The 68428-nt window shown below is 34.4% G+C and overlaps 8 protein-coding genes across 14 annotated transcripts in view; 6 read left to right on the forward strand and 2 right to left on the reverse strand.

The window, feature by feature from the left end:
- The first annotated feature begins 4660 nt into the window (after positions 1-4660).
- LOC7486342 (ras-related protein Rab7) lies at positions 4661-7345 on the forward strand. Of its 2 annotated transcripts, none has more exons than XM_052452827.1 (7): positions 4661-4874; positions 5018-5044; positions 5299-5398; positions 5489-5635; positions 6196-6282; positions 6378-6547; positions 7012-7345. In XM_052452827.1, exons 1-7 carry the CDS (start codon positions 4822-4824, stop codon positions 7073-7075), a joined length of 648 nt encoding a protein of 215 aa, XP_052308787.1. In that variant the 5' UTR covers positions 4661-4821; the 3' UTR covers positions 7076-7345. The 2 variants fall into 2 exon arrangements, with proteins under 2 accessions (XP_052308787.1, XP_024457126.1); XM_024601358.2 differs by having other exon boundaries at positions 4663-4874; positions 6199-6282.
- Positions 7346-11334: 3989 nt separating this feature from the next.
- LOC7477133 (iron-sulfur assembly protein IscA, chloroplastic) lies at positions 11335-13926 on the forward strand. The gene is made up of 3 exons (XM_002306320.4): positions 11335-11616; positions 11703-11921; positions 13665-13926. Exons 1-3 carry the CDS (start codon positions 11436-11438, stop codon positions 13799-13801), a joined length of 537 nt encoding a protein of 178 aa, XP_002306356.2. The 5' UTR covers positions 11335-11435; the 3' UTR covers positions 13802-13926.
- A 2547-nt stretch (positions 13927-16473) lies between these two features.
- LOC7477134 (probable ATP synthase 24 kDa subunit, mitochondrial) lies at positions 16474-20901 on the forward strand. The gene is made up of 7 exons (XM_002306321.4): positions 16474-16681; positions 17121-17214; positions 18019-18163; positions 18382-18492; positions 18811-18957; positions 19573-19695; positions 20607-20901. Exons 1-7 carry the CDS (start codon positions 16643-16645, stop codon positions 20668-20670), a joined length of 723 nt encoding a protein of 240 aa, XP_002306357.1. The 5' UTR covers positions 16474-16642; the 3' UTR covers positions 20671-20901.
- Positions 20902-22185: 1284 nt separating this feature from the next.
- LOC7477135 (RNA cytidine acetyltransferase 2) lies at positions 22186-32333 on the reverse strand. Of its 4 annotated transcripts, none has more exons than XM_052453049.1 (26): positions 32052-32333; positions 31879-31970; positions 31620-31791; positions 31411-31533; positions 30963-31136; positions 30638-30748; positions 30421-30554; positions 30219-30312; positions 29573-29671; positions 29302-29438; positions 28999-29096; positions 28381-28504; positions 28168-28255; positions 27986-28085; positions 27856-27908; positions 27068-27244; positions 26939-26976; positions 25645-25738; positions 25106-25285; positions 24901-25009; positions 24740-24812; positions 24517-24670; positions 23508-23636; positions 23117-23242; positions 22679-22744; positions 22186-22555 (listed from the first exon to the last, which is right to left on the reverse strand). In XM_052453049.1, exons 1-26 carry the CDS (start codon positions 32154-32156, stop codon positions 22355-22357), a joined length of 3051 nt encoding a protein of 1016 aa, XP_052309009.1. In that variant the 5' UTR covers positions 32157-32333; the 3' UTR covers positions 22186-22354. The 4 variants fall into 4 exon arrangements, with proteins under 4 accessions (XP_052309009.1, XP_052309008.1, XP_052309010.1 ...); XM_052453048.1 differs by having other exon boundaries at positions 22186-22591; XM_052453050.1 differs by lacking the exons at positions 31879-31970; positions 32052-32333 and having other exon boundaries at positions 22186-22591; positions 31411-31498; positions 31620-31766.
- Positions 32334-33675: 1342 nt separating this feature from the next.
- On the forward strand, positions 33676-37534 carry LOC7486343 (protein SLOW GREEN 1, chloroplastic). Its single transcript, XM_002306322.4, has 4 exons — positions 33676-34455; positions 35967-36113; positions 36347-36427; positions 36992-37534. The coding sequence occupies exons 1-4, from the start codon at positions 33799-33801 to the stop codon at positions 37175-37177; spliced, it is 1071 nt and encodes a 356-aa protein (XP_002306358.2). The 5' UTR covers positions 33676-33798; the 3' UTR covers positions 37178-37534.
- Positions 37535-41177: 3643 nt separating this feature from the next.
- Positions 41178-43776, forward strand: LOC7477136 (violaxanthin de-epoxidase, chloroplastic). Its single transcript, XM_002306323.4, has 2 exons — positions 41178-41545; positions 42227-43776. Exons 1-2 carry the CDS (start codon positions 41234-41236, stop codon positions 43532-43534), a joined length of 1620 nt encoding a protein of 539 aa, XP_002306359.3. The 5' UTR covers positions 41178-41233; the 3' UTR covers positions 43535-43776.
- Positions 43777-45063: 1287 nt separating this feature from the next.
- LOC7477137 (S-adenosylmethionine carrier 1, chloroplastic/mitochondrial) lies at positions 45064-50271 on the forward strand. Its single transcript, XM_024602157.2, has 12 exons — positions 45064-45324; positions 45444-45536; positions 45632-45714; positions 45932-46008; positions 46879-46969; positions 47443-47496; positions 47589-47684; positions 47916-48005; positions 48736-48787; positions 49261-49322; positions 49406-49486; positions 49697-50271. The coding sequence occupies exons 1-12, from the start codon at positions 45270-45272 to the stop codon at positions 49826-49828; spliced, it is 966 nt and encodes a 321-aa protein (XP_024457925.1). The 5' UTR covers positions 45064-45269; the 3' UTR covers positions 49829-50271.
- Positions 50272-50558: 287 nt separating this feature from the next.
- LOC7477138 (uncharacterized) overlaps positions 50559-68428 on the reverse strand; it is a 24665-nt gene continuing 6795 nt past the window's right edge. For 2 of the 3 annotated variants that reach the window (XM_024602156.2, XM_024602154.2), the window contains exons 7-26: positions 67976-68428; positions 67713-67898; positions 67318-67614; positions 65794-66441; positions 62745-63147; positions 62492-62619; positions 62092-62262; positions 61033-61233; positions 58997-59557; positions 58766-58825; positions 58335-58663; positions 57724-58150; positions 56423-56890; positions 55133-55249; positions 54919-55040; positions 54103-54835; positions 53629-53883; positions 53139-53321; positions 52567-52908; positions 50559-51731 (exon numbers count right to left, since the gene is read on the reverse strand). The exon at positions 67976-68428 is cut by the window's right edge and continues 39 nt beyond it. In XM_024602156.2, the coding sequence (XP_024457924.2) occupies positions 50982-51731; positions 52567-52908; positions 53139-53321; positions 53629-53883; positions 54103-54835; positions 54919-55040; positions 55133-55249; positions 56423-56890; positions 57724-58150; positions 58335-58663; positions 58766-58825; positions 58997-59557; positions 61033-61233; positions 62092-62262; positions 62492-62619; positions 62745-63147; positions 65794-66441; positions 67318-67614; positions 67713-67898; positions 67976-68428 (6834 nt within the window). In that variant the 3' untranslated portion in view covers positions 50559-50981. The remainder of the gene's footprint in view (positions 51732-52566; positions 52909-53138; positions 53322-53628; positions 53884-54102; positions 54836-54918; positions 55041-55132; positions 55250-56422; positions 56891-57723; positions 58151-58334; positions 58664-58765; positions 58826-58996; positions 59558-61032; positions 61234-62091; positions 62263-62491; positions 62620-62744; positions 63148-65793; positions 66442-67317; positions 67615-67712; positions 67899-67975) is intronic. The other variant, XM_024602155.2, reaches the window with a different exon arrangement.

The following is a 68428-nucleotide window of genomic DNA, read 5'->3' on the forward strand; positions in this document are numbered from 1 at the left end:
GTAAACATAAGGGATGAAATTGAAAAATAAAATAAATAAAAAATAACAATCAAACGAATGGGGACCAAATATGATAGATGAAAAAAATTGAAGGAGAATGAAATTAAAATTTTTTTTAATTTTATAAATTATTTCAAATAAAAAAAAGGGACCAAATCTGAAGGAAAAACAAATCAAAGGGTTGCTTTGAAACATTAAAGGGTTTGGCGTGGAAATCAAGAAGGAGATAGAAAAGAAGGAAGAAGAAAAAGGTTGTTAAAGCCAAACCGAAGATCCATTGACCACATGTGTCGTCTAGGCATAAAGGGGTCGCTAAGTATATTCCAACACAACCCATGAAGTTGATGTTTGGCCACCTTGTGATTCTGCACTTGCCGCCCAAAATGTGTGGACACAACCCACATGTTGACGTGTGAATTGCACATATCAACTATTTTTTTTAATAATTTTTATTTTCATTAAATTACCAAATAACCCCTCAATCTTTCTAATTATAACAAAACGACCATAATGAAAATACAAAAGAAAATCCTGAAAGTAAGTTAAGTAGATTTTTATTTTAAAGGTAATGTAGTTATTTTACTATTATGAAAAGGTTAAAAAGACTAAAAAGTCTCTAGATGCAAGGTTAGTTTTGTTTTTAGATTTTAAAGGTAATTAAATTATTTTACTATGTTAAAAAATTAAAAAGATCAATTTAACTCCAATGAATTCTATAATGAATATTAAACCTCACAAAAAGACCATTTTGGCTCCCAATTCTTCTTTTATTGGCTTTTATTGCAGATGACAAAAACATCATTACACTATAACATTACACATTACAATGATGTTTTAGAAGGTGTTTGTTTACGCGGTAGCTTTAGCTTTTAAAGCCAACCGCGTAAACATCATGTTTGGTAACGAAGAAAAGCACTTGACTGTGTTGTGTGGGACCCATGTATTTTGGGTTGAAACCACCAATTTCGCACAGCAGCTAAGAGCTGTTTTTCTCGCGACTGCCAGGTGAATAATTCACCAGGGCACTGTTCACTTTAAGAAGTGAACAGTACTCAAGTGAATTAATTCATATGGGCACTGTTCAAGAAGTGAACAGTGCCTAGGTGAATTAAATTCATATGGCCACTGTTAATATGAATAGTGCCATGATTCTAACCACATGACACTATTCACCTGAACAATGTCTCCACTATTTATTGGACCGCGTCTGACCTGGTAAAAAAAAATTTATTTTTTTAAAATTGTATTTTACTTGAAAAATTAGTGTTTAATATTATTTAATAACACTACATAAATTAGAAGAACATCGCATGATGACATAACATTTGTGGAATTTGATCGCAATTTCAATTTTGTTTCTAATGATATTTTACCTGATTTTATTGCATGCTCAAAAAACCATGGAAACTATAGTCCTTATCAGATGAATTTCATACATGATGAAATTGTAGATAAGTTAATGGAATAATAAAAAAATATTTGATATAAAATATTATTCATTTAATGATTTAATAATGGTAGTTAAATCTACAATATTTAAATTAAAAACCATCAATATTAATATATATCTTTTTAAATTATTTTATAACCTCAATTTGAAAAGTATATTTAACCAAATACATCAAACTACTTTTTATTCAATCTCAATTTGAACCATAATTTTAACCAAACATATATAAATACCAAACCAACCTCAACTAAAAGTATTTTTTATAAAACAACTTTTTTCAAACCACAATCACAAAAACTATCACAGTACAAAACACACTAATAGTGCCCATGATTAAACTAGAAAACAAATTAGAGTGGGAAAGCGGAGAATTAAGTGCTCCTAGTTTATTAACTAATATACTAAACCGTGTGGGGGATTTATTGTTCCCCCCCACACAAAACACTGTGGATTACAACAGTAATCCACAGTGATTCTTCTCCCTTTTTTTTTTAAAGCTTTTCCCTTTTTTTTCGTTTTTTTTTTCAAATTTTTTTTTCCAACTTTCTTATTTTTTCTTTTTTTTTTCCAAATTTATTTTTGTTGATTTTACCTTTTAAATATTAACCTGGTTAAAATTTTTGCTTTATAATTTTTTTCCCGTGTGGGGGATTTACTGTTCCCCCACACACAAAACACTGTGGATTACAACAGTAATCTACAGTGATTCTTCTCCCTGTTGTGTTTTTTTTTTTTTATAGCTTTTCCCTTTTTTTTTCATTTTTTTTTCAAATTTGTTTTTCCAACTTTCTTATTTTTTCTTATTTTTTTCAAAAATTTTTTTGTTGATTTTACCTTTTAAATATTAACCTGGTTAAAAGTTTTGCTTTATAATTTTTTTCTTTAAAATACTGTGGATTGTTGTGATGTTTTTCTACTTAGTTTTTCTATTTTATTTTTTTATTTTTCAAAATTATATTTGTCGATTTTTTTATAATATTGAGCTGATTGAGAATTTGGTTTTGTAATTTTTTTCTTTAAAACATTGTTGATTGCTACAGTGTTTCTCCGCATGGTTTTTTTCTCTCCAAAATTATCTTTTTTTTTTATTTTATTTTTTAATATTGAGCTGGTTAAAAATTACAGTTACAATATGTAAGGAAAGCACTATAACTTTTTTTGAAAATTATTGTTCATTGCTATAGTTTTTTTTCACACATGGTTTTTTGTATAATTTTTTTCAAATTATCCTTTTCAATTTTATTTTTTTAATATTAAGTTGTTTGTGAATTACAATTACAAGTCATTACAAATAAGGCTAAATCATGTGGGGAAGCACTGTAACTTTCATCACAAAACACTGTGAATTGCTACAGTGTTTCCAACATGATTTTTTTTTCCTTTTTTTGGTGTTTGTTTTGTTATTTTTTTTTCTAAAATTGTCTCTGTCGATTTTTTTTTAATATTGAGCTGATTAAGAATTTAGCTTTATAATTTTTTTCTTTAAAACACTGTGAATTGTTGCAGTGTTTTTCCATGTGATTTTTTTATGATTTTTTTCAAAATTATCTTTGTCGATTTTTTTTTAAATATTGAGTTGGTTAAAAATTATAATTACAATAAAACTAAATCATATGAGGAAAACGTTGTATTTTTTCTCACAAAATACTGTGGATTGCTACAATATTTCTCTAAATGGTTTTTTATTTTATTTTATCGGGAAAAGCGTTATAGTTTTCCTCACAAAACATTGTCAATTGCTACAACGTTTTTTGTCATGGGTTTTTTTTATTCCAAAATTATCTTTGTTGGTTTTTTTTTTAATATTAAGCTGGTTGAGAATTTAGCTTTGTAATTTTTTTTTCTTTTTATTAACTGGAAAGCTAAATCATGTGGCGAAAGCACTGTATCTTTCCTCACAAAACACTGTAAATTACTACAAATCATTTTGTTCAGTTTCTAAGTTTTGGATCACCAACACAACTTTTTTTTTCGTCATGAAATATTTGCTCCATCATACCTTTAATTTCTATTACTGATCTAGCGCTGGTTCACAATTATAACACTATCAAATGTATTTGTTTTATAAACTCCCAGCAGCACGCGAGCATATCATCTTATCCTTGTGATGCCGTGCGAGCCAAGGCTCAAGCTGAAGGGAGATATCATAATTGCCTAGCATGGAGGCAAGTATTCAGACCACGAAGAAGAAGAGAGCAGAATATTGAGGCCTATGTACTATGCTGTATTGTCAATGACAACTAAATAGAACATGGATCGGTCAGAGATGCACCAAATCCAGCCCAGAGCCAAGCAAGCAGTGCTGGAAATACCCATTCTGGCTCTATATTCCAGAGACAAGACGCCTTCCAATTTTGCATTTAAAATTACAGCAATAGACTGGTGAAGTTCCCACGAGAAAAGCTAAGTTGATGATCAAAGATGATAATAATAATCTAACGATGCTGTAATGTATGGCCAGCAATCATCTCATCTGTAACAAAAAGGGGTGTCAATCGGTTATGTAGGCGAATCATATCAATAATAAAAGAATTCATCTCCAATCATTAAGAATTTGCTTTGCTAGCTATTAGTAATTATCTATTCAATTTTTTAATCTTTTCTTTTTTTGTCTGTAATTGAATCCAAGATCTTAGTATCAAGGTCATAGTAACAGCATGCCAGCTGAGATTATAGGCATGAAATGGAATCGCAACAATTAAGGGTACATTTGGCCCATCTCTTTCAATTTCAATCATTGATGGAAGGGTCAGATCATTACACAATAGAGAGTTCGAGGATTAGATTAGATAAAATTGAAAATTGAGGGACCAAATGCACCATTGAACCAACCGCAATAACTATAACTACTGATATCCTCAAGATCCAACCCGTGAAAACTAAAAAGAAGAGGCAAGCACGATCGCACAGTTGCATGATAAATGGTCAACGAGAATAATGAGTATAATTCAATTAAGAATAAATTAGTAAATTCTAAAATAATCTTATTTATCATAACCTGACATGGCCTCTAAGTCTAGTCTTTTAAGAAACCCTTTAATATTATTGTTATTATTTATTAGTAGTATTTGAAAAATCAGCATCGCTGGCGCCTAACCTTTTATGCTTTCACGTTGGCAAGGGCTCACATGGCTCTCACTTGTATCATTCAAAACACAGGAAAAAAAAAAATTAAAATAAAATAAAGGCCAAGGTAGATACCCATTAAAAGGAAGAAGAATCAAGAACCACCTTAAAGATGTCTTTTCCCTTTCACTATTGTTAGTGTTTGTGGTGTCTTTCTTTTCCATACTTTCCTGAACTAACTTTCTCTCGTTGAGAAAGGCATTACATAGCTGCTGACATTTTTATAAGAATTCTTGATCGTGACGATGGACATGTCTCGAAGAGCATTACTGAAGGTTATCGTTCTGGGCGATATCGGGTATGCATCTTCTTCTTCTTTTTTCCTTGCTGAAGTTAGCTAATGTTCATGTTGATTTGTTATTTAACATTGAATGGATTTTCTATTCAATATATTCTCATGAAATTCGTTTTCTTTCCTTTTACTTTCTTGTGATTTTGCAGGGTGGGAAAGACTTCTTTGATGAATCAGTATCCGTTACATGATGATAATTATAATTTTCTTCTCTCTTTTTCAATGATTAATTATGAGAACTTTCTATTTAAGCGTCCCTTTTTCATTCTTGTCACCTTTACTTTGGTATGCAATGCCATGTTTTGTCAACTGCCAAGGACAACAGTACTAAAAAATTAAATGTTTCTTCAGTGCAAATATCTGTGGTGCATTGCATTTATGTTTTTGCTGCCTTCAGACACCATTTGTTGGGCTGTTAACAGCTTTTCAGATATGTATATAAGAAGTTTAGCCAGCAGTATAAATCTACAATTGGTGCTGATTTTGTCACCAAGGAACTACAGATTGATGACAAACTGGTGACTTTGCAAGTGAGTAAAGAATTATCATTCAATTCTATTTGAAATAGAAAGGAAAATCTTTTGCAAGATACAATTGCTGATATTATGTGTTAATGCCAGATATGGGACACGGCGGGGCAGGAGAGGTTTCAGAGTTTAGGATCAGCGTTTTACAGAGGGGCAGATTGCTGTGTTCTTGTATATGATGTAAATATACAGAAATCATTTGAAACACTTAATAATTGGCATGAAGAATTTGTCAAACAGGTATCGAAAACTGCATTACCTTTCTGTGCTCCGTTTTTCTTTCACTGTATTGGGCATTCCCGAACAGTTCATTAGTATAGAATTACAGGTTTGCGTCCTTAGCGCGGTACCAGATAATTAAGCAACTGATTTATTATTATGACCATGGCACACTAATTTTAATGTTTTTCCTTACACTTTTTTTTATGTTGTGGCTACGTGTTTAACGGCATTTACAGCTTATAATTTTGATCATGGATATGAAGGTTTACAAATCATCTTCAGTTTAAGGTGTTTAAAGATACAATGTTGGAAATTGCAGTGTCCACAGGGATGGCAATGGGAATGTGATTACTGTATTAAAACAACATATATAATAATCCTCAAGTTCAACAATTAGATTTATAGAGCCTAAACCCGATGAGAATTGCTGGGAAACCTCTTGAATTGTGTGAAAATCTGCGGTTTTGTATTTACATCAGTAAAAAAAATGCTTACATGCTGTAACACAATCCTTTTTTTTTTCCTATTCATGCACTGGTGACATTTTCAATCCTTCTACCTATTTTGTATTTCAATAGCAGGCGGCGGATCCAGCCGATCCTGGTGCATTCCCTTTTATATTATTTGGGAACAAAATCGACGTAGATGGTGGAAGCAGCCGAGTGGTATAGATGCATGCTAACTGCTAAATGCTGAAGTGCAATATCAGTGTCATCAGTTGAGTTTTTCTTTTCCCCTTAAAAAATACATTAACGTGCAGGTTTCGGAGAAAAAGGCCAGAGAATGGTGTGCTTCCAGGGGAGATATACCATACTTTGAGACCTCAGCAAAAGAAGGTTACAATGTTCATGAAGCATTTCTTTGTGTTGCAAAAATGGCACTAGAAGGTGAACATGAACATGAACAGGAACATGAACAGGAACATGACATGTAAGTATACCAGTAGACTTGTTGATTATCAACATCAATTCTTGCTACCCTTTCTTTTAAATATTAACATCAACTTCATGTCCCGATCAATGCAATAAGCTGGCTATATTTTCAGAGAAGCTTTTGTGCAGACCTTTTTTCCAAGACATGTGAATGGTCATAGAATCCCTTAACATTACCTCACCTGTAAACAGACTTCCATAAATTTGAGAAATCATCAGCAATTTGCCTTCCAAAACATTCAATCAACTCACGTTTTGTGAGTCCCTGTCACATCTAAAACTCACGTTCTTGATCCTTTTTTTAAAAAAATACATTTGATTGATTGGGCCTAAAAAAATACATTTGATTGATTGGGCCACACCGAGCCAGATAGATTTTCACCTTACATTGCTTAATTTCCCTGATTGCTAAATTTCTGCAAACGATGAAGATTTGCCTCATACCCAAGGCACTTTTTGCAGTTACTTTCAGGGTATATCAGAAACTGTTTCAGAAGTCGAGCAAAGGGGAGGCTGTGCGTGTTGAAGTTGGCTGCCAAAGGATTGGATGTCGGAAAATTCAACCTTCTCATATGTTTCGTTCTTTATTATATATGTATTATGATGCTGTTCATTTGGGATTCAGAGGTGTTCTTATTGTTTGTATTTTATGTGTATCTACAGCTAATTAAGTAGCACACTCACCATTAGACTGATAGATTGTTTATTTTGTAACTCTATTTTACAAAAAGAGACGCTAAACCATTACCAAAACTCTATTTACTGAATTAATATACCTGCTAATTTATGGATGTCTTAGCTTTGGAAAGAATTGATAGATTTGTGACGGTGTGGATACACGTGATAGCTCATTTTCATTATTTGTTAAAATATTTATTTTGATGACATGTTTATGATAAAAATTAAAAATATGAATTATTTGGAATGTGTCTTGCCTATCCATATGCTCATGTCATGCTAATCTATCCTTAGTGTGCTAGGCATCAAGGCTAGGCCTGTGGGATGAGACCTTGTTTTTTTTTTTTTTTTTTTTTCATACAATGATTTTTTATAAATTTAAATTTTAAATTTTTTAAATGTTTTTCAAGTTTCTTATTTTTTTATTTTATGCTTTACTTTTTATTTTTTCTTAATTTAATTAATTTCTATTGACTAATTAAATAGTTTTAAGGAATAACAAGAATTAAATTATAAATAACTCTTAAATCCACATTAATTTAAAAAATGAAACTTTGCCCAATTAATATTTGTCTAATATAGTTTGATATTTAATAAATAAATAATTTCATTTTGTTTCCACGAGCACGCTTGACTTGGTTTTTTTCTTTAATTTCAGCTTTTAATATTGAGTTTTTATTAAATTGTTTTTTCATGTTAATCCTTCAAATTTTTTTATTTTAAATTAATTTTTTATTTTTTATAATATAACAAAATTAAAAATATATATTATTAAACCCATTGAGATCGATTTATGATTTGGATCACATGTTTGGCAAATTAATTCAAATTGACCATAATCAATCTAATATATATGGCATCATCTTAATGTTTTCTTTTTAAAAAAAAATTATTTAAAATTTTTTTTTTAAAAAAAATTAGATTTAAATATTTTTTGTTCAGCTCGTAATATAGAGCATGGGAAGTAACCTAGTTTTGCACTAAATATAACTCACGAGCTTCTTATGAAAATAATTAATTTTTTTTCTTATAAAATAGAATAATGTCTGTCAATCTTTTGTATCCTTGCAACCATGTCCATTCTAAATTGGTTAAAGAAAAAAAAAAATCTAAAGTCATTAAGTTAATTTGATATTACAATTTTCTAAAACATATACTAAAATAGCTATGCATTCTATAGTAGCAATACATAACAATTATAAGTTTTTTTTTTCTAATTTTATTCTCAGACGTTTTTTTTTTTTAATTATACCCTTTCATAACCAACTTATTAAAATTTATTCAAGAAAGACAAGATTCAACAAAAGATGACCAAAAGTGTAAAACAAAGAAGAAATTCTATAACCAGTCTTAAATTCATGCAAGATAATACCTTTCAGCAGACCAACTTTACCTTTTTCTATTTTTATAGTCCTTATAGTTTTTGAAAAAAAAATTCTATTTGAATAGTTTTTTTTTATTATTATTTTTTAGACTTTAGGTTTGAGAAATGAACGAAAACTTGTTGGAAAACGATAAAGAAGATAGAAAATTATTAGTTAATAATATTCCAACAACAACATAAAAAACTATTTTTGATGTTAACGAGTTTCATTTAACAAAATAAGTTCCATGAAGACCTTTTTAAACCTTTAATTTACTTGAAAAAGTAGATTGCAATCAAGGGAAAAAAGATTTATTTCATTTTATTTTTTGAACCAATTTAGAGATGTTTTAAGTTGAGAAATTGATTTATTGAGGTGTCAATTATGTTTTATTATGTGTTTTTTGGATCAAAATAGATTTAAAAAATGAACTTTTGAGACCTAAAACCCCTAACTTTGAATTTGCAGCCACCTCTATGGTGGCTAGAATCTAGACAAGTAGATGACATGTTGTTTACTTTAAAAAAAAAAGATAAGAAGGGCAAACATGTGGACCTCGTCTTGTAAGCCCACGTGCACTCGCCCCTATATTTGTTAGGCCAAGTGCTAGGGCTTGGCCTCTTTGTATTTTTTTTTAATTTTTAATTTTTAATTTTTTTTTGGATTTAGAGTTGAATGCAATATACAAAAAAAAAAAACTAGCAATCTATTTAATTATTGTTCAATTTTATCATATTTCTCAAATAATATTATAGTTTTTTATAATAATGTTAATTTTCTTTGTCTAATATGAAAAAAAAAATCATGAATATTAAATTAACAAAAACAATTATGTCTTTTTTTTAAGATTTTTAATAAATTTTGATATAAGTTTATCACATTGATCTTTTTTACTTCAATCATATTCAAAATACTCATACTTTGTTTTAATGGTTTTTTTTAATATAGTTTTGTTTAAAAAGTAATGCTAGCAACTTACAAAATATCTCAACATTGAGTTAGTTGTCGATTTTGTGAGTATCTATTAAACCAAATTGAGTCCATGATCCAATTTGTGGGCTTGATGAGGTAACCAAAGTTATTAAAATCGATGGGGTCTATGACCTTGGTCATGAGTTTGACGGGTTAACTCGAGTTATTTTTAAATTTATTTTTTTTTAATTTTATCAACCAACATTGGGTTGATTGAGAATTGAATTTTATAATTTGTTTCAATTTGCTTCCAATAAAGTTACCACCATCTCAAAACAAAAATCATGATATTAGGTTAATGCTTAATTTTATAAGCGTATATTTTTTTGCTATTTTTATCATATAATTAAAATAAAAAATATTTTTAGAAAAAAATTATTAAATTTAGTGGAGTCCATGATCTGGATGCAAGTTTGGAGGATTAAGTCAGGTTAACCCGAGTCCGTCCAATATGTCGTCAAAAAAATATGTCATCTTTAATTTTGTTTTAAAGTCAAAACACATTTTTACCGGTCGTCTATATTACTTTTAGACTTATCAAATTAACTAAGTTACATAGGAATAACTTTTACACGATTTAATTTGAAGCATGAGTCAAATAAAGAATCAATCCAGTAGATTTTAAGATCGATATACCTAGCAAAGTTTAATGATACTATCAAAAAATATTTTCAAGACATGAATGTTTTTTTTTTTTAAGTATCTCGCAGTATATGGTTGTCCGATGACATAATTTTTTTTTTTAGATTAATGTGGGTGTTCGGATTAGCTTGCGTGTATCTCGACTAATCCAACAGGCTCTAAAGTTAACGATCATATAAGTTTCCAATGGTCGAGCTATACTAAATTTGAAATTCGATGGCATAATTAATCTCGAACTAGGTGATAAATGATATACTTTTCCCTTATCATTCACTTTTCAAATTAAAAGAAAAGTCGTGAAAAATACCTCCTCGATGCACCAGCATGAAAATAGATGGTCTACTTTCCATCGAGTAGAAAAGGAATCTAATTCTCCGCACATATTTGTTTTTTATATAATTTTTGTGATTGTAATTTTATAAAAATAAATTTAATAAAATATGGTTAGTTGGATTTAGATATGTGTTTGGTAAAAATTATAGTTGAGGTTTACGTCCAGTAAAAAATATATATAAAATGTTTAGTTATAGTTACTTTTCAAAAGTGCTTTTTACTTGGAAATACATTAAAATATTTTATTTATTTTTTAAAAATTATTTTTGATATCAGCCCATCAAAATGATATGAAAATATAAAAAAATTAATTTGAAGTAAAGAAAAAAATAAAAAAATTTCAAATTTAAAAAAAAATGCTTTTGAAATGCAAAGACAAACAGAGTTTTACGAAACTTAGTTAAAAAACATGTAAAAACTATATTTCAAACTCAATTTTTTTTTAAATCCCACAATATAAAACGTAATTTGATATAGTAGGGAACACCTAACTGCATTTTTACCGTAAAAACTAAAGCTAAACAAACGGACAATCTAAGAATAATATCATCACATAAAAGACGAAAAACATCCTATTATTGTACACTCACGTATACGACAGAAGAAGTTTTTTTCAATGGCAAACAGCCAAACACACCAAAGAAAGAAAATCTTCTTCCATTCGCATAACAGCCTTAAAATTTCCGTCCAAATAAAAATAAAAAGAAAAACCTCAAAAAATTACAACACCATGTATTTATTATAAAAATATAAAAAAAAATGAAGAAAACGTGAAGTAATATTTGACCACCTAGCCGTTCAACTTACAAGGACTAGTAATCAAATCTTGAACGGCCACGATCTTCTAATCAAACCTTAATCAATCCATCCCCGTAGGAGGCAAGGAGAAGTCCACAAATGGCGTTTTTCTCTTCGACAGCAGCACCACCGCACTCTCCTCTTCTTCCATCGCCAAATTACACTAGTACAAAAACTCTCTCTTTCTCTTCACCTCCAAATTCCCTCTCTTTCCGATTCTCGAAATCAAATTTCAGCCGTCGAAACCATCCTCTCTCCCTTCGATCAACTTCATCTCCAGGTAATTCGTTTTGATTCAATGCAGCTCTCTTGTGAATTATTATAACAGCATGTGACTGTAATTGTTATTATGGTCGATGATTACAGCTGCGCCGCCGTCGGAGGGGGTGGCGCCGGCGATATCCGTGACGGAGAATGCGTTGAAGCATTTGAATAGGATTAAAAATGATAGAGATGAAGATCTGTGCTTAAGAATTGGGGTCAAACAAGGTGGATGCTCTGGCATGTCTTACACCATGGATTTTGAAAATCGAGCCAATGCTAGACCTGATGATTCCATCATTGAATACAACGGATTTGCAATTGGTATGCGTTTCTGTTAGCAGCCTCTTTTTTTTTTTTTTCCCTGTTCTTGTAAATGTTGGCGCGTATAGACTGGACTAGACTAGAGGGATCGTGGGACAAGTGTTTGTTCATTTCTAGCTGGGCACCAAATTCTAGTCAAAATTAGGTTGTTCCGCGCAGTCCCATTTAGCCAACCACACTCTCGGTATGTTGCTCCTTCACTTGCATAAAAGCGGGAGTCAGCATGATTGTCAGTGAATCATTTTTACGTGAGTGGGGTTGGGAGTACCCAATAGTCTCTCTCTCTCTCTCTTTCTCTTGTTGTAGTATTTTGCGAATAGGGTTTGTCGAAAGATGAGAAATTGTGCTTAGGGAGTATTTGAGACACATGATTGGATAAAAATGGGTTTTGTAAGCTAGATGGTACTGAAGATCATGGGTTTTGTAAGTCAGATGGTACTGAAGATCATGCGTTTAACGTAGTGGTTGATTTAGGAGGATTTTGATACAAGGCCGTTAAGTTGATGTGGTGAGTGATTATTGTTCAAGTCAGAAATGCATTAATTATAGGGTAATGAAAATATGAATGAGTGTCATGGATATAGATTTATTGGGTGAGTTGGGTTGAAGAGGAAAACGTTCATGTAGGATGTAATGGGATTTTCTCTTCCATGAATGATATGTGTAAGTTGATTCATCTATTCTCTTTGGTGAAACATGATGTCTTTGATCCTATAATAGTAATAAAAAAAATGTTGGCTGGCTGTCCTCTACGGTAAACAAACTATCTCTTTCATTAGTTGTAATAACCTTAACCCTTAATAAAAGGCATCATACATGGAATAAAGGCAAGTTCAGTTTCTATCAAAATAACCAGTGTTTCTAGGAGGTTTATCTGCTGGTTCCCTTCCAAGTAAACCCTAATTTGGTTCTGATTGCTTTCTCAAGAAGGCCTCTCTCACGTCCTCGTTCTAGATAGGGAAGGACAACATATGCAGAGCCAAACCTGATCTGACTTCCATCAACAGACTAACTAGGTCCCAATCTGTAGTCAAACCATATCAGGCTGCCTAGCCTTCCAACGTAGTGATGTTTTTATTGAAAATCTCAGCTTGAACTGTATCATCATTCAAATGAACATCTCTGTAGTAATTATCGAGTATTTAAAAGTTGAAACCCCAATTGCAGCATAATTCTTTTTGTTGGTTATTCGAAAATGCAATATTAGACCCTGAACATGTTCATTTCTTCGACTCTTGATAGTACACTTTATTCTGTGCTGATTGTATCTTCTTGCAAATCATCAAACTATGTTGTTATGTAGAAGCTTTTGACAAGTCCTAATAAATCCTGGTTGCAACTTTTTGGTGTTTTAAAATTTAGATCTTAATTTTTGATATGCTTCTCTTGTATATCATCGTCTTTTTATTTTGTGGTTTAAAATTGACTTGTTAAAGGCACCTGGTTTGAGCCCTTATTTATCCCTTCTTTGATTTCATTAATTCTAGTAGTCGTGGCAACACTATTTGTTTTAGCATGGATACTGGATCTTGGAGTTGGAATTTTCCCTTTGTTCTGATTTCTGGGAGCCAACATGTATGTCTTTCATAAAAAATGGTTACCATTTGCTTGTCTTGCTTAAACAATGTAAGAAGCTTGCAGATTTGACACCACCCTCCTCTGCATAAGGGAAACAGGATTGTGCCTGTAGAAATTATAGGTTATTTTTTATAATAAATTTACATTTTTCTGTTTGTTTTGCAGTTTGTGATCCAAAGAGCCTCCTCTTCCTATTTGGGATGCAATTGGATTATAGCGATGCTCTTATTGGTGGAGGTTTCTCTTTCAAGAACCCAAATGCAACAAAGACATGTGGTTGTGGTAAATCCTTTGCAGCATAGATTTGAAGTGATGTGTACAAAAAATATTTAACAGAGAACATGCACAACTCTGAAATTGTTACCGACTTTATGTTGAAGATGTGTACATGAGAAAATAATTTATAGTTTATGTAGTCTTTTGGCAATTATGGAGTGTGGAAGATGGTAAATCATAGAGGTTTGGATGAGCTCTTCAGCTGCAAAAATACCCACCAACTATTAACTTGTTCGTGATGGTTGGTTACCCTATAACAATTTGGACAATCAATTTTGCCGTTCATTGATTCAACATTTTCAATGTGTATTGGTTTTAAACCATGCCACCTTCAGCGAAACTTATTTTAGAAATAGATCCCATGTTGTTCTAGCTATAATACAAGCAATGCTCAACTCTATTGTATTTCTCAGCTCCAACCCCAGAGGGACTTCCCCCAGGCTTTTTTAGCGTTATAAGCATCATTGTCTTTCACTTTCCTATTTATTCCTCCCCCCACCCCCCCCCCCACCCCCCCCCCAAAAAAAAAAAAATCCCTTTCCACGAGGAGAGGTTGCGCTTCTGCTCAACATGATTTTAATTACTTTGCCAAGGAGAAACAAGTAGCCTCAGTAGTTTTTTTATAATACCTTTGATTGATTAATGAAGTATGCTTTAATTATTATTTTTTTCTTGAATTTCTCAGGTTACATCAAGTTAATACGAAGGCGGGTCCTTGAAATCGTTTAGAATGAAAAATTAATTATATTTGGTGCACGAATTAATCAACCAGGAGTACCTCGCTCAACAGAACAAAAATAGAATTTTTATATACCGAGAAGAGAATGAATGATGAAATTAGGCGGAGTTTGCCTGCACATTTTGAAGCCCAGCTTTGCATTCTTCAAGAGAAACATACAAGTCAATTAGCTAGAGAAAACTTTCCATGCTTCCAGTAATTAGCGGTTACACCAAGATATTTCAAAGGAAGGTTGGCTCTTTTGAAAATGCCCTTCAACTATACTTTTTTTTTGTTGGATAAAGTTAAGATGTATATTAAAGGGGAAAAAAGAAAATTCTGTACAAATATTACAGCAATTTTGTGCAATTTTTATATTATATATTTATATAATTTAAGAGCAATTTTAACATGAAAAAAATATCATTATTCGATTAAAAAAGACCTTGACACAGTATACCGTATTAAAGAATTAGATAAGAATTAAAAATGTAAAGATACCAATTATGTAGATACATATCTTGTCATTTGCCCATGTCTTATAACATATTAAAAGCGTGTTTGGCAGTGGGGTTGCGGATGCTTTTTAAATAATTTTTCATGCCAAAATACATGCCAATGATTTTTTTTATTTTTTTAAAAATCATTTTTGACATCAGCACATCAAAACGATCCAAAACGTACAAACCATATTAAATTTTAACAAAAAAAAATCCAAAATTTTTGGGAACGCGGTTCAACACTTCTTAAGTGCAATGGATAATTATAAGAATTTCTAAAGGTGAAATACTGTGCAAAATAACTTTGTTCATGCCCTCATATTTTATTATGAATTTTTTGTTATATTTTTTTTTATTTTGATCCCCAAATTTTTTTTTATCGGTTGCATTCTTTTAAGGACAAATTAAAGTCTAATTGCTTCAAAATTGTTGACCAAGAACAAGATTGAAAAAAAAAAACATTGTGAAAAAGATGGAGAAAACATGTGACAATTTCAAAATTATGCCAAAACATTTATTTTTGTCCTTTTACATGTCACATTATAAATTATTAGATCCCTTGATTTTTTTAAAATTCAATTTTAATCTAAATTTTATTTTTATTTTTATTCCGTGATTTAAGAGAAAAAAGATAAAATGGTTAGATTCCGGTCATGAAAAAATCAATTTTGATGGCAATAGATTTCATTTGATGAAGGGACTTTATCCTGGGTGTTCTTTGCCCTTTTTATTAAAATATCATATCTAAGCTTGGAAAGGTTCTTGGTTTTAGGTTGATTTTGAATTTTTTAGATGATTTGTTTTATGTTTTTTGAGATTATATTTGAGTTTATCAAGATATTTAGGTGTTTTATAAGTGTTTTGAGTTAAAAACAAGTTAAAAATGAGTCTTTAAACTAAAATAATTATCAATTTTTATTTCTTAACTATCATTGTAGCGGGGAAAGCTCACAATACATTGTTTACTTTTATTTTTTTAAAATCCCAAATGAGCTAGGCACATGGACTTTGCTTGGTAGGCCCAACGTCGCTTGATTTTTTTTTTAAAATTTTGCTTTTTTATACATGAATTTTTTTACATGTATTTTTTAAATAATTTTTATTTATATTTAAATTAATATCTCTTTCTCTCTTATGTTTTAGATTGTTTTTTTTTAAATAATTATTATTATTTAATTATTTTGTATGTATTTAATATTTCAAAGAAATTATTTTAATTCATCCATTTTTTTAATGTTTCATGTAAATAAAATTTATTTTTTAAAAAATAAATATTATTTTTTAGATAATATTTTTAATATGTGTAACCTTGTATAATATTTTTTTATAAATTTTATATATTATATTTATTTTTATTATCATTTAATGAAATAAAATAAATAATTTTAACAGACAAATTCTTGGTTAAATGGCTAGTATTATATATATATATATATATATATATATAAAATTGATTTTTTCAAATATAACCCTCTCAAACTAGATCCAACGGTGCGAAAACAAGGGCTGGCCTACTCCTCAAAAACACACTCTCTTCCTCCGTGTCTCCCTTCCGCACAGGTCGGATTTCAGCGGTCATAAAAAACGAAGAGAAAAACAACCCTACTCTTTCGATTTGAAAAATAAAGGAAGAAGAAGAAGAAGAAATCATGGCTTTCAGTTATCGCCTCTTATCCAGATCCAAACAGGTTTTGCTTTTCTTCTCTCTATTTCAGATCATTTACCTCCTTTCCAATCATCCATTCTTTTCTTGACGTCCTCTTTGATGCCCGACATGTTATCGAACAAAGTTAATCAAATTCTGAATCCATCTACTCTGATTTTTTTTTCATTATTTTTTGCTTTAGTGGACAGGAAGAAATATTAGGGATTTCTTTGGGTCAATGTGATGCCTTTTCTTTTCCTATAATTATTTTTCTGATGAAAATGGAATTATATGTTGGCTGGGGTTATTTTTATGGGAAATTCCAAATATCGTGTGGGTTTCTTTAGGGATATAATTTTGGAATTATTATCAATTTTTATAAAGAGAGGTGCGGGGGTTTTTCGTTCGATTTTTGGGATTTTGTATTCATTAATAATGATTTTGTGGTTTATAATTTTTTTGTGAATTTCGGGTTTATGCAGTTGTATGGAAGTCAAGCCATTTTGAATCAGCAACTTGCTTTTCCAGTTCGTTATTATGCAAAAGAGGCGGCTCCCGATGGGTTCAAGGGAGATGGTCAGTAACCCTGTATACTTCTCTTATTAAATGGGTTTTTGTCACACTTGTGTTCTTTGATGATATTGTGCAAAATGTAGCCTTGTCACTTGCAAGGCACGATGCTTTGGGGAGATAAGTGCTGGACCTAAAAGTTGAATGTTATTGGCTATTATAACTCTACACATTGTGCTATGAGCTTGAAAAAATATTTTACGAAGCTCAGGAAATATTATACAATGTCACTGGCCTACTCACTAGCAGTGGCTTCTGTTTGTTTATATTTGTATTTTGTAAATTTTAACAGCACAATAAAGCATTAACAACCTTACTACTTTTCAACTCTAATCTTTTGGGCTAACAGCCAACCCCAACTAGTTTTGGATTGAGGCTTTGTTGTTGATGTTTTTGTTAGGTTTTTCTTTTCCTATAGCATGTTTTGAGCATTGCTCTTGGGGAAAAAAAGAATCCTTTGTGTTGTACAATTGATTTTACTTCACTTTGGTTGGTGCTTGCTCACTTTACTTTTGATACCTTGGATCTAATAGATTCAATTGCAATATTATGCCTTGCAACAACACTGCTATCACATACATGCTTGTGCATCTGTTTTGTTCACAATGATTTATGTTGTTGCCCTATATTCTTATTAGGATACTTTTACAGTTCAGTTAAAAGTAAAATATGAGATAATCATCATTGTTTGTTCCCGAATTGATGATTTATAATAACATTTTTCACTCTAGGTAGAAGCAGTTTTATTTGCAATGAACACCTTGATGATTTGGTAACTTGATGCAAATTATGTTGCTTTGAACTAAACAGAGATGTTGAAGGACATCTTTCGTGACCTCAAGAAGAAATTTGATACAGCCATTGGGGTTTTTCGGAAAGAAAAGATCATCATTGATCCCGAGGATCCAGCTGCTGTGTCTCATTATGCAAAGGTCATGAAGACAGCTAGAGAGAAGTAAGCCATTTCTGTTCTTCTATATTCTGATAGTTTCTCAACTTTCTCCAGAGGTGTTTCAGTATTTAGTGTTGTTCTTTGTTTTTGGTGAGCATTTGGTTTGATGCTGATGAATCTTTCATCGAGTGGAGCTATATGCATTGTTTGTGCTGAATTTGGTTCACTTGCATTTTAATGATCTATGATGTATTTACTGGTCATATGTTATGTCTTTGCAGGGCTGGCTTGTTATCGGAATCTCAAAGGATCCAGTATACTATCGAAGAAGAAACAAAAGATATTCCAGATGCTCGAACATATTTTTTGCAATTGCAGGAAATAAGAATCAAGTATTTGTTTTTTCTTTTCTTTTCCAAGGTCTTGTCTAAACTGGATATTATTGCTGCAGCAATTGAAGCTTCATGTCATATATGTCTATGTATTTATTATGAATTATCATTTTACTAGGATGCAGAAGAAACTGCTATTTTTTCCTCCTCCCCATTGTGCCAAACACTTGTCCCTGTGGATCTGAAATTAAACCTCACATCTGTAGTAACTGATGTGCAATTCATTTTGTTATAATTCCTCAAAATTATATTTCTCAACATCTCTTTGTCGCATTTCTTGTTTGTAATGTAATGATGGATTTTGGTTTTCCCCTGTAGAAGAGATCTCCCTGATGAGCTTGGTGTAGAGGCTATGATGATGGATGCATTGGAAAAAGTTGAAAAGGAAATTAAGAAACCTCTGATGAGGAATGATAAGAAAGGAATGGCTCTTCTTATGGCTGAATTTGATAAGATTAATACAAAGTAAGTTTTGTTCTATCAACTGAATCCTTATTCTTTTTTGTTTTTCTTTGTTGAATGATGATGTGCTTTATCTTACCTACTAGAGTGTTGCACTTAATGATGCTCAAGTAGACATGAAATGTTCTTGATGAAGTTCATTCTAGTTGCATGATCATTCCATGTCTTTTGAAACCTGAAGAATATGCAGACCTTGGCTGTCTGATGACTTATGGATGTTTTCTCTTATTCGACGGATGAAACATCTAATGCATTGGTTTACAAAAGAATGTGTCTATATATTGTCTAGAGGACTTACTTTAAAAAGTATGTCTGTACAGGATTGGAATTGTCAATGTAACTATGTTGATCTACTATTACCAGCAAATAATTTGTGTTTGTTAAATTCCCACTGTCGCAGTTGGTAGCTCTAGTGCTAGTGCTGATGCGGTGAGTTTGATATGGAGATAGTATCCAAGTGTTTCTTTTCTTTTCCTGGTTTCTTTACGGTGGCTGATGTCTGATAATTTTGCTCTTTAGTTGGAATTTGTAATATCACCCGGCATTTAGTTTGCCTTTTAGGATATATTTCAAAAGGGAATTTCAGACCCTTTTTTTTATATATACATATATCTCCAGGTTTGGAGTTCGGAGGGAAGATCTGCCAAAATATGAAGAGGAGTTGGAACTTAAAATCGCCAAAGCACAATTGGAGGAGCTGAAGAAGGATGCTGTTGAGGCTATGGAAACACAAAGGAAGAGGTATTTTGTTGTTTTTATGCTGTCTTTTGATTATGAACCTCGTGGTTCTAGATATGCAGGCTTCCTACTCTTGTCTTCAGTCGGGCAGTGAAGGGATAAGAGGGATGTTGGTTTAGGTCCCATTTTTGTATTTTTCCTGGGAAAGTGCTTTTTTCCAGATCTTTGTATCCCTGATGAATGAGCACTGAATAGGGGTGTAGGTCAACCCAAAAGCTTGGATTTGACCTGGACTTGGCTCAATTTTAAGCTTGATCAAACTTGTTCAGAGCATAGTCCAAACCGAGCTTGAACAAAATTTTAAGCTTGTTTTAAAGTTGAGCCAAGCATGACCACTAGGTTGCTCAACCCGGTTTGTTATCGATCATGGGGGCATTCTAGGTGTTCCTGTTAGAGTTTCAACGTGACTTGTTTTAGAGCAATAAAATCTGTGTTCTATATCTTTAGGAGTTAACAAGAATGAAAATAGGGATTAGATTGAGGACATTCTCAAATTTCATTATTTATTATATTTTCTTCTCTAATTTTGTCTTGGATTGAGGACGATTCCCAAAAAGGCTGCTCCTCCTGTACTAATTGTTTGGCAAAGAAATTCAAAACGGTATCATATCAGTAGTATTTTATATTCTGAAACCTTGAAGGACAATCTGGCTGGATGAATTTTGACTGTGACTTAAGTTTACCCTTAGGTTCATTTCAAGCCACCAGGCCAAATGAACCAAGCTAAAAAAAAATCTATACCTTGAGCTGAGCTTGAGCAGAATACCTTTGAAATGGCTCGACTTCGACATGAGCTTGATTGGCAATTCAATCTACCCAAGCTGAGTTTGATTAATCTTATATTCAGTTATGTTTTCACCCCTATAATTGAATTTCGGTGTTGATATTTTATTGATACTTGTTGTTTTTTTCAGGGAGGAATTTAAGAATGAGAAAGCGGTTGATGTGAGGTCTTTGGACATCCGGAACTTTCTCTGAATCTTGCATGGCTTATTAATTGTTTGACTTGAATTTGAACTTTGTTGAGGCGCAAGACCTGGAATGCGGGAAATAACCATCTGTTTTGCTTTGATAAATAAAAAGGTTTTGAATCACAGCTATGGCAACTGAGTAGATATTATGCCATCTTTTGTTAATTCAACTCAATAGCGAGAAGGGAACTGGTGTTATGTTGTCACATGTCTTGGAATGAATTTGTCTTAGAAACTTGCTTCTCTTTGCCGACTAATTTTCTTCCGCTTCCCACTGTATCGAAACCTCTACACAAGTACCGTACTACGGTATGTAGTCTGCGACTCTGTTGAGTTAAATGGCTGTTTAAACGTCAACTTGCATTGCAAAAGGTTAAGCATGATGAATTGGGTGATGAATTTGCTTCTTGTTACACCATTTGAAGATCCAACATTCGATGGCTCATGTGTTTTCTTTCAAAATGTGAATAGGCTACCGTAGTGGGAGCAGTAAGGGTGTGATTGAGAGTGGTAGTGATTTTTAAAAAATGTATTAAAATAATATTTTTTTATTTTTGATATTAGCATGGTTAAAAAATATATAAAAAAATATTTTCACTGCCAATAAAAGAGGGTTTTATCACTTATTCTTTAGATACAATGCTTTATGTATTGGGTAGGAGTGGTAAATATGGTTAATTTGGGATGTTTCGATTGATTGATATCAAAAGGAAAGACCGGAACTTGATAACCCCGAGGACTTTACAAGTTGGTTTGTTCTGTTAGAATGACTCTGGAGTCTTTTCGGAAGTTTAAGAGATCGGTCCCGGTGTTTGATACTTATTTTAATGCTTTGTTGAGGAGTGTGTGTCAAGAGAAGAGTATGAGCGATGCGAGGAATACTTATCATCTGTTGAAGAAGGGTTTTAGGCCCAATTTGCAAACTTCTAACGTACTTTTGTCGGGGGGGTGCGACTTGCTCTGCTGACAAAGCTGCTGCATGTAGAAGTCGGAAGATGACTTATTTGGCAGAGCCCTGAGTCAGAAGGTTCTATCTTGTCAATTCTTATTAGCTTCTCAGTCCCAGAAACAATCTTGCTCTTCAAATCTATCTTCAAGACTGGATGGATTCAGATTCAGGACTGAACTTCAATTGAAGTAAGGCATGAGCAGAAAAACCCAAGCGGATCCTGAGTGGATGAGAGAGGAATTAGAAACTACAATACTTTGATAGCGTGAAGCTCTATCCATTTGGACCACAGCTCTATCAACTGACTGGATATAGCAAGTTCGGGTGCCAATGCAATTTGATTGCCAGGAGATAACTTGGTACTCTGGCAGCTTCCTGCTATGAAATGATGGTATTCAGAGTTCATTGCTCTCACAAGCTCTCACCCCAATGGAAGGTCGTACGCTTACATTTATGTTGTGCGCGTGGACCATTAGTACCATTGTTTAAAGAGCAGGTTAGACTTGATCAACTGGCAGTGTCAATTGCCTGTCAATCGGTATTTTATGGACGTTTACTTCAAAAACTCGTGCATGCGCCAACCAAACTGGCTTTTTTCTATAAAAATGACACTAAAAATCATGGGCTAATGGCTTTCTCAATCAAAATTGCGTCTCTATATTTTTTTTCCTGGTCTAATTAACAGTCGCAGAATTAATCAATCATGACATTCATAACTATCAAATAAAAAGGGCTCTGACAATTAAAATTTACCCTTTTTATTTGATTTAGAGCCAACATCCTCTTTGCTTCGCTTTCCCCCACTCCTACCACTCTCTTGCTTTCCATGTTTATCCGGTTTAACTCCTTTGGGTTTTGCACTAACAACACCACCTGGCTTTATCTTTCCACCATGTTCTTGCAAAGCATTCTCCAAGTCTTCTTCCCTGCCCACAATTGCATGCTGTTGAAGGAATTCAGGATTCAGTAAGCCCTCCATCTTGGATTTCATCCCATCCGACAGTCAGTTTAGCACTTGGAGATAAAAGAACAGATACAGAGATTAAAGAGAGGAAGAGAAACACACCTCAACTTGTTTTGCTGCTTCCTTTAGATCATCATTCACTGATATGCTGTGAGGTCTCAACTCTCTCTGAAAAATTTGTTCACATCAGGAATTAGATTGTTTTGAATGAAAATGTTCATACACTAGCAACAATAGAAGAATCGCACATAAGCAAAAAGGTGGAACACAGCTGTGTAAAAATATATTCGGCCTCTTGTGATGACAACTGAATGGAGAAAAAAGGATTCATGTGGCCAAGCATAGCTAGCCTCAAAACAAAGCCTGGTTGAGTATATAATGGAGAAAAGGGATAATTTTTCTAGGCGTTGGGATTACAAAATATTTATTGGATTCATATACTCACAATACAACTATGTATTAAACATATCCATGTGCGGCAATGTTTTTCATTGTGTTGTGTATTATTATGTATGAAGTACAGGTTTTCTATCAACTTACCTCTTTTATCCGGGGTAGGGTTGATTCTATCTCTTTAGATGCAATACCACGAAGATATTTGTAGATCTTCTTCATAGCCTTCATAAAAAGTGACAAAATTTGTGTTCTTTCCACCTTCATTTGTTCCTGTAATAACAATTCAGCAGTACACTCAGTAGTCATTCCTGATATGCTAGGTAAGCATAAAAAGGAAATAAGAACATCAATAAAACAGATTAGCATGCACTAGAAGTTGTGAGGATCTAACTTTTATACCAAAAGCGACACACATTTTTCTACCCTTTTCCAGATAATTCTCTGTTCACTTTCTTGCACACAGATATATGCACGTGCATGCATAAGTGCACATGCGTGAAATGAAATAATCTAACTGACAAGTTGAGAATCAAACCTCAATAAAGGTAATATTTCGTTGCTGCAAACCAACACAGAGTAAAATAGAAGCCGAAACATATGACAATGTGACAGGAAGCTTTCCTCGAAAATATAGACGAGCCAGGATGGGAACAATGTCTAAAATCTGGAGGAAACAAAAACACAAAATTATTAGAATCACACAGAATGAAGTACCTGACAAACCTTTGCATATTTTCAAATTACTAATGTTACTACTTTAGTTATTTCCACAAGACACAAGTGATGAAATGGTCTATGGCAATCCTGCTGTCTAGAAGTCAAATAAATCTCACCCCATCCCAGGCTTCAGAAGTTCAGCATAAATGGTAAACAAATTGGTTGCGATTGGAGTAGGTCTAATATTCCATGGTGTGAAGAATTAGATTTAATAGACATTTTTCTTCTTTTATTTACAGAAAGAAATTTACAGCTATCTTGCATCTCAAATACATGTCTATCCACAGAACCTCTTACATTCCATACTAGTTCCCAATATCCATTGACATGTGCAAATCTTTGAGCATGCAATGGAAACATAAAAAAGCCAAAGTCCTCTGCTAAAAAAAACCACCCCTCAGATATCAAAAGACCCCTTCCCACACTCCAGTTCTCATTGAATTTAAAAGCAGTTCTGTTATTGGTGTACTGATAAATGGGAAGGGGGTTACTTATCGATCCATCAAATACACAAACTATACACTTTTGCATTAGCTTCAACTGGCAGATTTTCTTTTCTTGGCCAGAAAAGAACTGAAACAATGCCATGTTGAGGGAGATATAAATCATTTACACAAAATAACCCTTTTGCCTTAGTATAATGATGCCAGGTGTACAACTTCTAAAAGTCATTCAGCAGACTGAAACGGGTTCGTTTCCTCATTGTTTCCAAGCAGAGATGGACCTCATATTTATATCCATGTGCCATGTATCAGATTATTTGCCATGATATAAATTTTATCCAATAACTTGCAGAGCAAACATGACAGTTTCCAATTGGACCTTACCAGATGAAAATCAGCAAGGTTTCCAGTATAAACTTTCAACCGCTCCAAATCATATGGTGATAGATCATCAGTAGGTGACCTCCAAAATCCATCAGGAGCAGATGATGTGGGTTCTTGCTCCATGTCAGTGCAGTTAATTTTAGGATCCAAGACACTGAAATATCAAGAGTTGCATGAGCATATTAAACAGAAACTCACTTGAAGGTAAAGTTTCAAATCTGACCTCATAGCAAGCTTATATTCCATTGAACGGAAACTATCACCTTCCAGTAGTCGAGCAAACCTTCGCTTGAAATCTGAAGACAGATAAGAAATAAGCTTTGAATATTCAGAATTAAAAAAGAAATCTGAAAAGGTAGGTGTTGATCTGAAAATAGGACTAACCTTGGTAAAATGGACCAAAAAAGCCCCATTCATCTGACCCACTAGCTTCACTATCATCATTGTTTAATGGTTTGAGTACCATACATGAATACTCACCAGTTACCGTATTCTAATTCAAAAGAAAACAATAAACAAATAAAGTTCACAACAAATTATCATTATATAACACGGTGTCCGTATAATAAAACTGAAAAGGCATCTTAACTGGAATTTGGCCAATGTAGAAGGGAGCAAATTTACGTCTCTTCCAAAAGCGAAAAAGGTCCAAAGTTAGCCCAAAGGAAACACCAAGGTAATGGAGCTTTTCCGGTCGCCGTTCATGAAGATTTACTAGCAAAGGTGGAAGGTCCGTCCTAGGTTTTATATTTTCTTCTAGCAAAGAAACCTACAGGCACAATATGTTACACAAGCATATGACTCCGTCCATAGTACTGGCCTTTGGCAAAATAAATTTTCCATGTGAAAAGTAATGTAACAAGATACTGTTCATATTAATGGATTCACAGTTATCATTCTAATTTGAATTTTCAGGGAGAAGAGAAGAAATTATTGGGCAAGTGAGACTGCAATAATTCTTGATTGAAATTAAAAGATTTCATCGCATTGCTTGGATTTAGAATCTATAATATAACAAGATAGTAAAAAAAACCCATATACTACAACATGAACCAAACATGAAAATCATTAAAGGAAATATAACTATGAAAACTTAATATAGAAACAAGAGTTGTTCAGTGAATGGACCTTCTCTGCAGCTTCTGTAACTCTAAGTTGAGGAATTTCCACATCATTTCCATCATCTACTACCGAAATGGGAGTTAATTGTCCTCCGTAGTACCTATAGAGACTAGGATTGTAAATGCCTCCGCTTTCAAAGAAATTTTAACTTGTAAATGCATCATGACATGATTAAGCATGGAGTATACTCGTCAAGTCACTTTCTCTTATACATTAGAGTGCTTGTTATATTATACTGTTGCATATGCAGCACAGACTTAGGATATCCCATCACAAAACATATCAAAGTAGATGTTCTCATATTGGCAAAATCTCTTACTCTTGATATTAAGGCCACAGTGATGATTATGTATCCATATTTCTAGGTTTCACTATGAAGCAAAGTAAGCAAAACTACAAGACTCTTTATGTTTTTGACAGTTGTTTTCCAGAGTCTTTAAGTTCAATTAAAGGAAGATTTTCTTTATACCACTTTTCAATAAAATTTGCCACTTCTTTTGCATTACCTTGTATTGTCATTATTCAACTCCAAAATTATGTACTAACAATTTCATGCGGGAGAGTGCAGCACAGCTCTAATTCTACCACTTGAACCAACAGTCATTCAACACATGGTTCAATAAACTTACACACTATTTACAAAGCGCCATCGAAATCTTGATGCAATGTCACCAACAAAACATATGGTAGCTCACATGTATGAATATTTGTCATAAAACTAAATTTTCCTTATCTAGAAAACAAAAGGTACAGTAGTCAAGGTACCAAAAGAGAAGACCTCCAAACTCTCCCTGTAAAATGTGTGTACTACAAAGCTAAAACTACCAAGTCAGCTCATATGGTAGCTCATAAACCATAAAACTATATCATTGGTCTTATCAAGTCTGGACTCTTCTTCAAGTGAAAAATTTGTTCAATCATTCCAGGTACCACACTACTGTGTAGGGACAACTGCTTGGGAGTATGACAATTCATGTATAAGAACATGATGTTTGATAGAAAATACATCAGCAAGAAAGCTAATTCTGTACCAATTCAACTAATCCTTGCTGAAATAGGAGCAGTCCTTGGTCTAAGATCATGACTTGAATCATAATCTGTAGGTCAAGTTTCTTCTTTTTTAACCAAAAATTGTACAGCAAACATCTAAAAATAACCTAAATACAACAAAGAGAAGAAATAAGAAAGGCTGCTGCCATTCTAATTGCAATTACTTTTATTTTTGATAATCTTACCAACTGTAAGCAAGATAAGTGCAATATCTACTTGAATGATAATGTCAAAATAGGGAGAGACCAACCTGGTTAAGAGTTCCACTGCAGCAGAACCGTATCCAAGCTGTGTTGAAACCACATAAAGAAAAGGTATATTACAGTTCATTACATGAATCCGAGGCACTCAATTTGGCATGATTGAGATAGAGGCTTACCCTCATTGCACTTGGATGGGTGGCAATGCGAACGATACGAGCACCTGAAAAGCTAGGGAAAACTGTATCACGAAACTGCTCACAGAATTTCCATGGTATTTGGTCCCCAAAGGGTTGATGGCCTTCACTTAAGCTTTGGATTGCAGATTTACGAGAAATCTGTCCTTCAAGACAAACCTGTAAATAAAGATGGACCATAACAATGAGAATCATAATAAAATGTTTCGGCAAATTTGCAATGACTACAAAAATTAGGAAGATCCTTCACATATAATCAAACAATGATATCAAGCACAATACTTATCACAGAACAAAAGTCCCTGTTGAGTTAAGAGAAATGAGATAGAGCCTGTCATTTACATCTAGAATACCTGGATAAAAGCTTATTACAGATAACTGCTAAAAGTTTAAAAACTTTTGGCCTATCCAAAGCTAAATTTTGCTCTGCCCTCCACTCAGATGGCTAGTGTAGGCAATTAAAATTGGATGCCCAGAGAGCATTCTCAATCCTCACAGATTCAAAAGGTAGAATACTTGTGAACAGTGTTTATTGCCTCAATATAGAACAGCAGACACCAAAACAGATAAAGAAGCGATCAATCACATTAATAAAAGAAAATAAGCATTTAGTGTGCAGAAACCTTATGTGAAAAGCATAATTTAAACATAAATAATCTACAAGGGGACCAGTGATGAATTTGGAGACACATTGATAATTTGATTCACCATAGAATTTAATGCTACAGCAGAATAAATAGAAGTGCTTGTGTCTCTCTTAGGTTATTTACCTGAATGACGCATAAGATATCAGGAAGTTGATTTTTTGACTCATCAACAGGGCCTGTGCATACAATATTAGTACAAACCTAATCTCTTGCTGAAAATATAAAATAAATCAGTTCAAGGAAAAAGTTCTACCGAGAAACACAAACAAATGGTGTGCGGGAGCATCAGCCATTAGTTGTAAGTCATTAGGAGAATTTTTGTAGTGAGATGCAACATATAATGCCATCATTCGCTGCACAAATTAAGATACATAAGCATCGTATCTTGAATACCATTAACTAAATACAAAAATATCAGATCACAATGCATTTTACCTGCAGAAATAACTCACTGTCTTTGTGATAGGAAAAGAGAGTATCCCGATTGATGTAATAGAGATTACATTCACTGCATGGGGGTAATCTAGTTGGGCAAACAAACAAAAGAGTAAATCAATAAAGTTAATTGATATGGTTTCATAACAGAGATCTCAATGAAGATGATGGAGGAATCTTCAGATCCCATGTTCTCAGCAACTTAATTCTGACCTTCTGATACTAGGTATTGAATTTGTAACATCCAGACAGAGTAAGGCATTGAGCCAGGATTCTATTGGATCACGAGAAGCATATCTGATAGACTCACTTAGTTCTATCTTTCTGAAAAGACGACCTGAATAAAAACAAATAATGAAAACAGCAAATCTTTCAAATAAATGACCTAAATTCAAAAAAACTAGAAGTTTCAAAAACTGCAAACCAAGACAACAAGATTGTACTGTCCTTGAAACCATACAAGTAGAATCAGAGACTGTTCAAGATATTGTGCCCCAAGACATTTAGTTGCCCAATAGAAAACAATGGTCACTGTATTCATTCTGGTATATTGTACTTCTTTCATCAAGTTCAGTTAACATATAGTGAGTAAGCAACTGACATGTTGTACTTCTTTCGTCAATTTCAGTTAACATATAGTGAGCATGCAACAAGATTATGCCGAGTTTAAGCATTTTAAATGGATATTGCCCACACCAACACGGATATGCCATGAGAATAATTAAGACTGGTCCTATAATAAGCAATACAAACATTCCTAGCAGCAAAAGATACATTCATAGAAGACGCATTCATTAGAAAACTATCAGGGCCATGTGCACAGATATATACCAGAAAGAGAGCCCTCCACATTCTTAGAAGATATCTGGCTTTGTTCTTCCAATTGCTGCAGAAGTTTTAGTGACAAGGATCGGCCAGTACCTTCATAGCTTTATGCAGGAAGACAAGTGTAAATCTATATAAGAATGCCTTCATAGCTTTATCAGAGGAGTGCATTTGGCTTGGTTAAAAGGTGCAAAATATAAAAAGTCACTATTGTTGGAGAAGAAATGGAAGCTTCCTTTGGAAATCAATGATCTCTTGAGGAAAAGTAATAGCTTTCAATTGAAATTAAAATAAAAGTATCATTCATACCCATTCACAGTTGATGAAAGGAAAACCAGATATGGACCTAGCAGGGACCTCACAACAGGCAATGGAATTGCAGCAGCTTCATCAATAACAAGTAGTTCAACTTGGGAGAGCTTTTCATGTTCATGTGGCTGTATATACTGAAAGGAAATGCAAGAAACCACATACATTAGGTATTTAATTACATGATGTAGCAGATCCTTACAAACCAACAAGAGAGATGGATCAGTTAACTAAGAACATCATTTTACATGGAAGGTCCTTATCTTCTAACCTGAATTGTTTGTCTGTGCTGCTTGAAGATATTAATGCGCACAGTAGCTTTCTTGAACTCAGGATTTGCACTTTTCACCACATCATAATCAATATGTTCCTGGAAATAGAAGGCCAGGTCACAAGCTTAAGAAAAAAAGGTGAATGGACAATACTTGCACAGAAACCAGACCGACCATAGAGAGCAAACAGGAGAAACTGTCTTAAGAGAGGTGTGCATGATTACATAGAAGGAAATATACAATCCAAAAAATGGGCTTAAGACAACACACAATTCCTTCAGATCTGAACAATGTCCAGATACTCAAGGCATGAGAGAAAAGCAGAAAACAAAATGCACAAGAAAATCATTCATGCAACAATAGATGTTGCCGGGAAACAGAACAATGGATACATGGCTAGTTGAACTGCTCTATCAATATGTTATGAATATAAAAGGAGCTGACTGCCAATTTTATTTAACAGTCCATCTTACTTTATTGACCTTGGTACATCAACTAGAAAATGTTGGTTTGCTCTAACTCACATGCTAATAGAAAAGTGCAACCATAAAAACAAATAAAGCACCTTCAGTGTGTATCAATGGCTTATACTGATATGATCATGAAGCATATCATTCCAAGCAAAGGGCAAAGGGACAACTGTACCGTGTATTCAATTGCATCAAATCCCTTGCATATGAATTCAAACAAAGTTTTTACGTTTTCAGGGCTGGGTGCAGTAATAAATATATTTGAATACCTGTAAATAGCATTGTTTTTTTGTTATTATTATTTGTATGATAAAGATCATTTAGGGCAAACAAGCACAAGCATCAAAGAAACATGCAGCATTTGATATCCACGTTACCCAGCTGCAATAGCTCCAGCAACAGCTAAACCAAGCGCAGCAGATTTCCCACGACCTCGAGCAGCAAGCAAAGCAACTGTGCTGCGCAGCGTCTTATCCAAAACTGAATCAAGGAATGTGATCACAGCTTTTCCCTATTTGAAATAAAAATTTAAATGTGAAACAATAAAGACAATACGAAGTATCAACCACATTAGTTATCCACTGTGTTCTCTACCTGATCCAGTGTACAACACTTTTTGATCAAAGGACCAACAGGAAAATCCTGATGTAGTTGCTCTTTCAAATTCTTTAGGCCTCGTTCTGCTTCTGAAAGCCCTTCAGAGTCCTTTAATCACCGAACACAAGACAAAAGATAACTTGAGCATTTAGATAAAACTGGAATACTCGATGCAATAGATATGCTGTAATGAAAGAATCACTTGCTAGAAAGGATACATTGAGCCAAATCTTCATTTATTATTTTTGTTAAAGAAAAAATAATAATTGCACAGCAAGAAACAATACATAAAATTTTTTTGTAGTCAGTAAAGAAGCCACACCTCTTTAACAGGAACTGGGGTGATTGACCTTATATGAGAAGAAATAGGTAAAATGTTGAGCTCGTCATCCATAACCACACATGCTTTGCATGAAGCAAGTGATAGTAAGAAACGTTCATTAAAGCGGCCAGTTGCCCGGAAATGGGACTCAGTACGAAACCTCTCATGAACATCCTGAAATCAGTAAAATCTTCTATAATAAACCTTTGCTTTTAAGCACAAGGAGAAGCTCAAAGAATAGACTGTTGTTGCCTCGTAAATTTGTAAAGAAACAAGAAAGAGTATAATTGCATTTTTTTTTAACTCAAGTTTAGGGTTCACGTCAAAGTATAAGAGAGTCAAAGCAAAAAAAGCATAAACCATCTTCATGCGTCCTTTGTCTTTGTGGTCTTTTGAACAAATCTAGAAACCAAAAAGGCTTAAATACAAAAGGAGATATAAATCATACCATAACCATCGTGTACAAACTGGTCAACGAAGATAAAGAGCGTAGCAGCAACACAATCAACCCACCACCTTCAACTGTTTCTATAGTTCTAGCCAACAAATTCGGAATCAATGCCTCAAAATCCTAAAAATAAATAAAACAGAACAATATTCCTTCATAATAACTAATATAGAGACAAATCATTAATTGATTAATTGAAGTTTACTTACCTGTAATATGCACATTCCGAAAGTATTACCGAGAATTCTCTCGGAATCCTTGTACAAACAGTAGGTTAAACCTCCAGTTTCAAGAAAGAGTGAAAAAGGATCAACCTTCTCAGGATCCAACAGTCCCCTCTGCATCAACTTTTTCACCTGCTTCGCTCGTTTTTTCTTGTGACTGCATCATACATAAATTCACATAAAACAATTAAATCCAATATCCAGCTCAAAAAAATAATAAAATAAAATAAAAAGTAAAATAAACCTGCTAAGTTCAAGTTTATCCTTGTAGCACCACAAAACGGTTGGTCTAGATTTCACCACTGCCTTGCTTAGCATATAATGAAGATTCACAATCTGTATCCAATGCAGTGCAAAATTATTACTATTACAAGAATAGAAAGAAAACAGAGAATTAAGAGGAGCGTCCAAGCGTGCCTGTTCACGTGACTTGTCGCCGATGATAAGGAAGAGTGACCGGTGGCGTAGTTTGACGCCATTTTCGATGAGTGTTCTGATTCTCTCGTCCACCTTCTTCCTCATTATTACAAGCTTTTGCCTGCTTATTGAGTGTGTTTAGCTTGCTCCTTTTCCTTTTAGCCTTCGAAGGATTGATGCCGCCGGCGGTTCCGGTGCTTTGCTGTGAGTGTCTCTGTGTCTCACTCTGTTTTGTTTTTGAAAATTGAGGGTTTAAGTCGGGTTTTTGCTAAGAGAGATGAGGCTGTGGTGAGTCGGTGACTGTTAAAAACTTGGGTGGAATTGAACCGGGTTCAACACTATTAGGAAAACTTCGTATTTGGTACTCAACTTTTTATTATTCTTCTATTTGAATGCTTCATTTTTAATTTTATATATTTGAGTTAGTGACTTTTTTTTCTCCATTTGAATGAATGTTTTTAATTCAGTTATCTAGCAAAACGTGAGCCCTGATAAAAAAAAATTGAAAATTATATTTAAAATTGAAAAATAAGGGGAAAAAGCAAAAATGAAAACCTGTATTTAAAATTTTCAACAAAAAAATAAAACCTAAATTAATATATTAAATCTACTTAGCAATATAAAGTATTATAATTTCACATTCATGAAACTAAAAAAAAACTATTATCATCAAAAACTAAAACAGAAATAATAATTTTATTTATTTAATTTAAACTCAATGCAGAACATAATTTTATAAAATCTTAAATTTTCATTTTAATTAATTTTTTTATATATACATAATATATTTTAGATCAGCTTACACATATCAGATTAAGTTTCTACAACTTGAGCAAGCCTTTCAAAACAGAGCTTATACCTTGTTATCTAGCAAAAAGTGAGTCCTGATAAAAAAAATATAAAAATTATAACTAAAATTGAAAAATAAGGGGAAAAAAGCAAAAATAAAAACATGTATTTAAAATTTTCAACACAAAAATAAAACCTAAATTAATATACTAAATCTACTTAACAATATAAACTATTATAATTTCACATTCATGAAACTAAAAAAAACTATTATCATCAAAAACAAAAACAAAACAATAATTTTATTTATCCAATTTAAACTCAATACAGCACATAATTTTATAAAATCTTAAATTTTCATTCTAATTAAAATTTTTTTATATACATTAGATATTTTAGATCAGCTTACACATATCAGACTAAGTTTCTACAACTTGAACAAGCATTCCAAAACAGAACTTATACTTTGTTATCCATGATCCCAGGAGTATTTGTTAGTAAAAAGATTTAAACTTGAGATCTAGAATAGAGCAAACCCTAATATCTTAATCGATCTTCATTGTATAAAATTCATTTTTCTAATCACAAGCATCATCAATCAAATTAACATTAACATTGTTTTTAAAATTATATTTTGAAAAATGGATAAGTCACATAAAAATAACATTAATACTTAAAATAGAAAAATTAATAAAAGATTAGTAATTAAAATAGTTAAAATTAAATAAGAGATAATTGTTTAAAGGAAAGTAATTCAGGGGCTGTAGACTACTAAGATGTACAGTAAAAGGACTGGTTTGTAGTTACTCTTATAGACACCGATTTTAATCCTTCAGGCATCATCATTTGTCTGTGCAATGAAGTTGAAACACCAGTTGGTTTTAAACAGTAAAACTCTAGCCAGTGCCTGGGTTTTGGTTTGAATGGGCAAATCTTCTTGATTGATTCATCCTAAAAAATGGGTTCAATTAAAACATTCTCTGCTTACCCTCCATCATCACAATTTCAGAATTTGAAATTGTCAAAAGATTGCTTCTTCTTCAATCCACTAAAACCCCCACTATGTTCCTTCAATCCACTCAACATCCACAACAGGCACAGACTACGCATATCCTCAAAACACTCTTGTATGTCACCCTTTCCTCAAATACTCACTTCTAGTCTCTCCAAGACAAACTACAAATTCACCAATTTTTTGTCCGAGAAGGTTTTGGTTTCCCTTGTTGGGGCATTCATTTTTATTGGTTCTTTTGGTTTAAATACTAGGCAAAGTTTGGCGCTTCCTGCTCAAACAACTGGTCCTAGTGTGAATTTAGAGGAAAAGAGAGATGCCCATATGGAGAAAAGTGAGGATGAGGAGATGTTTGAGAAGGTTTTGGAGATGGAGCCAAGGAATGTGGAGGCATTGAAGGTCGTTGTGCATGGGAAAATGAGGAGAGGACAGACTAAAGAGGCTGTGAAGTATGTCGAGAGGTTGATTGATATTGAGCCTGAGCAAGTTGAATGGAGGCTTTTGGAGGCACTTTGTTATGAGATGATGGGTCAGTTGAGTAAGGCTAAAACGTTGTTCAAGGAAATCTTGATAGAGAGACCTCTTTTGCTTAGAGCTTTGCACGTATGATTCTTGATCCGGTATTCCTGTCTTCTGAATTTTTTTTCCTACAAAATAGTAGCTGTGTGTGCAGAAAAATAACCTTGGGTGTGTGTGCTTTTGTTTTTTCATTAAATGCCTACATGTACGAGTGCTGAGATGATCACAGAGTTGCACAAAAGCATTTGCTCTAGCTATCTGTTTTGAAAGTTATGGAGGCTGACTACTAACGGAGTTCAAATATGGGTGAATAAATAATCTGGTCAGAAAAAATTGCTTCCTAGAGGGATAGGTGATTAGTTTGAAAAGGTACAAGTAGATATACAGCCGTTTCTGTAATTGACCTCATAAAGCTTTTTCTTAATTTTACCAAAGATTACCCTTTGTTCATTATGGGAACAGAGACGCTACTGATTGATGGATGCAAAGGCTTGAGCATAGAACCGTTGAGCCATTCCAATCTGTGTTACTTTCTGAAGTCTTTGTGGTAGTATTATTTTATACATAGTTTCTTCTCATGTATTTGTTTAGAAGTCATCTCCTCAAACAGTCAAACATGTTGTTCTCAATACAATTGGCTGTGACCTAGATTTCTTTCTTGAGTTCCAGTTTTCGTTATTCAAGTTAGAAAGGTGGGTAGGGGAGAAATCTTTAGGAAGGATGGATGTGTTTGGAAGCAATTCAATAAAACTGGAGCTTTAGAGACCACTGAAGTGATATCTGTTGAAAATCACTTCTTTGATAACATAATTTAAATATTACTATATTAGATTTTTACAGTAACATCGTTTAATGACAAGTGATCAAATTTCATTTTTCTTGTTGCCAGTTATAGCTCCTTGGGTTTGAATTTAATCCCACAGTTTGTCGAAACTCATCTCCTAGTTAAACCAGCACGCCTACTTTGTGTCTGTGGCTGATGATTATGAGCTTGGTACTTTCTGATTTCTTGACCATTGGTATTCTTATCACTGTTTCATTTCTATTTGGTTATAGTACAATGGGCAAACTGCAAATAAGGATTTGGCTTGGGAATGAGTTTTCAGTAATTCCAGGAGTAATCAGATTTCATTCCTATTGCTCCTGTTATCAAGGGATTCAACTAATAATTAGCTTTCTTATTGGCAATTAGAATGGAAATTCATTCCTCAAACAACTATAAGATAATCCTTTTCGTTCTTTTTTTTTATCAAGGGTTCCATAGTCCCTTGTGTTGCTATTAATTATGTTAATGTGTCATCTTCATCAGATTTCACTTTACTAGTTGATGGAAAGCCATGAACAACTCGACAAGACCTCAATATTTATCAAAATACTCTTATTGAGTAGCTCCATTCCTAGCCACTGAGATTGAATCATGAATTGCATGGTGGCATAGGATTTCTTAGAGAACCATTGTCTATATAACTAGCACATCAATATGCCATCACATTTCTATGTTGATACCAGCATCTGTGACTTTGACTTTTTAGTTTTCAGTGTTCTTTCTCGTCACTGGCAATTAGAAGTAGTATTTGACTCTCTGTTCGGTGCAGGGTCTGGCATTGGTGATGCACAAAAGTCTTGAAGGTCCAGCTGTCTTTGAGATGCTGAATAAAGCTCTGGAAGTTGCCCGTCGTGAAAAAAGAGTCACTGAGGAGAGAAACATTAGAATTCTAATTGCACAAATGCTTGTTGTCAAGGTGAGTCCCATCAGCTAGTTCTTTCTTTTCCAAGGTCAAGTGGGATATGAGGAGTGTTAGACCTCGTAAAAATTGTTCCACACTATACTTTGTGCAAATGCATGTTTGAAAATAGGGCATTAATAAGTGCCATTGAACTGGAAAAAGGGAAAGATATTGATTGGTAGATAATGGATCAAGTCAACGAATTGATTTTCCCACTTTTAATATGTTAAAACTTGCATACTTTGCAGGGGGAATTGGAGGAAGCTTTGAAGAAATTTCAAGGTCTGGTTAGTGACAACCCACGAGATTTTCGGCCTTATCTTTGCCAGGTAAGCTTGTTTCAATTGTATGTTCCTGCTTGCAAATGGGTAACATAAATTGATTCTTTCAGTTTTCTTAAACTTAAAGTTTGAGGCACTACACCATCTTTTAAAGATTTCAAATCTGCTCATAATTTTCTTACATTTATCTTGAAGCACGTTGCCTTTAATTTATATCAAATTTCAGGTGTCCATAATTTGTTGCTTATGACAGTATGGTTGTCTATATTCTGTTGAGAGTTCTGAAAGAGACACTGTACCCTTAAATCTTACTTCTTACTGAGCACCAGTCAAGTTTCATTCTAAGTTGGAAACAACCTTGTATATAACTAGTAGCAGCAAGCATGTTTACTGATACTCTGATGAAATACAGTATTTTTGGCTCTTCCTGAGTTGTCATGTGTTCCACAAAATTTGGAGAAGAACATTTTTTGTGTAAATCCTCAATCTCCTATGGCAAATATTGATTACTAATTGTGCAGGAATGCAATTAACAGAATGGAGTTGTAGCATAAAGAATTAAATATTAAAGTTTTACTTTTATCAATAACCAATAATGGGAATTTGTGGCAGGGAATAATATACAGTCTGTTGGGTAGAAAAGAAGCAGCTGCGGAACATTTTGAAACGTATCAGAGCCTTGTGCCAGATGAATTTCCACAAAGGATGTTTCTTGATGATGTTGTATTGGAAGCGAAAACCAAGTCCCGGGAATGGTTTCAGGAGGAGTGTCAAGCTGAATCCTCATACAAGAAATAAAGCACCAGCTCAGCTTTGAGTGTATTGTACTGTGATAAAATACTCTTAGAAAATTTAAGCTAGAAAGTAAATTTTGACAGCAATATATAGAGTAGTTACAGTCCAATGATCAACTTAAGTGCTGCAACTTGGGAAGGCAATGGATCATGCGGATACTGCATTTGTCTAGGAGTCGAATAACTAGTTCACCATTTGGATAAAATTAGTGGTTGTTCCACTTGCAGTGTTTGTGTTTTTGCAGTTTTACTGCTAGAAGGAATTCCCTGGCTCCATTTTTGTTGTCATACTGAACTAAACAATTGTTATAACTTATCTATAATGCTTATGATTTGCATGACATGCAGTCATGGTGAGACATCTAGGTGCTACAGTGATTTTCTCAGTAAATAAAAAAAACAGAGGCGTCTGTTTACTCATATCATATTTATTCTCATTTTGTTCTTTCACTAGTTCTGTGCCATTTGAGTTCCACATGTTTTAGTCTGGGCATCAATGCTAAAGAAGATTTTTCAGAATATTTCGAAGGGTGAGCTCGCAAGGGACAATATAGCTAGAAGACTCATTTAACTTTTACATGTAGTTATTTTTGTAAAATGTTTTTTTTTAAAATATATTAAAATATTATTTTTATTTATTTTTTATATTAAAACATTAAAACAATTTAAAAATACTAAAAAAATAATTAAAAATTAAAAAATTAACATTTTAACAAAAAAAAAAAACAGGTTCCACTTCTATGCATCGAAATGATCGGTATTTGCATAGCCGGATCTGATTTGAAGTCGGAGTGTTTTTTTTCTCTATCTTTCAATTTTAAAGGGGAAAAAAAATAAAAACATAGCACCAGGCGGCATAAAGGACTTAAGTATATATATATAGGGATGATTTCACCATAATTGTGTCAAATGGAAACTTAAGTATTGTTTGGCAAAGAAGAATAGAACAATGGAAATGAAAATGAAAGTTTTATTCTTATATTGTAAGTATTTAATTAAAAAAAAATGAAAGGGAAATAGGACCGAAGAGTCAGAACGGAAATTAAACATGGTTTAAATGTTTTTAAAGAACCATTATTTTAATTAAAAACATGGTTTAAGTTGTTCTCACGTGAGAGGCAGGACTACAAACAAGGACCATGAATAATATTTTTTAAAGAATGATATATTAATTTTATTTATTTTATATTAATTATTTTTATCATCATCATCACCTTAGTATTATTTTTCTTTTTAAGAAAAAACTCATCTTTATTACATCACTAGTATTTAACCACATCTCATCATCACCATTATTGTTCTATCACCATTTTCTTGATGGTTGTATTATTTTAAAAAAATATATTATTGTTATAATACAATGATTATCTCACCATCTACTTATCCTCCTTTTTCACATCATTATTAATAAAAAAATATTTTTTTAATTATTATTTCTTGTCATTTTAAACTAGGTGTTAAAAAATTAAATATCATTCTTATTCATTATCACCATTCCAAAAATATTATTGAAATTAAAATATCATTGTGTTCTTCCATTCTCATCCCAATTTCAAACATTTATTCTTGATAATCAAATAATCAAATGTTATGTTTATAGATGAAATTGAAAAAATAAATATATACCATATTGAAAAAAATATCCATGTTGTTACAAGTGAAACTAGTTAGATGAAACTAGATTATTAACATGCGATATGCTACGGATCATACCAAAATTCTTTTAAACACATAAAAAAAAAAAGGTCACAGCATTGCCAATGCGTTTTACAATGAGGAAAAAAAATTTAGCCGTGAAAACAAAATTTAATGCAAATATTTAATCAAATAGTCCGAGAATTATATGGGCAAATAAATATAAAAATAGTTTTTAACATCAATTAAAAGCTAAGACATAAAGTTGACAAACATATACAGATAAAGATATCAAATCCAAGATAGGTTGAATGACCGCTCAAAACTCGATTTGATCTATAACAAATTTTAAAGACTCCATGTGTTTTTTAATAATGAGGTGATGGCATCTTAGTCTGACACAATTCAATTCAAGTTAATATGTCAAACATGTGATTCGGACATGGTCATGGTTGAGTTTAATAGTTTTTCTAAACAATTATTTTTTATTTAATTATATAATAACAAAAATAGATGATCATAGTAAAACAATAAAATGAAATATAAAATGAACGACCATAATGTGTTGCACAAAACAAGCGCTAGCTAATATTAAAAAATAATCTCTATAATTTTATTTGAAAACAAAACAAAAATGAACAATATTAAAAAAAAATATCTAGTTAGATGACTCGCATTTTACCACTTGTTAAATGAAAAGTTTTTTAACATAAAAACTTAATGTGTTGCCACTTCTAACGTGTTTTTTACATAAAAATATATATTTAATTATGAATTGAAAAGTTAATACATATATTTAATTAATAAAATAAAATAAATATATGTGTCAATAAATATATAAAAAAGTTAATGTCAACTAAAAACTAAACTATAAAATTAAAAGATAAATATAAATCATGATATATATATCGCATGATGATTCATAAACCCGTTTGGGTTCAATAATTTTGTCTTTTGAAACCATTATAAGTTAATAAAAATAAACAATTACAGGAAGTGAATGAGTGAAATTTAAAGGGAAAAAACACTATATAATTTTGCATAAAAAGAATGGTAGCTAATATAAAAAAAATTACCTAATATAAAAAAAATTACAATCTTGTATGAAAATTAAATAAAAAAATAAATGATATTTTATTAAAAAAAATATAACAAAAACATTAATAATTAACATATTTTAATTAATTTCAACTAAAATTGAACACATATACTTAATTAAACCATTTCAATATATATAAAAAGTTAAAAAAGGGTTGGATACCTGAGCCTAGTCCAATAAAAGATAAAGTCACGCTAAAGCCTGCCCTTTAATATTTGTTTTCCTGACATAAGGGTAGACAACCTTTTGTTCGTCTTTTTTTTTTTAAAAAAATCTCCTTATCTAATTTTTCACTACCGCATTGTTGGTCGGAGGGTTATTATTTACTTAAATCCTATTTTATAACTTGTTTTAACCTATAAACACCAAAAAAAACCCTATAATTTAAAAAAACTAATCTCCCAACCCAAAAAAAACCCTAAATAGAAAAAAACCTTCCTCAACTTTGATCTATTTTTTTAGCAACATGAAACTCCAAAAACACCCCAATTACATTCCTCGTGTTAGGGGGAACACTTTAACACTAAATTTAATTATTTTTTTTTAATTAAAATCCGATCAATCAACTTCTTTCTCTTTTCTTCGTTATTTTCTAACGATTTTCTCTTAAAATATGAATAATATAAAGTTTTGTATCAAAATATATAATTATGAAACTTACAAAACTAAAAATTATTTTTGGACAATTTTTAAAACTAGAAGGTATTGGATCTATTTATTTTTTAAAAAAGGATTGTCATTCTTCTTTTTTAATTTTGATTCTCAAACTCTAAATTTCTTACAAATAACAAAATTGGTTTTGTTTTTTTAAATTGAGCATTAAAGTTGTGATGTTTTTTTTTTTTTTTCAGATCATGATAATTTACTATAAATCAAATCAAAATAAATTTGTAAAATTCAATCCCGAAAAAGCAATGTAAAAGAAATAAGTTGAAAAAAATTAAAAAAAAAAGAAAAAAAAGCAAATTATGGTGTGAATCCATAATAATAAATTGAGGAACATTGTTTTCAAGAGGAGAATAAATTTCTCTTTAGCAGTGTTTTAAAGCGACAAATATTTTTCTTTTTCATTTAATTTTAATTTTAATAACTTAATAATAATTAATTAATAATATGCATGGTCTAAAATCAATAAGGAAACTCAAATATGAAACTCCCTGGCAGCTTAAATTTAAACATTCCAAACCCAAATGAAACCATTTTTTATATTGCTGGATAGTTTCCTTTTTGAGTAACATTATTTTCTTTTGTCTATTTATATTTCATAGGACATAAAGTCCTCTTCAGACAGACAGCGGTCCACAACCTCAACCACCGTCTCTAATCATGTCTCTAGAAACAACCCCTCTCTTCCATTTGAAAACTGGTCTCCAACCTAGCCGCCGGTTCATTCCCTCCATTCCCGGTCTATCATCGGCTCACCACCACCGGATTCCACTTCATTTCCAGGTTTCTCAGTCTTTTCGCGCTAAAAAAACAATTAAGCCCACAGAAACTAAAATTCCCGCGGTTTTGGAGCACGGAACTGCGGTGACTGAGAAGCAACCTGACCCGCCAGTGAGAATAGTCACCATTGTTGGCGCAGGAAGCATCAGCCCTTTAAAACGCACTCCTTGGGAAGAGGTCATGCTCCATACTGTAAGTATCAGTGCTAAAAATACTTTCAGCTAACTACTAGGTAGCATATCCATATCTGTTTAGTCTCATTCATGGACCTCACTGTGCGGTCAGGGTACCTTCAGATGTAACTGCATGTGTTTGTATAATGGAAATTAATGGTAGACTTTTGGATAATTCGGTTTTTTTTATGAGAGATTGTTAATATTTTCCTGATAATTACATGACCCTTTTGCATCAATTATATGATAATACAAAATGATTATTCAGGATGGGTTGTCATGCTTTCTCTGATATGGGAATTGCTGGAATTGTGTGGTTGTAAATGTTTTCGTTTAACGGTCAAGTCCGATCTTGGATTAGCTAGCTTGCATTGGACAAAGTCTACATCCCAAGATTAGTTAAGCAATGTCATCAATGCTTGGGCTAGAGGATTCTGGAGGAAAATCCTACTGGCTGTAGCCCTCCGAAACTTGAATGGATGACCTTAAGGTAGCAAACCTTGGACCCGATCACTAGACCTTATCCCTTGGGTTATTTTGTGGTTTTTATTTTTTTTTAGTAATGAAATACTGAAGAATGTTATCTCCAAAAACGTATGGTGTTTTTTTTTGTTGTTGTTGGTTTTATAGTGAAATACCATGTCTTGTATATTTTGCAAGGTCGCATTCTTTTTTGGTAACTCTTTCTTTTCGTTACTAGGCAAAAAGATTGAAGTGGGTTGATGAAGGATATGATATGCTGGTGTTTACTGATGACTTGTATCAATCCAAGGATCAAACCGAGATTCTACTAAAGGCATTGAGCTGTGCAGATATATTGCTGATAGTGGCAGTTACGGATCAAGAATCAGTCAAGTGGATTGAAACCGAAAGCAAAAATGTTCCAAACATTGTATGCTTTGACTCATCTCCGAATCTAGTGAACAAATTAGGAGGATCTTATGTTCAGAATGAGACCAGTGGGACCTTATTTGCAAAAACATTTGGAATTTCACCATCGAAGAAAGCCAGTGATTCTATGGATGTAGTGCAGACTGTATCAGACGCATGGAAGCGACATAATTCGGATGACATCAGGTTCTGCTTGTTGATAATAATCAATGCTTATATAAGACCTGTACCAATCCTAAAGAACCTGAGATCAAAAGGGTTTTCCACCTTGAACTGCATGGTCAAGAATTGTGGGCCTCAGATATTAAATTGTCTATTGGATCCTGACTGCAGGAAAGCTCTTCAATGCTTGAACAAATGCAGCCCAGTCGATCAGGTGTGTAATTATAGATGTATTGCTTCTTACGAAAGTCCAAACCTGGAAGCATTTTCTCTTTGTGTGCTGCAGAAGAACAATTGTCTTGAATTGGATGCGAAGATCCCTGAAAAACCTTTTGTGCCTCCCATGGCCAGGTTTCGAGGGGAGGACTTAAGTCATGAAACTGCAGAGGATCTTTTTGTGGGTTGGTTGGGGAGTCTGGACTGGAGTTGGCGGGTAATTGCAGGACAGAACCCGGCTTATGATCAATTTCCATGCCAGTACCAGTTGTTCTACAGAGGAAAGGCGAAAGGTTCATTTTGGTACGAGCCAGTTTTCCAAGTTAAAACTCTAGAGGGTAAGGTAGTTTGGAGGAGAAGGAAGTATCGTGTCAAAAGAGGCAAAATTCCTGGAACATTTTACTTCAGTGTATTGGACAATGGTGTTGTTTCCAATGAGTGTTGGACGATTGTGGACGTCTCTGATGATTTTAGTTGGGGTCTGTTTCATTACAATGGGGCTGCTCGAGTTGCAGGACAGGCATATACAGGAGCAGTGCTTGTTAGTCCAGATGGAGCCTACCCAGATGAAAAGGAGAGCAAGAGACTTGCTTCTGCCTTGGAAAAATGTGGAATAAAAGAATGGGAGCTATTTACAGTTGACAATTGTTCATGCCAAGATCCTCCGCTAGGACTTCCAGAGGGCTCAAGTTTGCATTCTGCAATTGATGTTAAAGACCAGAAATGGACCTCCACATAGTTATGCCTGGAAGTTTTGATTTCAACCTTTGATTCAACGGCAATTGGACCTGGATGGGTCATAAACTTATGAGTGCAGCAACATTAGGTAGATGAGGTAACTCATCTGCAGATTGGTGAGTATAGTGTAGTTGTGAAGATGGAATTTGCAATTGAAAGATCACGTAAGAACTGGTGATAGTGTATAATATGGTGCAAAAATAAATAAAAGCAAGTCTAATTGCAATATTCTTTCATAAGTAATCAATGGCCATTATATATATATTTCATAAAACATCTTATACACGCACGTAATCAGATTTTAATCAGAAATAACACCAAACTCTTGCATATTAGTTTAATATACAAAACTCAAAAATGTAAATTAAAAGTTTCAAAAGCTAAATGTAAATCCATCACTAAGAGAAATGCAGACAAATGATAACAGTAAAATCAAATGCTAAATACAAATCTATCACTAAAAGAAATGCAGATAGTTGGTACTGGTAAAACTAACTTCATTGCTAAAGAAACCTCTTTCTACTGTTTTAACCAGAGATTAGAGATCGAATGGTTGGTACTGGTAAAAACTACACTGCTAAAGAAACCTCTTTCTACTGTTTTAGCCAAAAATGAGAGATCGAATTCCACTCATGCTCCGAGTTGGAGTCCTGATAAAAGATTAGAAGAATTATCTTAAATCAGCTGGGTTTTTTTTTTTTGAGATTTTTAAATGGTTTGTGTAAGAGGGTTATTGCCAATTATACTTTTTTTCCATTAAAATTCTTTTGTAAAAAAAAAAAGATGGTATTTATTGGGTTAAATTAATAGTAAAAATATCCTTAAAACAGCTTTCATGTACCGAGATCAAATCTCACTTCAATCAAATCTTAAGTATAAAATTCACAAACCTGGGAGTATATATGAGTAAATTGTCATCTTTCTTTATGAAGATATTATTTGTGCCTATGACCAAATATGGGAATGATATTTCATATTTGGGCTTTAGCGCAAGAATTCACTTCATCCATACAAAGACTCAATTGTCACTTAATTCCTATAGTTTAATCAAACTAATTAATTTGTTCATATACCATTAAAAATAATAAAATATTTACTTGATTAGAGATGACCACGTATTAGTTTTCTTTTTCTTCAAAACGCCTTCTTTCCTAATAAAAAAAATCCCTATCTTACCTATTTATCTTTTTTTTTTTTTTTTTTAAATATACAAAATATAAAATAAATGGAACAAACATAAAACAAGAGGAAGTAAAAATTATTTTTCAAAATACTTTTTACTTAAAATATATTAAAATAATATTTTTTATTTTTAGCATTAAAATATTAAAACAACTCAAAAACACTGAAAATATTAATTTCAAGCTAATTGTTTTTTAAAAAAAAGGCAGTCAGAAGACTCAGAACACAATGGCAGACGGAGTTATATCATATAAGGATTAAATATATAATTTCTGACCTGAAAGGACTGTATTTTGTTTTTCTAAACTTTAGGGACGGAGTTATATCATATAAGTTTATATTTGCCACCCATAACAAATGCTTCCCTTAATCTCTGGCTGTCTCACGGTTTTCAACCAGACAAGACCAGAGCCACTGCTCCTTCATAACTTCTTCCCTTCTCTTTAGTTTCTCCTCCTCTCTCTGTCACATGTATCGATAATCAATTGATTTCATAGTCTTTTAGTTGTGGAGAGTGAAGTGAGGTTCTAGTTTCTTTTTAGTAAACAAAAATAATGGGTCCTTTAACATTAGCTGTTGACACAAAAACCTCTTCAAAACCCCATTTAGGTACCTACCTTTTGTTTTTTTTTTCCCTTTTGCTATTACACTTATCTAATAATTAGCACAATGAAACATTTTTTTTTTGTTGAATTGAATTGAAAGCTTTGTTCTTTTTGGTTTTGCAGATGCACCTATTTTGAAAATGCAAAAAACAAAGCCTTTTGCATCAATCAATGCTCAAGAAGATAGCCCATTTGATTTCTTGCGTATTTTATTCGGTATGTTTCTTTAATTGTGCGCTATCATATCTTCTTTTTTTTCCTTTTTTTTTCATATAAAATATGTGTGTGTGTATTCTTTAAATTTTTGGCAGAGGGAGTTATAGCAGGAGGTACAGCTGGTGTTGTTGTTGAAACTGCATTGTATCCTATTGATACCATAAAGACAAGACTTCAGGCAGGGTCTCTCTTTGTTTAATGTTTGTTTTGGATATTATTGTCCTTTGTCTTTCTTAATACTATGTTTTTACTATCACATTTCTAATTTCTTAAATTCTTACCTTGCCTTATGGTTTGATAGATTCTTTTGGGTGCTTAATTTTGACAATTTGTTATGTATTTATTCCATCTGCACTGAATAATAACAAGAATGCTTTGGAATTTACTGTTTACAGGCGGCTCGTGGTGGTGGAAAAATAATGTTAAAGGGTCTTTATTCTGGATTGGCTGGAAATCTAGCTGGTGTCTTACCGTAAGTACTTTTTGCAGCATGAAAGTTCCCTAGTTCATTGTTCCAATATACGCGTATACATGAGCATGCTAGCCATCTCCCACTGTGTTAAGTATTCTTGTACTGATCATGCACATTGGAGAATTAGTGCTCCAGCACGCTAGCACTCTAGCAGGCTTTCAAGTTCAAAAGCTTGACATGTTCCTGGCTGATTTTGCGATTATTCATGATTCATTAAAAAACTAATTCCACTAGTTCAGTAGGAAAGTTGATGAAATCTGAAAAACCTGTGTGGTGGGGTGGGTGTGACTCTGTGCACATGCTGTCTCCCTCTATCCATGTCTGCCTCTGGTAGTGTCGTTGTTTAGTATTTACAATTGAAAATTAGAAAAGCTCACATTCTAATTTTTGTTATGGTTAAAAACTGCTAATCAAAATGAATGAATAAGCTTATAGTCTCATGCTTCAATTTTCTGATGAACTCAAAAAGTTTTAGGGCGCAGGAAGTAGTAAACTCTTCCACGCAGAGTGTTCATTTTCCAATTGGAGTAGTATTTTTCTTCTTTACGGGCAGGTTAAGGAATTGAGTTTAGACACTAGTCTTGTTAAATTTTGATAATTAAACTTTCAGTTTCCTCTCTTCCAAATCTAATCAACTGCAGACAAGAAGTGGAAAACATAATTATAATTTCATAGGAGGTTCTCAACTGTTATTGTCTTGTGAATGATCAACAAAATAACTCTGGATGAAGTTACATGACCCGATCAATTAAAATTTAATATCTGGTTACCATGAAGTTCTTTTCTTCCCTGTATCCATGCCTGCTTTTGGTTCCCAGTTAGTTGGTAATGTTTCTCTCTCTACTTTTTATTTTCTTTTCTATTCTTCAGAGCTTCTGCATTATTTGTTGGAGTATATGAGCCTACCAAGCAGAAATTGTTGAAGACTTTTCCTGAAAATCTTAGTGCTGTAGCTCATCTGGTAAGATTCTGTTTTCAATTTTGAGTATTTTCTGTCATGGTATGAATATTGGCTCGGGTGCATGCTCAATGCAGAATGTCAAATAGGCCTTCCAATTTGTAGGTCTGTTTACACAGCTCAGTCACACTGCAAAGCTTGCATCTGTCATCAAAGTGTTAATTAATTAATTTGGTTGAAGCTCTAAGATACAATATGGCGCACTGTTTTTTCGTTCTCTCCTCATTTCCTCATAGGATTAGAATTGTATGATGTCTTATATTCTTTATTATTCCATCATGGAATATAATTTACATCATCTATCACACCAGCCACCCAGATAGTGTCAACTGTCAAGATCATTATCTACCAGTGCAACGCAACTGTCCTAAATTTTTAATTTTTAAGCTAAGGTTGTCTACAGTGAAGTATTTTTTTTCCCCTTCTATGAATACTCTTTTCTTGCAGTAGCTATAAGGTTGTTGACTTTTATGTAGACTGCGGGTGCTGTGGGAGGGATTGCTGCTTCTCTCATTCGTGTTCCAACAGAGGTATATATTGTTAACTTGTGCATCCATATGAAAATAAAAAATAATATATATATATATATAGGCTATTATTACTCAAATTAAATAATCCTCAGGTCGTTAAGCAAAGGATGCAGACTGGCCAATTCACCTCAGCCCCCGATGCTGTCCGTCTTATTGTCTCTAAGGAAGGTTTTAAGGGTTTTTATGCGGTATGTTATGTCTCCCTATAAAAACCCTGAGATACATGTGTTTGTTTGCTATCTTAGATCTCTTGATTTCTCTGAATTAGCAAATTTAAAGTTTTGATTTGCTTTGTTTATGATAAATATAGGAAGGTTCTTTTTCAGACTAAAGATTTCTGGCTGTTTATTATGCCTTTACCATCATCCTTCATAAATCCTTATGCATTTCTGACTTCCAACTTCTTTTTGAGAGTGCAGGGATATGGATCTTTTTTGCTGCGTGATTTGCCATTTGATGCAATTCAATTCTGCATCTATGAGCAGCTACGGATTGGTTATAGAGTGGCCGTATGCTTTCACCAAGCATCAGTTTTTTGTGCAATCCTTCAATTACTTTGTGCTATTTTACTCAGATGCTTCTTTGTTTTTAATACATGATGAAATCCGTACAATTTGTGTGCTCTGTTCCTGGTTCAGAGATTGTTGCCCATCACCAATTCATATCATGTAACATAGATAATTGGAGAAGTGAGAGAGTGGTGTTTATTTGTTTTAACCCAGTTAGACAATGATTTTTTGATATGATATCAAAGTTTTGATGACCAAATTGAATCTCACCACCCTCATTTTCTCCTCTAATTAAAATTAATTAATAGCACAAGATAGTGCGGGTCCATGCAAAGCTTAAGCTATAGGGTTGAATTGATTATTTGACAAGAGTTATGAGAGTTCAAGAGTGATTTGACTTAACATAATGAGTTAAATAAATTAGATTCCTGCATTGATTTGTGTGACTTTGTCCGTTGCCTTCTTTCCCTGAAACATTGACTGTTGGAAGGTGGTAAACTAGTTTGTTTTCTTGAGAGATGAAGATTGAAAAGATGATATGTTTGGAATAATCAATTACTAATAAATATTATAAATTTAAACTATAGTATAGTTTCTGCTACCTATAAGAAATAACCATGTGAATATTAAATTAAACGTGCACAACATGTGGCCATAGAAGTAGTGTACATGAATATGTACACACCCAAGTATTTAAATTTATATGTACACTTTCTTCTTCTCTTGGCAGGCACAAAGAGAGTTGAATGATCCTGAGAATGCTGCGATTGGTGCTTTTGCTGGTAATATTGAAGTCCAGATATGTGAATTGCCTTCTTTTCCTCCATATGATACTCATCTTCTCATTGAATTTGGGTATCTTATCAAAGGCTTGGTTGAGGAAATTTATACCAACTACATAAAATTTAATGATTAGATTAAAAATACGAGAGTTTAAGAAGGAAAAGGGGCAAAACAATGTACTAGTTGTACATGTGTAATGTGATAGCTGTATATGTCATATAGCTCCTGACTGGCATGAGTTGGAGTGGAAAACTGCTTGTGAACAGTTGAGATGGAATAAATGTATTTGTTCCCAGTTTCTTTTATATCCTCAAGAACAGTTTGTCAATATGAATCCCATTTCATGCTCCCCATACCTTTCTCTATTTCTTTGCTATGTTCTCTATTAAACTTTTTAAACTGCACTCTGTAGCAAAAAACTGAATAAATTTTAATTTAATAACTCTGTATTTTGAATAATCATGTTTTGCAGGTGCACTAACTGGAGCCATAACCACCCCCCTCGATGTGATCAAGACAAGGTTAATGGTTCAGGTATGCCTAAAACTCATGCATGTTGTCCTTCACATCATTGAGCCATTTTATGAGCTGCCTTTTGGTGTTATTATTCTTTGTAGGGATCAGCTAACCAGTACAAAGGCATCGTTGACTGTGTTTCTACTGTTGTTAGGGAAGAAGGACCTACTGCTCTCCTAAAGGTGTGAATCTTCAATGTTTCTTTTGCCCATGCAAACTGAGTTTGAACGTGATGTGCACTCAAAAAAGAAGAGAGAAGAAATATTGTGGCTCTATTAAATTAGAAGGGATATGTAGTGACTGCTGTGAGAATGAATTTTTACCATTTCAGGTTAAAAATCTTGACATCTTGAGAGGAGAATAAATTTTTCTTGCTTTGCACTGTATGTCAGGGTATAGGGCCGAGAGTGCTGTGGATAGGCATCGGTGGCTCGATCTTCTTTGGTGTCCTGGAACGCACAAAGCGGTTACTTGCTCAGAGGCGTCCTATATCTGATCAACAGCCAAACCCAAAGCAGGATTGAAGTTTAACCAGAGTGGCTTGGAACCCGTGGCAGCTTTGTCATGTTGACTTTCGGGTTCAATGTCAATCCATGCACCTGGAAATAGCGTGGGAGTATTGCCCTTGACACGAGCTTCATCAAAATCAACTGAAAGGAGATTTAATCAGGGATTGTCAACCCCTGGGCAGGCTTAACCATCAGTATTACAAAGAAAAGTTATTTATCCGCATTCTTGAAAAAAAATTAATAAATCAAAAACAAAAGAAAGCTGTTCATCTTCATCCGTTTTGTATACCAGAACTTGGGATATGCAAGTGAGGCTTAAATGTAGTTATTTATCCTATGTCTTTTAGGAGGGAACACTCTTCGTGGAAAGCAAAGCACTTGATCAAAATTGAGTATTAAAAGTCCCTTATTTTTGCTTTGCCCTGTTTTGGGGATTAGTGGAGCAGATTTTTGATTTATGGTGGAGAATTTCCTAGAAGAATTGCTTTCACTGATATTTGGCGGAATTTTATGATGCTGCCTTTCTTTTCATCTTGTCCAACGGACCTTAGATTACACAGCAAGGGATAGCTATTCTCCATCTGTAAATTCGACCCAAACTTGTCAGGGTCTGAGCCTGATACAGCGGAAATCTTGACTACAGGGCCGTCTCTTGGGGACGTTTGCCTTTTCCTTCACCATCATGGCTAATTCCCCAACATGGTTTTGTGTACATGTTCACCTGTAGGAGCACGAGAGATTGTCAAAAAAAAAAAAAAATTGCAATTTTATATTGAACCAGGAATATTGACATATTGTACATTCGTTACAAAAATGACTTGGCCTCGCTCATGGCATCAAAGGGAAATAAAAACTAAACATGTCCCCAATAGCACACCACCAAACCGCAAAAAGAACCAAACCAATTTACACTGCTTCAGTTGTATAAACTAATTGAGCTGATCTACGTATATTCTTTACTTCTTCAAGCCACCATTCTGAATCACCTAGCCTGTTCAATCTAAGTTGGAAAAGTAAAGTACCCTTTCAAACTCTTTCGCTAAGCTAATTTACAACTGTGTCAATTTCCGGTGCTTCACAAGACATTACAAGGATATAGCATCCTGCTGCTATCACCAATATTTTCCACCACCAGCCATCATAATCAAGTTCAGTGTTGCTTCCATTTTCACATCAAGGGGAGGTAGGCACCGCCATGCCCTTTCCTGAGGACTAGTGGTGCAGCATTGTCAGGAACCTTATCCAATGCATTCATACATGTATCAATGATGTCATTGAAACCAGTTGCAATGGTGGCCAACTGCACCCTTAACCTCAAATCCCGTGTCCTCTTTAACAAGCATCTGAACGATCTCCCCAGATATTTAGCCCATTCTGCAGGTAAGCCACCTCCAGTCAGCCAAACTGAGAATTGGGATTGGTCACCTCTGGCTGCTACCTCAGCTCTGTAGAATCTAGCCAATTCAACAAGCATTGAAGGCTGAAGTGGAAGCACAGCCACAAATTCAGCAACAAACTCTTCAATTAGTTCTGGTTTTAACATCTGATTCCAAAGTACCAGTGCCCACTCACTTGGCTGGTTAAGACCATAAGCTTCAGCAACAATTAAGGCCTCCTGGAAATAGGATTGCTCAACCAACAATCTCCTGGCATTGGTTTCAGACAAGTTCAGCCACTGGCAATCTGGCATTCGAATTTGCAGGGAAACAAGGGATGCGTGAGCACATGCTCCGCGAGTTTTATTGCCAGCATCAATGGAAGAGTGAACTTCAGCTGCTTCAATGAAATATCGCATGGACTCAAGGAGGTCTTCATTTTGGTCCTTGTCATAACGGCGAAACCACTGCTCAGAAGACTGCCATGCTCGTGACTCTAAAAGAGCAGCAGTTTCATGCTTCATGTCAAAGTGGTTATAGACCTGAAAAGGAGAAGAGCGATCTTTATCCAAAATGAAGAAACAGATAAATCACCAGATTTTACAGTTTAAAATGGATCTTATTGAAATCTCACTCAAAGCACCAAGCCATACCACTTAGCATGCAAAAGATAATAAGTCAAACAAAGTGTCTATCCTGCCAAAGCATGTTGCCACTCAAACCTGCATGCTCGCAGTGGCAACCTGAGACGTATTCACTTGTACTCAGAAAATGGTCCTTGTGAAAAAAAAAAAGAGTGGATTCTCTGTCCCCAGTGTAGTGCATGAAAAAAATGAGCTGAGACCAAATAAGCCAAGAAAAGCTGAAAGAAACAGAATTGCATAATAGGGTGACATTGCAAGCCATGTATTTTTATATGATATATCTTCATATTGTATTCAAGAGATTTCATTTCCTAAATGTAGGAGTCCTACACTAGATTTTAAAAGGAACAAGTTATCATGAACACACATGAACAACAGACTAATATGAAACCTATCCCCAAGGAATCTAATAATGCGGCATATGCATCCCACAATCATATACTCCACTAAATAAGGGCTTAATGCCTTAATCAGAAAAAAAAAAATAGTCAGCCATAGCAATTCTCTTCTCACAATTACTCTGTTTAAAATCATATACTCTATAAGATGCTTAGAAACTGAATTCTTTTTTACTACAACCTAACCCATTTTGGGCTGACCTTGTATCGTTTCCATCCTTTCCACTTGAATGACAATATTTTCTTTTAAGTATCTTACCAACTAGTATAATACTATTTCACAACCCATATTTAATGTTCACTTCACAAAATAGAGAAATGAAGACCATACGAACCATAGCAAACGCATCATGATCTTCAGGGTTGAAATGCTTCAGTGATGTAAGAACAGCCATTCGAAATCCTCTGACTGCCTCAGCAGTTTCCACATTTGTCTCCGCAGCAGCTGAATATTTCTGAAGAAGAAGATCCAGCTGACCGTTTTCTATGAGAATGCCAAGAATGAAATTAAGGGCATGGAAATTTCCTACTCCAGTTATCAGGCGAGCCAAACATGGAAAATCACCCTCAGACACATAAGCTTCCACCCTGGTTGCAGCAAGGGCTACAAGAACATCAACTCCATCAAGGCATGCTGATGATTTGTAGAAGTGGTGTGACAGGATAAGAAGCTCAACCTAAAACAATAAATTCCCAGTAAAACAAAAGTTATGATTATCAATAACAGGATTAAACAAAATCCAGATTCGCCTTTTTTATCATCCATTTTCTTCTTCAGCAGGAAGTGCTATCAAGGTGTCCCTTCTAATAGACTGAATGACCGTTAACAAAGTCATAACGGTTGTTGAAAATGATTGCCATTTAGGCACATAGAAATACTATCAACGCTCACTTATAATGACAATACCTCACAGGCATGTGGTATTTCCTGTCCAGTAATCACCAAACGCATCAACGCATGACCAATTTCAGGTTCAGAAGGGCAAAGCTCCGCCCACTTTAAGAAGTCAGAAAATCTCCATAATAGAGGAGCAGGTCCTTCCTCCTTCTGAGAATCCATATATCCCCCACGATGCGCAGCCAGTAGACCCTGTAATATGTCAGCAATGCAAATAAATTACATCACAGACAACAAGTACTAGATTGCATAGGACTCGGTTAACTTCATGCAAAAATGGGTAAGGAATATGATATGCAATCTCCAGGTACGTTGCCATTTACACATGAAAAAAAAAGCTCCAAAACTATTTATTATACTAAGTTCATCAAACAGTCTACAAAACCAACTTGGATCAAACGAGAAACATCATATTTCAAAAGATGGAATCCTATGACATTAATTTAAGAATAAAATATGCCAAAGAAAAAAGAAACACAAGGGAAAAGAGACGCCAGACCTTGAGAAAGGATTCTGCAAGAATTCGAGCAATACTAGCAGCTGGCATGGAATGAGTTTGCACCATGAGAGATGCTTCTTCAAATGATTCTTGTGCTTTAAGAGCAAGCAACCGAAGCAATTCGATTGGCTGCTTATCAAATGCCTCCAAGAAAGAAAGACCCAAGACATTTGCAGCTTTTACAACTGCTATAATTCTCTTACACAGTCCGCGTCCACTCCCTTCAGTAAAAATTGTTGCTAAGCTCTCCAAGACCTTCATTGGCATAGTCAAAAATTCCAATCCATGCATCCATTATGCAACAAGACATCACATAAGGACATGGTTAGCAACGACAATGGAATGCAAAAATAGGTACTTAAAAAGGGAAAAATCGAAGCAAATTAAATTTTCATATTAATAAACAAGCATATTTGTATAGAATTAGCTGCCAAATTTGAGAAAAGAAGAAACATTGGATATTTGGACAATAACCTGCAGTGGATCAAGCAGATGCTTCTCGGTTAATATATTATATGACTTGACAACAGAACATGTTTCCTCATCAAGCATTGATATGGATATTTTGCTTCCAGGGGTTGTTATTGCTCCAAGCTTTAGAGCAACATCAACAAGTTTAAATTCAGGAGGAGTGTGTGCTGGAGACAGCTTATGTTGAAGTTGCTTGGAAGCTGTTATTTGTCCAAACTCCAGTAAAGAAAGAACAGCTCTTTCCAGCTCTGCAGGTCCAACCCTTTCCTCCCACTTCGAGAAAGACATTTCTATCTTTAAGTTTTCATCTAGCAATGGCAAGTCAATTCTAGAAATGAAGTTAGTGGAACAATCTTCAGGCTCAGTACTTTTATCTATGGGCTCCATTAATGGTCGTCGTGATAGCACATTGCCTTTGGCCCTCCGTTTAGTCTTTGTACTACCCCCAGCTGTCTGTGTGATGGAATCCAATACTTGGTTTTTGTGCTGTGCCAAGTTATTTTCCCTTGCATCTTGTTTTTCTACAGTTCTGCTTCTCATTGTATTGATATGATTGTCCATCTTTGTTATTAAACTTGCTGTCTTGTCAATGATATTGGAAGCATTTCCAATAACAGGATCACCACTGGAAGTGGTTGTAGTAAAGTCTCTATCACTCTTTGCCTGAGCTTCTGATTCTACTGCCAAGAGCCATACTCTAGTCTCAATTTCTCGCAGAAGGTGCAATGGATAAACTCTGATAAAATCACCACATGTCAGAAACAAACATCTTCCTAAAAATAGGAGAAATGGAAATTTAATTTGTAATTCAACACTTACGGATTGGACAGAGTTATCATCCCACTTAACCACTGAAGAGAAAGCAGCAGCAATTCATGAAGCTCTCTCGCTGGAAGATCTTTCTCAACAGCTTCAGCATGTTTAAGGAAAAATAACCCAGCCTGCAAATCATGTGCAAGCACACGATCTCAAGGCATTAGTAGCAAGTTGCAAAACATGATTCTCAATGATGACAGCTACTAATAAAATACACCTGTAAAGGAGGGAAGGAATATCTGATGAACAGTGTCTGACAGTGGCCCCATAAAGCAACTCTCTCTTCTGGGACATCCCAAAGGAACTCCTTCCACTCAGCTACCATGGATTCAGCCTGAAATTTGAGGGGACCAAGAAAAGTTGGGACATCAAGAGTTTCATAAGAATACTACCACAAACACTTGGACTTCTGATTATGAACATGAAAAGTATGTCATGCTTGTTAGTAGCATTCATCCCATCAATGCATAATCAATTTCAAATTTTTAACATTGTAACCAAAGGAATCAAACAGAAGTTGATTCAAGGAAACTGCCCAGTTGCTTTAAAGCCTTCCAAAGACAAACTTGGTTCAATCGAATACATGGAAATGCATTCTAGTGCAATAATATTCTTACTGAGTAACATTTTTTGGTCAAAATAACAAAGCATGAGGGCATGTACCCATCCATTGATTTATCAATTCACACATAAACAATTCATTAAAACAAATAATGTCTAAAGAAAACCTCCAATTTCAAATGAAGACTAACTTAAACAATTACCAAGTAATCCTAAATAAAGTACTTAACAGTGCAAAAATTACCTTTAGCAATCAAAATCACTACAAAGTAATTGCATGGATGAAACACTTATGATTCTTTTGAACACTTGGTATCCAATACTTCAACTCATTCTCCAGGAAACTTTAGTTGAGGAGAGACCATTTAACAATTTTACAACATTGTGTGTGCGTGTGAGCGTGTGTAATTGTATGTTAAGTTGCCTTGAGAATAGTCAATTGTTGTAATTTATATTAATTAATTATTGCATCTCTCTTCATATTTAAGAGTTCTCAATCAGATATATAAATCAGTCTCCATTTATCTCCATCTCAATAAACTTGTACCTATCTAATCTATAAAAATCTAATTTATATCCTTCAAAATATTAATTTTCTCCTCTCCTAATAACCTATTCAATCCAAAATAAGAAATGAATACTGGCCCAAATAATGAATAATATAAGAGTGTGAAGCTATCATCTCTCTCATATTTTTTGCAAGTAATGATGGCGATTTAAATGCACTTTCAATCAACTTTATTTGTGAATATTAGTATACAAATGGAATTTTTTAATCAAGATAAAATATATAATCCATAACTTGTAAGAGTCTGATTATGAAGAGAAGTTGTTTTGATTCAAGTTGCTTTCTTGGAAAGATGTATTACAAATTACTCATGTAATACTTGTTTATGAGAAAAAAATACTAAAATTTAGTCACATTCACAGAAAACCCTGAGTATACCTGAATTTCAGTAACATGGTGAACAGCAGATTTCCAAGGTCCACCACTGGCATCCAACTGCCTGGCCCAGTTACGTGCTTGCTCCCAATGCCCATTCTTTTCCAGTGCTTCTAAAAGTGAAGCATCATCTAGAGCCTGATTTCCAAGATGTAGAGCATCATCCTTCCGCAGTGAAGGCTCGGCTAAATTGATTTTCCAGTAAAGTCGTCGATAGTATGTTGCGGTAGATCCGCCATCACCGAAGTCCGTAGCAGCAAGAAGTTGTAATAAACATCTTTTTTCATAAGGAGATGGACAAGTTAAAAGCATGGCATTGGCAGCTTTTACAGCAGTCGAGCTTATCCATGAAGTTCTGACCCGCCCTTCAATTCCTATGTTTGCCTGCATACTGGTTTGTTCGTCCTTTATCCTGACAGAAAAGGAACCTAGATGGGCTGAAGCTTCAGACAGGCGCATTTGAGAAAATGCCTGAAAGGAAAGAAATAGGTTAAGTTTCTGTCAGAACATGGTGATCCCAATGATCTCATTGTTTCCACAACTCAAGCCAAACAAGCAAAATTTGTCTCAAAATAAAAATATTACCAAAAAGGAAAAGAAAAAGAAAAAGAAAATAATCATACATGATATGGTTGGCCAGCAAAGTTACTCCACAAAACAAAAAAAAAATAAAGCCCATTGTTTTTAATTGTGTTTCAAAAGTTTCATCCATCCCATCCTGTTTAGTTCAAGGTGCTTTACAATGGTCCTCTCCATGCCCATGCAAACAGGACATACAAAAAAACATAATGAACATAATCTCATGCCAAAAGTCAAGCTTAGGATTCTGGTTCTCTGAAAATTGAACTTCCATTGGCTTAGTATGCATTTGAGACAAGTAGATGAGAACAAATAGTAAACAAAGATCACAAGAACAACAAGCAAGAATCTCCTTCATGCTTTAATACAAATGCAGGTTGTTTCCAGAAGCCCTTTGGAGAACAATATGAAAAGTTCAGATTTCAGTTTGTAAGATTCTCTTTTGCATGTGTAAGACAGCCTTCACTTAGTATTCTCTTAGTATCTAAATCTGGTGATGCATTGGACCTCAAGTGAATGGTAGGAAACTAGGAAATGAACCTTTGGCCTGCCTCTGTGGAATCAGGCCTATATGTGCCTTTTGTTGGACAAATGGCAAAAGGGGAAAGAAAGAAAGGTCAACCTCTATATTCAAAGCATTCAACATCTATTACTAAGATAATAAATTTTTCTACACATCAACAAATCACAAGGATGAGAAAAGTGGGCTGTAAGTTTATTCAGACCTGAAGTGCACGGATGAAAGGTAGAAAAGAACATGAAGGAAGGAACATTTCAAAAGCTCTCAGCAAAGGTAGAAACAACTGTTGTTCACAAAGCACTGCCACCATCTTAGAGAGAGACACAGGTCCTTCATCAGAATCACTTGAAACATTTTTTTCACCAAAATCTACTTTTCTTTCCTCTTCAGCAACTGCGCCTTGGGAAGCAGGTCTTGTTGCACCACCATAAGTAGTTGAAACATCATCGATGGCAACCAATGAATCCACATACATTGGCTCCATAAGCCGCCTACGTTTTGCATTCTGCCGATTGTAATGAACTGTTAAGACCCTGCTACCTGCTGGCAGGGAATTCGTAGCTTCCACAGCGGCTTCAACATTATCCGCAATCTGGGATGCAATGTCATTCACCTTGATGGATGAAGTTTCCCTGTAAATATAATTCATCAATAAAATGAATTCAAGAGGAAGCACAGAACTCGTGAAGAACTTCATATCAAATATGAAAGAAAATACAAGAAGTCACTCCAACACAATGCTTGAGCATCTAAAAGCTTGAAAAGGTGTAAGAATATAGATCTGCAAAGCACTATTCATTTAGATCATGGGATAACCTTGCTGCGGTGATTTCCAGCCAAACTGTTAGGCAGGACAAGGGAGACGCATCAGGAAAGCACGATGCAATCATTGCCAAAATTGACCAAGACATCTCCTTTGCTTTCTTCAAGAGAGACTCTCCAGGATTTTTCTGCTTCTCACAGTCTGCTAAAATTCTAAAGAGCTCAGCAGGAATAAGCATGTCTTCCTGGAAACAGTGAGTTTCACTCCCACTTTCCCCAGTATATGTATATGCTGGAGAACCAGATTTCTTTCTCGACTGCATGCCTTTTAAGACTGTTAATATATGAATTTTGAGACGTGGATCACTGAACTCCTTGGTTGCCTGCAAAATAATATCATAACACCATAAATAGGGAAAATTCCATCAGAATCTTTTGGAGTATAACCTGGATTCAAAGACTAATTAGAGGCAAATGATATGTACTACTTGGACAACTGAATCAAAAGGGTATCCTCCAATCTGAGCTTCAGACAGAAATCCAACCTTGCAGAAGACAAAGGGAACATAAGATTAGGAGCTGGAGTTTATTAAAATCAAAATGAAGGAAGCATGCCATAACAAATCAAATGAAGGACATGATACAGGCAAATCCAAACATTATTTTTCTTTTTTCTTTTTTTTTTTGCCCCTATGAAGTTGGGAAAAGATAATTACCCAATCATTGTCTCTCGCTAAAACAGTAAGATACTTTGTGCTTAAGGGAAGTTGATGCATCTGACAGAAGAGTGTAACTAAATTCCAGTGTTGGCTTGCTACTTTTTGTTTCTCTCTTAATTCAGTTCCATCGCCAATACCAGTCAGTAGCCAAGATCCACAAGTCTTTCCATCCATCATTAGTGGAAGACTAGCTTTCTCCAAATGCTGCAGGACTAGCATGAGAGCTCTTGAAGATTGTTTACCAGCGAATGAATTTGAAGTCCCCTTTAACTTAGAGTTAGTTACACGATCCTTGTGTAGATATTCATCGGCAAGTGATCGTGCTAGAGACTCTACCACATTACCTCCATGTGATACCGCTTGAAATGCAGAACCTTTGGGTGAAATTTGGCTATATTTCTCATTGTTCTCACTTGATTTGTAAAATGAAGATATCCGCCTCAAGGCAGAAACATCCACATGAAGCATGCTGGCAGATAAACCACAAAGCTCCAGGAGAAAAGCGCATGATGAAACCAACACAGAATCCACAAAATGAGCAATAGCAAGTGGAATGACCTGAAAATTCAAGTCCCAAAAGATATTTTACATGGCATCATTTAGGTTAGATAAACAAAAGTACTATTAACAGAAAGCTTTCTGCATGCGTAAGTCTGCAACAGCAAATGAAAATCAATTGAATTGGCCTACATTACAAAAGAATTGGCTCCATTATTGCAAGGCATAAATTATTTTAGTATGTAAATCATTTACACTCAAATAACCATCAGAAAATGAAGCACCAATTTGAGTGACTTCTCTTATATTTATGTAAACCACCATCCCCTGCTTTGCCCTAGTATCTTACGCAGATAGGGATTTCGCTTCTAGGCATGAAAGAGAAATAGAAGGATGTTAAAACAGGTAGAGAGCATGGGATATCAATTGTCCAACCAAAAACAAGGCATCCTTATGCCTCATTGGGAAATTATAGACAGAGAGATTGTCCAATTTTCCAACATTTGAAGGCAGCAATGAGACATGAGTGGAAGCCTTTGAGAGGTTTAGATATTGATAAGATAGGCAAGATTATTTCACTTCCAATTCTTTCAAGGGAAGACAAACACAACGTATTTGAGAAGGCCCCTGGAATTTTGATAAGCAAGTTCTGATTTTAAAGAAGCCTTGGCAGATTGCTTTGTTCAAGAACCTTCTCGGGGTCAGGGCTTGTGATATGCTTTAAACAGTTATAGACAGTCTATAATATTGAACTTCCAGCAAAGAAGGTTGGCCTCTTTATGTAAATGGAGTGTAATGATATGAGGTGGCACAAATATGTTATTTTTCAAACTCACCCTGAAAAACTCCACCTTTTCAGGGATCTATGGTCAAGTGTAAAATGGCAAATCATGCTGGATTTTGTTTAATTACAAATGGTTGCCCAGCCTGTGTCATTACTGGGGCTACCCAGGCCATATTGCCTATAATTGTCAGACTGTTGTTATTGTTGATGATGATATCCATACCCTATTTGGTTAGTTTTTTCTATATCATCATCATCAACAATAACAACAGTCTGACAATTATAGGCAATATGGCCTGGGTAGCCCCAGTAATGACAGAGGCTGGGCAACCATTTGTAATTAAACAAGGTTTGAGGTACATGAGAGACATAGATTGGGGGGCACAGATGGAAGAAGAAAATCAAGGCAAGAATTGAGTCGATCAGGTAGTGAAAGGCGCAAGGAAGTTTGGATCCACTCCAACAGTAGTGAAAAATCAGTCTCGGTTGAAAAAGAAAGCCTACGCTTTCAGCTAAAGGATATCAGTATAACAAGGGAAATGCGCTGCCAAAAGCCAGGAAGATTATCACTGGAAAATCCTCCCTTAGCTCAAAGCATCGCTACAACTTAATCATCAGTATAACCGTGATTTAAAATCATGTTGACACATACACTTACAGTTGCAAGTCCAAGATTTCTATTATTGCACCAAATAATAGCCCCAAAAATAGCTAATTTGAAAAAATACAATTCTACTCAGTTAATCCTTACCAATGAAAGACCAGCCTCTTCACTTTGTGTCAAAGGTGCAAGAAGCGCCTGAACATCTGACTGAACATTTCGTTGTCCATGTGATGAAGCACCAGATTGGCCTTCTAATTTCAACTTTTGAGCTCTAACATCGAGGATATGGTTAAATGCTGCAAGTGCACGCCCACGATGTAAATGGTGCTCAAGCCCAAGTTTAGTTTCCTGAATTTAATGCAACACAATCAGATATTCATCACCGTGAGAAACATAATGAAGAAGACATGAATGGAGGTGTCAATGAAAAGGAAGGTTCTCTTTTTTTTTTCCAGGAACCAAAAAGAAAAGGTGGAAAGAAAAGCTGAAGCATAACCAAAAAAAAGTTTGACACATTACAACAGCTCTTTGAAACAACTAGTCAACACCAGCAAACGAGACTGCTTAAACAAAACTCACAAACAATTGATGTTCATGTCTCGTTTCCCATTGGCTCATATTTAGGATTTGAAAATGCTAAAATTAGGAGCTACAATGAGTAAGTGGCCAAAATGAGAAGAACACAAAAGGGTGGGAATCATCATAGCATAACATGCATGGTCAAGTCAGTGTATGTGTGTGCATGCAAAAGACAAAAGTTGTAGACTGTAACCCAAAAGCCTAATGCTATTCTAACAAACTAAAAATAAAATATCAGTTCACCTTCTTACCATTAGCATAGTTGTTGTACCAAACAAAGCATTTCCAAAAGAAAACTTCTATGAATTTCATTCCACTATACAGAAGCCAGTTTTAGGGAAAAGAAATACATAACAACTAATAAACATTATATAGAAAATAGCATTTCTAAAAAGAAAATGGCTTCCCTGCTTTTTTGCAAATTCGCCTACATACAGATTAAGTGAAAGATTCCATTTTAAAGTTCCATAAAAAATTGCAACTGACATTTCAAGATACAGCGCCTATGATAAAGTTGAATTCTCTAGAAAGACTTCAAAAAGATTAATTTTATGGACTCAAAAACAATATACATATATGATCCACATGCGTGCGCGAGCAAGCACGCGCGCGCACACATATATATACCTCAAGTGAAGAATTGTAGAGTTCCTCTTGAACATGCTTTTGGATAGTTGCCTCCCAGTAGACACCATTTATCTCTGTATGTTCCTCAGCATGCATGAAAAAATCAAAGTCTCTGCACAACAAAGTTTCTCCAGCAGGCAGACCTGACACTGACTGCCAACCAAGAGGACCCTGCATGTCATGCAAAAATCAAGATATATGTAAGTATTTCCAACAAAGCAAAAGAACAATATTGTAAGTCCTCAGAAGATCTAGGATACCTCTTAGGAAACCAGCATGGCATAAAGTCTAGTAAGAAACCTATTTATATATTCATTTATGACAAGAAAGCTGAAATCAATCACAAAAAAGTAAGAAATAAGATGCAGATTTCAGAGACATGATGGAGCTCAAAAGCAACCTGAATATGAAGCTGAATCAACCTCCGCACAGCCTTAGGAAACCAGCACGGCAGCATTTGTAGAAGTGAAGTATCACGTGTAGTGGAGAAGAAGATGTTGTCACGCCAGTTTAGATAGTTTGCTAAAGCTGAATTTCCAGATACATAAACAGCAAGCAATTAAAAGAATCAGCAACAGGAAACCAAAAACATTCAGCTGATTTTCCTCTCCCCATGGATTAACAAATCAAAGAAATATAATTGGCTGGCCTACCATTTTTATTTCCCTTAGGACCCAAGAAATTAGAAGTTGTGTCATGACCAAAACTTGCTGCAACAAGAGTGCGCCACAGAGTAGGAAATTGCTGCAAAGTGGGCCTGAGGTTTTCCAAAGTGCACTGAGCTGAGGAGCTACCGTGCCTTTTCACACTACCACTACTCAAGCAATTTTGTATTGGGTCAGTGGCATACATTAGAGTTGCTAAAGCTGCCATTTCACCCCCACCTTCCGCTATATCATCAACAGTATGAATTATTTCATCGATCTCCAGAGCATTGAGGTTGCTATCAGGAACTAAATTAGGTGACATTATTGTTCGAGCATTGCAGAATGATGCATCATATTCATGCCCCTTAATCATACATAAAAGCAACCATTTTGCCCATTGACAATCACCCTGAACAAGAAGCATCAAATAAAGAATATGAAGCAGGTCAGTGCATGTGTAAATTGTTAAAGAATAAAGATAAAGTAACAATATCAGAAAGATCCAGAATGATAACCAATACAATAAAGAGAAAGAATATAAATATTTGTCACAATTAAGTTATAATTGGATGAATTAACTCTTGCAATCCACCATTGAAGTATATTATTCAAAACTAAACAACAGCTTCACCAAAATAACCCATTTTGGAGTAAAATTGAATTTGGAAGTTGAAAGATAGTAAATCATATCATCCCCCTCTGGATAGGAAAGGCTCGATTAAGTGAAAAAAACATTTTGGGGAAATTTAAAAGATCATGGAAGAGGAAAGAGTTACAGTCTCGTAGGCAAAAATGCAGCCTGCTAAGCTGTTAAATTCTGTATGGAGAGGCAAAAACACATGCGCACAAACGCAGACACTCAGTCTATTACATAAAGACCATGGACGAAGCAGAGAGATTTCACTAGACAATTATAAATCATACAAGTTAAGCAATGATTTCACAACTTTGCCAGCACACGATCGACTTGAAGACAGACAGCTTTTTTATCAATTCTTTGCAGGAGATCTTTTCCAATGTAAGCCACGCATTTTGGTTGGTCACTACTCCACTCAGTAGTCACCTAGAAGGATTGATTCCAAAACCACCACAACTGAGAACCACTAAAGGGAAAGACACTATTTGTAATTTTCCTAGTAAAAACTATCCCAGGCAAACAATGATGTCTCTGCTCTTTGGCTTTCTCAACATGCCTTAACATTATTCACTCACTCATCATCCTGTTTCTTTTTTTCTCTACATCCACACCATGCTCTCCATATCATAATTCCTCCTACTTGCAAATCCCAATCTGGAAAGTCCATGCTAAATATGGTACAGATACAAGCCTAGAGTGTACTTTCAAACTCGGGTATACAAAAGGAGTAAACCAGCATGCCGTATGATGTTGAATATAAACATAAACTTTGAAATGGATGTCAGATACAGATAAATTCCAAGTGTGACTCGTTAAGTTCAAATTTTAAGGCAAGGACAAAGATCTGAAAATTGGATGCATAGAAATCCATTTGGCAAACAACAAAAGCATGTAGAAGATATGGCAAAGGGAGAGTGAGAGAGAGAGAGAGATTTGGCACAATAACATATGGCGAAGGGCCCGATGCAATGGTAGAAGTGCCTGACTTATAATTCAAAAGATAAAAGTAGCCAAGTCATACAAAATGCTGGCATAATAAAATTATATGACAAAGGGCTTGATGCAATAAAGTGCTGGAATTAAAACACTAGAAGATATCAAAACTTGAAAGCAGCCGCTTCAAAAAATGCAGAAGGATAAGACTGTCTCCAAACTCTCCCTTCAATTCTATGACTTGTTAGACTATAAGTGAGTAAAGGCTTTTTTGGCCGCCATGTGAGAAGGAGCTCAGAGCAGATATGCTAGTTACTATATGATATAAAGAAGCCCATTAGCCCAAGGCAGGTTTCTCTTAATCACTCTTCTTCCATCTCGACTTACCCATCCCCACCCACTTGCAGTGATCTGTGTCAAAAAAGATTTTTCCTTCTTATTTCTCCATTCTATCCTTTTCATTTAGCTAAGTACATAGAAAGACTTGGATTCCGCAATGAACAAAAAAAAAATGTTTGGATAATGCAGAGAGAGATTGGGCTGGGATCTGAAGAGTTTGGCAAAATAAGCAGATAGTCAAGGGAATCGCAAATCACTAAAACATAAGAAGCCCTAGTACTGTCGCTAGCAAAGAGGAACACTAGCTCTGAGCTTCATGAATCCAAAGCCTGTATGAGAGAGAAAGATATTTTTTTGTCTGACAAAGCTGTTAATCTGAAACAGCCAGAGATGCACAAACTGGTTCAGGATTCTATAAATTACAATGTCTATTAAGAGGTCCCTCTGAAGTAGATCACCTCCAAGTTCCATCTTTTACCGTCCTTAACATTTCTGTACTCCTTAATCAGGCCTAAAGATGATTTTTTTTTTAAGCACTATTTGTCAAAAACAAAGTAGTTTGCTACAACAACTGAACAAGTTATATATTTGGACCTGCAGCATGACAGATGATTAAATTTCCCAGGAAAGAAATGGCGATGCCTTCCTAAATTGGAGATTGAAGCGCACAGGACATACATAAACACTCAAAATGACATACTTGTCCAACTCTCAAACTGACATACTTGTCCAACTAGCGTAGCAAAAATTTAACAAGGTACTAGCTTCCAGGGTGTCATTTGCAATAAATGCAGGATATGAAAGATGAATAAGATGTTACTGCTTGGGAATATTACTGGATAATAGCCTTCTTTATTTTAAAAATGAGTACGCATAAACAAATATATGTAGAGGGAGAGGGAGAAGTTAATTGCTTTTACAGAAAACACCTAGATGCTGCCTGTATTAAACCATTAACCTATCAGATAGGTGAAAATATAATACATCATAACTAGAGCTGCTAGATACAGCAGTTCATGAACCTATAAGCAGAAGAGAGTAGAAAGTGCATAATACCCATATGAATGCACAGCTGTACATAAGCAAAGATTCAGAGAAAATACCACATAAAGAATAGTTAGACTCAGTGGGCATGAGGAAACTTACTGCAGCTTCTTGCAATGAACCAAGCGAATCATTATCTAGAACCAATTTGTGATGGTCAAGGTAAAGGTCCAAAAGGTTTGGCAAGCTATATTGCACACAGTAATGTACGAGTAATTTATGCAAAGCTTCCATGCGGACAACATGAAACCTTCCATCATCTGTGATATTGAGATCAGATGAAATCTCAGCAGAATAATCCTCCATTGTCATTTTATCAGACCTGCTAGTTATGAGGCCTGAACGAGCTAGCAGAGCTACAATTTCACCAGTGCCTTCCCAGTATTCATTCAAAAATATAAATTTCTTTGCAAGCTCCTGCTCCATGAAATTCCTTAACCACATGGAGCAAAATGCATTGGCAGGAAACCTGAAAATCTTGACCCCTGGAATATCAATGCACACAGAATCCAATTCTTCAATGGAGCATATGTAACTGTTGTACTCAGGAAATTCACAATTGGATCCAACCTCTGGAGCACGCTGTAAGTTGTCCAAAGTGATCTGGAGGCTTCCATCCGATAAAACAGATGTGGGTATGAGGTCTAAAAGTTTGGAAACTTCCTCACAGTCATTGTGGCATAGATAGTACTCTAGTTGAGATTCCCACAATACATGAACACCCATAATGAAAGGTTGGTCCAAAACTATCTGTATAAAAGCAAAAAATTATGGAGAGAATTAAAACCCATCGTCAAATTAAAGCCTTGCAGAAACTATAAATGAAAAGGGATGTGAGCACAAGTAACAGAAAAGAGAATCTTAAAGTTCAATATATATAGATTCTATTTCATAGTTTACAAGTTTAGATGTTTTAATTAACCCTCTAATAGCTGCAATTTGAGCTGAGTAACAAATAAAACATCCAGCACAGATAATTAGAAAGCATAAAGTGAAAATGGGGAAAGATTATTAAAGAGCTAACACAGTACGACAACCATCAGCTGAATTTGCCATAGCAGCTGAAAAGATACACCATTGAATTCCCTTTAATTGTTCGAGTGCCAATGCCTCAACATTCTCAATTTTTGTCAAGTGAAGCATTGTTGTGATGGGAAAGAGGCAAACATCATAAGAGAGTATAAGAAAAGAACTGCAGCACTAGCCCATTCCACATTGCATGTCTTGCAAAAAAATAACAGTAATAAATAAAACATGTAGCTTCTAAATGACATCCTTCTATTTCCAAAAGTTCAATCTTCACTTCTTCTGGATTAGACAAGTGCTAAATTTGGCATCTTTACAGCAGAATCAAGTGAAACAAATTAGCAACCTGCATCCTTGTATGTTTTACTTGACCATCCAAAGGAGTAAGTTGATAAATCAGTAACTATAGTGGTCACGTGCTGTAGAAATTCAGTAAAGAAACAAAAACTGCCACATCACAGACATCACTCTCAAACTTTTAGCATGGACCAGGTCCCATCTTAGCACAAGATTTCATATTCCTTCATTCTGGTTTCAGATGGCATGCCGCACTCCAAATATCCATAGTACAAAGAAGAGGAAAAAAACTAAAGTACTTACACGATCAATGGTTCTCTGGTCCCAGGCACTAGACCACACTGCAGCAGCAGCCCAATATCCAGCAGGAGCAGTATCTTCGTCAACCACAGGATCAGGAGAGTTCCCACTGATGCTTGTCCATGAGCCTAAAACTACTCCATCAATTTCACCACACTCAATTGTAAGATTGCTAAACGTATATGATGGCAATAGCTGCAGCTTAATTTGTGCTGGTGAATTTAAAGTTGATGTAGCTTTCTTTAGTGCCTCCTGCTGACCAACAAAAGTTCTCCAGAAACTACTGCTAGGGTACATCCTCTTTCCAGTAAAAAAGAACAAGAAATTCTCATCAGAGTTGAAATCCAAAATTAAACCATGACACTAAAATGTAATGGATGATGATAAATTTCAGGTACCTCAATGAGTAATATCTTCTCAAATGTTTCCCGTTCATATGCTCCCAGGTAACCATATCTTCTCATATCCTCTGCAACTTGAAGTCGAAGAGATCTCCTGACCGTGCCAAAAAATAGCTGCTTGAGGCAGGTTGCAACATCCTCTCCAAGCCTTTGCAACGTTGCAACAGCAGGTTCAGTTTCCCCCTGTTTATCATGAATGATTAATGCAGAATATAAATCACTGCACCTTTGGCTTTGTCTAATAAACATAATTAAGCTACCTTTAAAAATAGGTCATAAGCAATGGCTCTTCCAATGTCACGAACTTCACTGAAAGTATCTGGCATTTCTTTACTGGTTTCTGAATCTTTAGAACGATGAAGATGCAATTGTAGAACTGCCAAAGGGAGACGACCAGATAGTAGTGCATCTTTAACCACAGTATTTAGGTCTAAATTATCCAATTTCCATCGTGCAATCATCTCTTTAGGATTTTCAAATGGAAAAACTTTCTTTCCCATATTACCACCCTGTGGCACAAGAACAGATACTCCATTTGAATCTTCTATATCCAAGTGAGTTCTGAAATCCAAGGAATCCTGATACATCAAAACAAGCTTCTCATTATTAGAACCGACAGAAGACACAGAAGCCAAAAGTTCTTCTTGGTTTGGTGTCTCTGATAATGCAGCATCTGCTGAAAGAACAGAAAGCTGAGATTCGTCCTGTGATAA

Source organism: Populus trichocarpa, chromosome 5 (genome assembly GCF_000002775.5).
Source record: "Populus trichocarpa isolate Nisqually-1 chromosome 5, P.trichocarpa_v4.1, whole genome shotgun sequence".
NCBI classification, from domain to species: domain Eukaryota; kingdom Viridiplantae; phylum Streptophyta; class Magnoliopsida; order Malpighiales; family Salicaceae; genus Populus; species Populus trichocarpa.

What these genes read in the sequence shown, in the direction of transcription:
- LOC7486342 (XM_052452827.1), top strand. Translation starts at nt 4,822, where the DNA reads ATGGACATGTCTCGAAGAGCATTACTGAAGGTTATCGTTCTGGGCGAT. An exon ending in ATCGTTCTGGGCGATATCGG is followed by an intron (nt 4,875 to 5,017) that starts GTATGCATCTTC and finishes GTGATTTTGCAG; the next exon opens with GGTGGGAAAGACTTCTTTGA. An exon ending in ATGAAGAATTTGTCAAACAG is followed by an intron (nt 5,636 to 6,195) that starts GTATCGAAAACT and finishes GTATTTCAATAG; the next exon opens with CAGGCGGCGGATCCAGCCGA.
- LOC7477133 (XM_002306320.4), top strand. Translation starts at nt 11,436, where the DNA reads ATGGCGTTTTTCTCTTCGACAGCAGCACCACCGCACTCTCCTCTTCTT. An exon ending in TCGATCAACTTCATCTCCAG is followed by an intron (nt 11,617 to 11,702) that starts GTAATTCGTTTT and finishes CGATGATTACAG; the next exon opens with CTGCGCCGCCGTCGGAGGGG. An exon ending in ATACAACGGATTTGCAATTG is followed by an intron (nt 11,922 to 13,664) that starts GTATGCGTTTCT and finishes TTTGTTTTGCAG; the next exon opens with TTTGTGATCCAAAGAGCCTC.
- LOC7477134 (XM_002306321.4), top strand. Translation starts at nt 16,643, where the DNA reads ATGGCTTTCAGTTATCGCCTCTTATCCAGATCCAAACAG. An exon ending in CGATGGGTTCAAGGGAGATG is followed by an intron (nt 17,215 to 18,018) that starts GTCAGTAACCCT and finishes TGAACTAAACAG; the next exon opens with AGATGTTGAAGGACATCTTT. An exon ending in ATGAAGACAGCTAGAGAGAA is followed by an intron (nt 18,164 to 18,381) that starts GTAAGCCATTTC and finishes ATGTCTTTGCAG; the next exon opens with GGCTGGCTTGTTATCGGAAT.
- LOC7477135 (XM_052453048.1), bottom strand. Translation starts at nt 32,156, where the DNA reads ATGAGGAAGAAGGTGGACGAGAGAATCAGAACACTCATCGAAAATGGC. An exon ending in TTACAGAAGCTGCAGAGAAG is followed by an intron (nt 25,286 to 25,644) that starts GTCCATTCACTG and finishes TTGTGCCTGTAG; the next exon opens with GTTTCTTTGCTAGAAGAAAA. An exon ending in GAATATAAGCTTGCTATGAG is followed by an intron (nt 24,671 to 24,739) that starts GTCAGATTTGAA and finishes TTGATATTTCAG; the next exon opens with TGTCTTGGATCCTAAAATTA.
- LOC7486343 (XM_002306322.4), top strand. Translation starts at nt 33,799, where the DNA reads ATGGGTTCAATTAAAACATTCTCTGCTTACCCTCCATCATCACAATTT. An exon ending in TTTTGCTTAGAGCTTTGCAC is followed by an intron (nt 34,456 to 35,966) that starts GTATGATTCTTG and finishes TGTTCGGTGCAG; the next exon opens with GGTCTGGCATTGGTGATGCA. An exon ending in CACAAATGCTTGTTGTCAAG is followed by an intron (nt 36,114 to 36,346) that starts GTGAGTCCCATC and finishes CATACTTTGCAG; the next exon opens with GGGGAATTGGAGGAAGCTTT.
- LOC7477136 (XM_002306323.4), top strand. Translation starts at nt 41,234, where the DNA reads ATGTCTCTAGAAACAACCCCTCTCTTCCATTTGAAAACTGGTCTCCAA. An exon ending in AAGAGGTCATGCTCCATACT is followed by an intron (nt 41,546 to 42,226) that starts GTAAGTATCAGT and finishes TTTCGTTACTAG; the next exon opens with GCAAAAAGATTGAAGTGGGT.
- LOC7477137 (XM_024602157.2), top strand. Translation starts at nt 45,270, where the DNA reads ATGGGTCCTTTAACATTAGCTGTTGACACAAAAACCTCTTCAAAACCC. An exon ending in TCATTCGTGTTCCAACAGAG is followed by an intron (nt 47,497 to 47,588) that starts GTATATATTGTT and finishes AATAATCCTCAG; the next exon opens with GTCGTTAAGCAAAGGATGCA. An exon ending in GACCTACTGCTCTCCTAAAG is followed by an intron (nt 49,487 to 49,696) that starts GTGTGAATCTTC and finishes ACTGTATGTCAG; the next exon opens with GGTATAGGGCCGAGAGTGCT.